This window comes from Chanodichthys erythropterus, chromosome 2, assembly GCF_024489055.1.
Source record: "Chanodichthys erythropterus isolate Z2021 chromosome 2, ASM2448905v1, whole genome shotgun sequence".
Classification (NCBI taxonomy): Eukaryota; Metazoa; Chordata; class Actinopteri; order Cypriniformes; family Xenocyprididae; genus Chanodichthys; species Chanodichthys erythropterus.
The window spans coordinates 25,536,691-25,607,543 of NC_090222.1; the positions used below are offsets into that span (position 1 = coordinate 25,536,691).

Genomic DNA, 70,853 nt, shown 5'->3' on the forward strand with positions numbered 1-70,853 from the left:
CCCACTTAATTTAAAAATAAAAATAAAAACTATTTTATTGCGTATGAATTGAGAGTAAACTATTTTTGAGCACGGCATAACTAGGAAATATATGCCTATATATTTATTATAAAAATTTAAAAGGGTTCACTCAAAAATGAAAATAATGTCATTTATGCTGTATAAGTGCAGTTCATTATTAGTTCATGTTAATTAATGTAGTTAACTAATGTTAACTAATGAACCTTATTGTAAAGTGTTACCGACATATTTAAAACAGTTCATGTGACTATAGTGGTTCAACCTTAATATTATATAGCGACGAGAATACTTTTTGTGAGCCAAAAAAACAAAATAACGACTTTTCAACAATATCTAGTGATGGCCAATTTGAAGCTTTGAAGCTTTACGAATCTTTTGTTTCAAATCAGTGGTTTCAGTCACATGATTTCAGTAAACAAGGCTTTAGGCTTGTTCGACTTGATGCAGCACTGCACAGACCGATCGACGGCTGACATGAAGCAGTGCATGCCGGTAAGAAATTTTGTTTGACTTGAGACTGACGTATGGCATCAAAGTACCACAGGAGTGATTCAAGAGCAGTCGGATGAGTCAGCCAGTGCAGTTTCTCAAGAGCAGCTGTACAAGCTCTGATGATGAAACAGCTGTTTCTTGATTGGCCAAATTCACCACATGACAACAATCAACAATGTTTCATGTTTACTCTGAAAACTTTAGTTAATGCTCACAAATCTGTATTTTTATAACTTTCAAAGCTATTTTCATGTAGCCGCGATGTTATATTGTGTCATGTTTATCAAAATAAAAAAAATAAAGACCCCACTACATTGGTATTTAAAGGGTTAGTTCACCCAAAAATAGAACCCTCATGTCGTCCTAAACCTGTAAGACCTCCGTTCATCTTCGGAACACAGTTTAAGATATTTTAGATTTAGTCCGAGAGCTTTCTGTCCCTCCATTGAAAATGTTTGTACGGTAGACTGTCCATGTCCAGAAAGGTAATAAAAACATCATCAAAGTAGTCCATGTGACATCAGTGGGTTAGTTAGAATTTGTTGAAGCATCTAAAATACATTTTGGTCCAAAAATAACAAAAACTATGACTTTATTCAGCATTGTCTTCTCTTCCGGGTCTGTTGTCAATCCATGTTCACGACTCCGCAGTGACGCTGCTGACGTAAGACGCTTCTGACTTGTTATCTGGTGCACCCAAGCTTCGTTTACAGTCTGAGGGAGACACACACTATAAACAAAACAACCTTCTGATGCAGAAACTTGAGAAAATGAGATCCAGGCAGATAGATAAAGTTGATAAGAAATGATTTATTCATTACAATTAAATTTAGCCTCGCACGCAAACTTTAATCGATAATGAAAATACTTAATAAAACCAAAAGGTAAAATAACAACCATAAAGAAGCAGTCAATAGTTAATAATAAAATTTAGAGTATTATAAAATTTAGAGTATTGTATCTAATAGATGAAGATCAAAAAGAGCAATAATTAAGACATTTGCAGATAAGAGAGAGGAAGCAGAAGGCCAGGAGAGCAAAGTAGAGGAAAAAAAGCTGAATTATCAACAACTCAGTCCATATTATAGGCTACCATAAGCATACATGGAAATTCTCAACCCACACAAACGGATGTTTTTATATTAAAAGAAAAGGTTAATTTCACCCATTACGTCATCCACTGGTCCAATGTCAAAAATAGTTGTTTTATGCCCTAGGGAATTTTGGAAATGTCAGCAGACATATTTTGATCAGATTCAAATGAGCAATAATTCTGAAAAACATCACTTCTGCAGTACTTGGCAGGCGTTCAATACCTAACCACAAACGTGTCTGCGTGACCTGTCACACCGGAACACTTTGAGGAACAATTGAACATAACAAGCATACTCTATGAGGCAAAAGAAGAATGACCATAAGGGTACAATAACAAATAAATACTTGAAAATATGATAAGAATTAATATATAAAGTAGGAGTACATGAATAAGCAAAAGTAAAACTGATAAATCATAAGCCATAAATGATTAAAATAAATATTAATAAAAAGGCATGAATATGAATATTTAACCATTTCGGATCCACCACCTTCACAAACATGTCTAAAGATTTCGACACAGAGAAAGACTTGAATTTTTTGCTCAGCCATATTTATTTGAACCCGAATACATGGATGAAGAACTAAAAACGATGGAAGAAGCTCCTACACAGCAGCGTCGCTGCAGAGTCGTGAACACGGATTGACAAAAGACCAGGAAGAGAAGACAATGCTGAATAAAGTCATAGTTTTTGTTATTTTTGGATCAAAATGTATTTACGATGCTTCAAAAACTTCTAACTAACCCACTGATGTCACATGCACTACTTTGATGATGTTTTTATTACCTTTCTGGACATGGACAGTCTACCGTACAAACATTTTCAATCGAGGGACAGAAAGCTCTCGGACTAAATCTAAAATATCTTAAACTGTGTTCCGAAGATGAACGGAGGTCCTACGGGTTTGGAACAACATGAGGGTGAGTCATTAATGACATAATTTTCATTTTTGGGTGAACTAACCCTTTAAATAATAGCCTATATGCTTATGTAGAACTTTATTCTTGTAAAAACAGAAGCTGTAAGCAGTAGACTACATAAAGTATTGAATGAAAATGTCTCAGAAACATCAGTGTATTAGTCAAAAATTGCATATTTATTTCACTTCAGCTGTGATAAAGTGCAAACGCAGTGCGAGCATCACGAGAAGCAGAAAGTGTCCGACTTCACGTCTCCGTTTTCATCTCCTCCCCGCCTGCACGCGGCTATACTCGCCGATCGTTTGCATCCAGCCGCAGCTGATGTCGGACACACCGTTTATGCGATCCAAACCGATTCGAAACAAAAGATTCGTAAGTGTTTTGGAATTGGCTGTCACTAGATATTGTTGAAAAGTCATTATTTTGTTTTTTGGCGCACAAAAAGTATTCTTGTTGCTTTATAATATTAAAGTAAGACCACTGTACTCACATGACATGTTATGTATTTAGTACCTTTCTGGATCTTGAGAGGTTCGGTGACATTGCTGGCAACAGAGGCCTCACCGATCCATCGGATTTCATCAAAAATATCATAATTTGTGTTCCAAAGATGAACAAAGGTCTTACGGGTGTAGAACGAGTAGGTGTTTAATAAATGACTAAATAATTTTCATTTTTGGGTGAACTAACCCTTTAAGATTTTATTAATTTACATTAGGCTACTTTTCCAGGTCCAAAAATCCCACTTCTAAAATTAGGCTAATTAAAATTTAAATATCTTTAAGTCATGTTGAGGCCCCATTGGAAGTTTGCTGAAGCCCCCTGTCAGAGAACCACTGGTTTATAGAAGCTGAATATGCATATGCCTTCAAACGTCATTAAAGGCATTAGCCTACACGTTTTCCTCATATTAGTTTGCAATAGCCTTCCTTTAACTAGTGAGTAGACATAGCACTTAAATTACGTTTTTTGTTTCTTCATTTCTCATAAAGTCAATCTCCCATTACAGTTGAAAAGCATTTTCTTGAATTAGGTGACCACACTTTGCAGCCTAAATGTTTTTATTCCGCACCCGCATGAAGGTGAGACTCAGCAGTCTCATAACGGAACTGAGAGTGTCATTTCATGAACAAAGAGCTCATGGTCGTCAGCCGGCAGGCATGGATAAGTTAAAACCTTTGCTTAGCTTCACTCAGAAACAGCAGACCAATATAGGATTCGGATTAACTGCTCTTTTAACCGCGGGTGGCGAGCACGTCTTCTCGGTCTTTGCTTTTAAGTGTCCTTGCAATGATTGGAATTTCATTTACGGAAACGTCTGCCTCCTCGTACCCGCTGTTGCACTGCTCATCCTAAGTTACATGTTGAGCAATAAAACATGGAAACTTTTCACAGGTCTGTGCCTTAGGAAGTCGAAACTATGTCGTTTTAATTACACATTTGGCTTTTTGTGTGTTTTTCTTCAAATCACCGTGACTGCAATGGTCGCACCTCTCAGCTGGATCGCAATTGCGCTACTCAAAGGGGTGTATTTCGAGTGCTCAATGACTGGCGCCAACGTTACTCTCTTTAGAAGCCACCTTTGCAACGAAAAGTTTTCTCACTGTCGGACAGAGTTGGAGAAGTTCCCTTGTGAAGGAACTACAATTCCACAAAGTGAGAGAACAGCTGTTCTGTCCATTATACGCGCAGAGTCTCAGGTGAGCAGACGGTAGAAAAGTCAGGTAAAGAGACTGACTCTTTTTTTGTAATGGTATCCCTTTAGTCTTTCAGGTATCAGGTATCATCAAATAGGCTAGCCTAGATCTCAAATGTAACACTTGGAAAAAATTTACTTCTGTCTTGACTCTTTATTTGATTGCAAATTTTGACTTTCAGAGGGTTCGACTTTTGAAAGTAATTTTTAATGAGTGGTGCCAAAAGTTGTTCATGTTTTAGTTATAAAGGGTTATTTTAGCAGTTTTACACACTGTCCTACAGATCTTGTTATTTGCGTTCATAAGGTCCTCTACAATAAAATTATTTCTATATTGTGATATCAGTGCTTCAGCACATCTGATGTTAGTTACATCTCTTTACAGTGGGCTAATAATAATTGTATTAATTCTGCAATATAGGTACTTGGTTGGATTCTGATAGCTTCTGTCATGATGTTCACCTTTCTGCTCACATGCATGGCCAGATGCTATTCTCCAATCAGTTACATGCAGCTGAGATTTTGGAGGATGTACACTCAGAAGGAGAGTGACTTTTTGGACAGCTATACAGCTCAGCATGCTGAAAAGCTTGCTAAGAGAAACATAACAAGTTTCTTTGAGTTAACCAAACCCATTTCTATGAAAAGTCCTCCCAGACAGGCCTGGCAGAAGATCTCCTCCTTCTATAAGTTCCGAAGCATGGATGAATACTACAGCATCCTGCACAAATATGTGTGCACTTGTGAGGACCTTGAGAATCCAGCAGTGAGGGCTTCAGTGAAATCTGATGATTTTTCGAACCCAGCAGCACTTGCATTTGTGGACGAGAGCAAACTGGTCCTGTAGATGTGCATGCTGTCTAATTGACATGCTTTATTTGGGTGAATATAGCTGTAAAGATGGCCTCGCTTCATTTTCTGTGCCTTTTACAATGTCAATTCATTGTTGTTTTTAGTCTTGCTATATTTTAGATTTTCTTTTGAATACAGCAATTGTATGATTTTAACATTGCTGGGTTTTTACTATTGTTTAACTTTTGTTTTGTCTTTCAATATAATTTTTCATATGAATAATAAAAAAGTTGCTGTTTATGGCAAGTAAATAAAAAATATATTTTTTATAATTTTATAAATAAAAAGTTTTCAGATTTTTCAAATCTTTTTCAACCAAGGTGTTTTTGTCAGTAAATGAATAACATCCATATTTATTTGAACAGCTGTGCCCTGACCTACAAACAAACTAGGGACTACAAACAAATTATAATTAAATTATAACGTTAGACGTTTGGTGTCATTTCAGCTTATTTCATGCACATGATGATTAGTGATCTCCTATTTCAACAGGCAGCACTTTGAGGCTTTTTTCGTGAAGTAATCATGTACAATTTGACAATCACACTGCTAAAAGCTCACTTTAAAAAAATCAATATTCATTATGCTCTACCATTTGCGGCTAGGTCTTTATGGGAGAAGTGCAGGGCATAACAAGAGCAGAACAGAAACTGCCTACTACATAACCAGAACAAATTGCTTCCCTTTTTTACTAATATAAAGAATTATGTTGCAATAGACCTCACCCACTAATCTGCTGTCTTAAAGGGATAGTTCACCCAAAAATGAAAATTTGATGTTTATCTGCTTACCCCCAGGGCATCTAAGATGTAGATGACTTTTTTTTCTTCAGTTGAACGGAAATTATGATTTTTAACTGCAACCGCTGCCGTCTGTCAGTCAAATAATAGCAGTGATTGGGAACTTGAACAATAAGAGTCGAAAAAACGTCCATAGACAAATCCAAATTAAACCCTGCGGCTCGTGACGGCACATTGATGTCCTAAGACACGAAACGATCGGTTTGTGCGAGAAACCAAACAGTATTTATATAATTTTTTACCTCTAATACACCACTATGTCCAACTTCGTTCAGCTTCCGGCTAGTGAGGTCTGATCGCGCTCTGACAACGGAAGTGATGTCTCGCGCTCATTGAAGTATATGGGCGAGACATCACTTCCGTCATCACAACGCGTTTTTTGACCTCACTAACAGGAAGCTGAACGAAGTTGGACATAGTGGTGTATTAGAGGTAAAAATTATATAAATAATGTTCGGTTTCTCGCACAAACCGATCATTTCGTATCTTAGGACATTAATGTGTCGTCACAAGCCGCAGGTTTTAATTTGGATTTGTCTAAGCAAGTTTTATTTACTGTTATAGTTGAAGTTCCCATCCACTGCTATTATTTGACTGACAGAGGGCAGCGGTTGCAGTTAAAAATCATAATTTGCGTTCGACTGAAGAAAATAAGTCACCTACATCTTGGATGCACTGGGGGTAAGCAGATAAACATCAAATTTTCATTTTTGGGTGAACTATCCCTTTAAAGATGTTGGGTAATTTCCAGCCCCTAGATTTCCACATTCCATCCTCCAGATTCTAGAATTCCAATAATAAAAAGCTCATTGTCAGTTCTACAGATCAGCTTTATGCCTTTTTAAACCAAAATGCAGTGTTGGGATTTTGTTGAGATCGGTGTTGGGACTGGTGTTGCATGATGAGTAAATGTGCCCATACACATCTGTAGTCTGTTTTGATTACCAGCAGAACCAGATGAGCTGGTTTTGGTCACGGTCCTTTACTGAGTGGGAGGGGGGAAAGGATGGACAGGGAGGGATTTGATGAGCTGTGGCGAATGGCAGGAACAGAAAAGGAGGAGATAAAGAAGGGTGTGGAAAACAAAGTGAAAAAGAAAATAAAGAGAGCGAGAAAAGGGAGTGCCATAGCAGAATCCATCTCTTTCAGTTTACCAACTTATCTGCAGCCATGTCTGTACCAGCTATGGATTCTTTTAAGACTGTCCTAAGGTTCCTTACGAATCAGAAGAGCACTATTGGCTACAGCTTCATGGCTATTTTGACAATAGGTAGTGAAAGAATCTTCTCCATGGTGTCTTTTCAGTGTCCATGCAACCGAGAACAGAATTTTGCCTATGGATTAACTTTCCTGCTGGGCCCTGCTGTCGTTTTGCTGGCGATTGGTCTCTTTGTTAGTACACGTCTTTGGCGGCTATATACTGGGTGTTGTCTTAACCCTCTCAAACTATGCCCCAGGGGTAACTTTGTGGGATGCTTGTCAGTGTTTGTAAAAGTGCTATCTGGAGCCTGCATTGCCCCTATTATGTGGCTTACTGTAGCACTGTTAAATGGAACTTTTTATGAGTGTGCTATCAGTGGCCTGGATGAAAATGCGGTGGTGAAAATTTTCTGCCAAAACAAGACACCCGCGTGCCGGGAAGAACTGCACCGAGTGCCCTGCATTAAGTCCCTGTTGCCTTCAAATGAAAATACGGAACTGCTGTTGATGTTGCGAGCCCAGTCACAGGTAAGCACAGACTATGTTACACTCTTAAAAATAAAGGTTCTTTATTAGCATTTATGGGTACATGAAGAACCTTTAACATCAATGGAAACTTTCCATTCCACAAAAGCTTCTTTATAGTGGAAAAGGGTTCTTTAGATTTTTAAAATGGCTTTTGGGGAACCAAAAATAGTTCTTCTATGGCAAACCCCCTTTTTGGAACCTTTGTTTTTAACAGTGTATTGTGAAGATACACTTTCCTTCATCAATTTTATCATACAGTACAGCCTAAACAAGCATATTTTGGGGGGAATACATCATTCTGATCTGGTCAATCGCACGGATAATTCCCTAATGTTCGACGCTGCCCATGGCAACACTGTAATCCACTCATCTGGTTCAATTTTGTTTGGATTCATGCTCTTGTGTCAGTTGCAACTGGTGCATTTTGCATTGTGCTGAAAATTAGGCCAACCTGAGAGGACTTCCTTACTGTAATGTTGTTGCAGTATTCGTCGTGATGCTGAACTCATTGTTCAGTGTAGTGGACTATTTTTTCTTAAAGGCACAATATGTAAGATTTTTGGATTAAAATATCCAAAAACCACTAGAACGGTGATATATATTTTGTTGACTTGTGTACTTACATTATCATGTTTAAATACAGAGAAATCTCGTTGTCATCAAGCTACGCCTTTGTTTAGAATAGGCGACCTCTAGCGGCAAAAAAATACATATTGTGCCTTTAAGAAAATCTTTAGAGGTGCAGTCACAATTACTGCAAATTTTTTCACCAGTGAAATCCAGTCATTTCTATAGGAATCCATGAAATTTCAGGTGGGGCGAAAGATTTCGCAGCTGGTTCAATTTGATCATATGGATTCACTACAGTTTGTAAGTGATTTAATGCTTCACTACAATATTGACAAATAACCTACAATTGACCTTTTTTTGCCTCCAAAATGTGGGTAATGTGACTGCACCTTAACATTTTAAGATGATCAGAAAGTATTCCAGAGAGCTGTGAAATGATTTACAACAATAACTCATATATTTTGTAACATTCAACTGATTGATCTATGTTCGCAGATACTCGGCTGGTCCATTGTTATCATATCAGCAATAGTAGCGCTGATCGGGACTTGCTTTAAGAACTGCCGCTCTCAAGTTAGCTACCTTCAGTTAACTTTCCAGAAAATCTACATGGAGAAGGAAAGGGAAAAATTTGAGACTTTTGCAGAAGACTATGCCACCAAGCTAGCAGAGAGAAACCTCAAGAGTTTCTTTGACAACAAATGTCCTGAACCATTTCCCTTTCCAAATCACAAGGCCTGGGAGGAGATCTCTGCTGTATACACCTTCAGACAAAGCGAACAATACTACAGCACACTGCAGAGATATGTGGAGCGCACAGATCGGGACTACAGCCCTGAGAAGCGTCCTGTTCTAGAGGGGGAAGACGGCATAGAGATGGCTTAGAAGCACAAAGCTGCATGAACTGGTAACTGAAAAGCCTAGAATATGACCTTGAAGATGAAAAACTACTGTGAATCTAGGCAGAATTAGATTTTTGTTTGGTAGCTACAACCTGTATTGAAAAAAAACTAACTGCAAGGTTTTTTTGGAAGGTTTGAGTTGTCCACTGCGGATGTGGTGATGGTGCAATTCAAGTTACAAAAGTTTTGTAACATTTTTATATCAATGATCAAACTCAGGTCTCATGCCCTAGAGATACTGATAGATTTGATGGTCTGTGGTGTTTTCAGTAACAACATCCAATTTGCATATTGTTTGAATGTTGCATTTCAGGTTTTACAAAGTCAAAGAAAGGGGGGACACAATTCTCAGGGCATTTGTCATATAGGCCCTCTGTGAATCAAAAGCTCTCTTATACCTCTCGATAATCTTTTTCACCAAATCATTATAAGGCAATGTGTTTGATTTAATGCATGACAACCTCTTGTATATGTAGTATTGATATTTAATTTTCCAGTTGCACAATACTGATTAAAATGTACAATGATATCATTGTATTGCCTGCCATCCAACAACATGTAAACCACAATGCTTATTTCCTCTGCTGGTTTTAAGTAGACGTTTTGACAAACAGGAAACCACATTTAGAGTCCCCGACACACATTTCTTTAGTCATTTTAACCCACATATCAGCTCCGAAGAGGCACCCTGTGATCAAAACATTTCTGTTAGCACAGCTTTTGCGAAAAGCATAAACAGGACCATTTACTATAGAATATCAAAATTATTAGACACGGTAAGGTGGTAGTTTCTGGCATGTCTGTGGTGTTTATTTCCTGTACTGTTGTGAAAGAGAAGTACATATACTCAGTTTAATAGTCAATGGGCTACAAAAAACAATTTGGCAAAAATAATAATAACAACAACATTAACTTATTGTGTTATTCAATGTATGGCAGTTTAAGTTTAAGTGCGCAAAAAGTTACTTAGAAGTAACAAAACATAGCTTAATAACTAATGACATTAAAATGGAAGTTGAGTCAGAGTCATAGCCCTGCACAGTCCTTAAAAAAAAAAAAAAAAAAAACTGAAAATAATAAAACAAAAGTTGTACTAACAACAAAACCTGATATAGTCCTCAAAAATTGGCCTCAAAAAATTAATGCTTCATTCACTAAACAGAACTATAAATGAGAGCTCATATTCATGGGAACTATGACAAACGCACAGTCCAGAAAATGTTTTGCTTGTGTTTAGAAATGAATGATGCATGTACATATAGCCTGTTAAACTGTTATATTTATTATATATGTTGTTGTTGTTGTTTTGATTTTTGCAATTTTGTACTTATTACTTTCTACGTTTTGTATTGTTACTTGCATTAAAAAAATAGAAAAATCCATCATTCTCCCTGCTGAAAAATCCAGCATTGCTGGTCATCAGCATAAGGTATGTTTTGCATGCTGGGACCTGCATGGGATGCACTATACCAGCTCTATAAATCAGCCTGGACTAACATGGAACCTAGAATCTGATGAGAAACTGCTTAAATGGTCAATTAAAATGTATTGCTGGTTAACAGTACAAGGTGGTTTGGAAAATAGCTTAAATGGCCTATTAAAACTTATATTTTGTAAGTGTATTTTTTTTTTTTTTTTTTTCAGTAAAAATCAACTTATAGCTTTGTTTAATAATATTTTTTATTTGTATTTTTCATTGTACTAATTAATATTTATGCAATAATTATGATCTTTTTTTTTCATTGAAAATAATACAAATTAATTACTTTTCAATTAAAGCAGTATTTCATGTTAAAATAGAGACAATGCAATTTTTGAAGGCAGATTAGTGCTATCTGGTGGGAGTAAAAAAAAGAAAAACTATACCACGGTGTAACTATAGCTCTATATAAAAAGGCTTATAAATTCTCTAGTTGTTTTTAGACATAATTATTTTTATTAAGTTGTGGATTTGGATATATATTTAGACGTCTCAAAGACTGTCAAGGGGGTCGCACACCGGACGCGTAGCTTGGCGCCGCGCCACGTCTTTAAAATTCGAACGCATTGTTTTCTATGAGAGTACGCATACAGGTGTCGCGACATTCGGTGCCTGTCCGCGGCGCCCAGCAACGACTCAGGAAGCTGTTTAAAATCCTGCCGCGCCACAGAGCACCATGTACATTGTTTTACATTAAATGTATATTATATTTCTCTCAAATCGTCGTTAATGTACATACTGACTTCACCCTGTGCTGCAAGATACATCAGTTTCACATTCTTAGTTTAACAGCTTGAACAAAGTCTAAAAATGTATAATAAACGTAGCATTTTCTTTCCTTTTGCTTTGTTGTGCCATTTTTCCATGTACACTAACCTCAGTGCGAAATATTAAAGAATAGGCATGTAACGTTTCCCTGTTGACGTAAAACACTCCCATTGTGCAGCTCTTCTATCAGGAGTCGAGTCAAAATTGAGCTCGCGCGTATATAATGTGCGCGGCGGCGGCCGGTGTGCGATACCTGAGTTGTCAGAGACGCGACGCTGCGCGGTGCCGAGCTTCGCGTCCGGTGTGCGACCCCCTTCAAGGTTTTGATTTTATTTTTGTTTTGTTTTGAAATGTTGATTTGATCCATTAATTTTACTAGTCAAACCTGAACATAGGTTCCTTGCTGTCCATACTGCAATGAGGCTGAATTTCTTATTTTATTTCACGCATTTGCAAAACTTGCTTTGTGTTACAGTCACACTAATTCATGTGTGTCTGTGTATCTATTTTGCACTCTTAAAGGGATAGTTCACCCAAAAAAGAAAAGGATTCCATGATTTACTCACCTTCAAGCCATCCTAGGTGTATATGACTATCTTCTTTCAGACGAACACAATCAGAGATATCCTTAGTCTTCCAAGGTTTATAATGGTTATGAATGGGGGGGGGGGGGGGGGGGGGGGGCACGTTTTGAAGTCAAAAATAATGCATCCATCCATAAAAAAGGCCTTCTGAAGTGAATGGATGTTTTTGTAAAAAAAAATCCATAATTAAAACTTTATGAATTCAAATAACTAGCTTCCAGCAGACTATTGTGAGTGGGTGAACTATCCCTCTAAAGGTGACTTTGTTTCTTCAGTAGAACACAAATGATGATTTTTAACTCCAACAGTTGCTGTCTGTCAGTCTTATAATGCGAGTGAATGGGAACTCTATCAATAAGAATAAAAAAAACACGACAGACAAATCCAAATGAAACCCTGTGGGTCGTGACGACACATTGATGTCCTAAGACACGAAATGATCAGTTTGTACAAGCGCTTGTACTTGCGCTTATACTTCAAGTATACTTCAAGTGCTAGACATCACTAACATTATCAGAGCGCGATCAGACCTCACTAACCGAATGCTGAACGCAGTTGGACATAGTGGTGGTTTAGAGGTAAAAAATAATACAAATACTGTTCGGTTTCAAACGTTTCTTGTCAATATGTCGTCACGAGCCGCAGGGTTTCATTTGGATTTGTCTTTCGTGTTTTTTTTTTATTCTCATTGATAGAGTTCCCATTCACACGCATTATATGACTGACAGACAGCAACGGTTGGAGTTAAAAATCATCATTTGTGTTCTACTAAAGAAACAAAGTCACCTACATCTTGAATGTGCTGGGGGTAAGCAGATAAACATCATATTTTTATTTTTGGGTGAACTATCCCTTTAATATTTTAGAGTGTCACCCCTTCATAGCTGTGCACTTTTTGTGGCTAATTTGTAGATTGTAGAAATCTCTGCATTTTTGCCTATTTCCCATTCATTTCCTAAAGTGGTGATTTTTGACGGAGAACAACACTCAAGTGTACGACCATTTAGCTTTTTCGATTAAAGTCCACAAAAGTCACCGAGTTCCGTACCGTTTCAACGAAGTAGCGATTTTTAAAATATCAAAACTTTTTTTTTTTTCTGTCTAAAATTACCGAACAACACCCTCTAGTGTTGGGTTAACATGATGGCAGTGGTCAAGCTGATCTACAGCAGACTTGACAGGATAAAACTCTTCAAAACCATATCCAGAATAAGGATTATTTTGCCTGTATTTTGCTTGTTTGTTTGCCAATGACACATCAGTGTCTGTTTCGTAAATCCCAGTTCATGTGACAGGGGTTTTGAAATGGGCAGCCTATTTAAAACTGATTACACTTAATGTAATTACAGATATTATATATTTTATAAATATTACTTGCCTTTTATAGTTAAGTAGAGGCCGTTTTAGGAAAGCGACTGGACCGCCAGGCTATATAATCCATGCCAGATTCGAGCCTTTTCACATTATGTTAATTTTGTATCAATTGTTTATTGTGTATACAATCTTTTTACAGCAGATTCAAGAGTGTGACATCATGAATTACAACAATTGTACAAATTTTTTGCAGATCAACTGAAATTGGGGTGTTGGGTACTCACGCCACCCCGACACAAGCTCAGACATTATTGATGATTGCAGATGACATCGATGCTGGACGGGCCTTAGCACACGTTTCTTCCATGCAGGCTCTAATCTATGGACATTTGTGACACAAAATGACAGACTACGGCGAGGAGCAGAGGAATGAACTAGAGGCAATAGAGTCCATTTACCCAGACTCATTTACAGGTAACATAGAGCGCAAAGTATATGTTTTTTTGCACATAACTTCGTGATGCTTTCCGTTAGCTGCCTAGCTTTTCATGAAACAAAGTTAGTTAAACATACGAACGACCCAGTCATCTCTTTGATATTCTTTATAGCAGCAGATTGAGCTGTCAAAGGTTAAGAAACAATGCAAGCGATAACCGATGGCCAAAAATATGTCAAGTAGAAGTTGAGTGGTTAACTGATATGTTAAACATCAGATTTATGTTTACTTGATGCATTTTACCGTTTGGAGTTCACGTAACGTTATTTGTGCCAGTCTCTGTAGTCAGCTGTGACCCAAACCTGTTATCTGTTGGAAACTGTGATCTCTGAAGGTTTCATTAGTTTGTTTTTTTCTTTGCAATATTTATATTCATGTAGTGCTTTCCGAGAAGCCCACAAGCTTCACCATCACAGTTACTTCTGATGCTGGTGAAAATGAAGAAAGTAAGTTCATGTGCCTTATTATTTCATTAAAGTTTAACTATTTCAGTGCACGTAATATCTTTAACCGTCATTAAAGTTTAGTTCAAGCACCACCAGCACTGATTTCTGTCTGTTTTAGCGGTGGAGGTGACCCTGAAGTTTACATATGTGGAGAAATATCCAGACGAGCCCCCTCTCTGGGAGATCTTTTCACAGGAAAACCTGGAAGATCAAGACACTGAAGACATTCTAACACTTTTGAAGCAACAGGTCTGCACACCTGACATCATACCCAGCAAAAACACATTTACAATCGATAAAGTGCACATGATGATGGCTAAGACTTGATGATGGCTGTCCTGTAGCCCTTTCTGATAACCTTTTTCTTTTGCAGGCCGAAGAAAACCTGGGAATGGTCATGATATTCACATTAGTTACAGCTGTACAGGAGAAACTTAACGAAATAGTAGACCAGATTAAGAGCAGAAGAGAAGAGGAGAAAGAACGAATAGAAAGAAAGGAAAGGGAGGCCGAAGAAGCTGAGAAGGTTTGTTGTGAGCATGCTCTTCTGTGTAACAATCATGCAATTCAAAAGCATCTTTTATGGTTACCCCCAGGATAGTGACTGTTTTGAGCTGTTACATGAAATTCAGCAGACATGGGAAAAGTCAATTTCACACTTTTTAGAGACATTCAAAAACTGGAAATGAAAAAACAGTATTATAATACTGTTATTATATAATGAAAAATTTGTGATTTAAATATTACTTTCAATAACATTTGTTTAGCCAGAATACACAAGCTCTGTGCTGGCAATGAAGTAAAATTGTGCCAGAGATGTAATTACAGCATCTACCAGTAGAGGCCCATGATAAACCAAAAAAGCTTGACCACTTGGTTTGAAATAGAATAGACCATCCCAACTGTAAGGCAATGTTGCTATTGTATAATTCAAAGAATGTTATTGTCTTAATGGTAGGTTTGTTAGTAGTTACACTAGTGGTTAAAAGTTAAGGTCGAATAAATCATAATTTTAATGTTATTGACAGAAGTTTCCTATGCTCATGTTAGGCTGCATTTAGTTAGAAATACAGTAATATTGTAATACAACTGTTTTCTATTTAAATATATTCTGTGATTGCAAAGCTGAATTTTCAGCATCATTACTCCAGTCTTCATTGTCACATGATCCTTCAGAAATCATTCTAATATGCTCATTTGATGAAGATTTCTTATTATTATCAATGTTGAAAACAATTGTGCTGCTTTATATTTTTGTGGGAACTGTGATACACTTAAGTTTTGACATTGAAAAGTTTAGGCTTAGTAAGAAATTAATATAGAAAAATAGAAATTAATATTTGTATTCAACATGAAGGCATTCAATTGATTCAAGTGACTGTTATGTTACAAAATATTTCTATTTCAAATAAATATTCTGTTCTTGAAAGAATCCTGAAAAAACTATCAGTTTCCACAATTAAGCAGCAAAAATGTTTTCAACATTGTTAAAAATAAGAACCATCATTAACAATTGAGCATCAATAATAATTCATAACTGATCACTAAATCAGCATATTAGAATGACTTCTGAAAGATCATGTGACATTGAAGACTGCTGTAATGGCTGCTGAAAATTCAGCTTTGCCATCACAGGAATTTTAAAACATTTAAAAAAATGTTCAAATAGAAAAGAGTTGTTTTAAAATGTAATAATATTTCACAATATTACTGTTTTTACTTATTAAATATATGCAGCCTTGGATGAGAGAATTCTTTAAAAAACATTAAATATTTTAATTATTTCAAGCATTTAATCCCCAGTGTATATAGCTACTATTTAGATTAAAATGAAAAATGTTGTTCTTTTGACTTATCTTTGTTTCTGTTTTGTTTTTTCACAGTTTGCATTCCAAGGCACTGTGGTAACAATTGAGAACTTCTTATCATGGAAAGCAAAATTTGAACAAGAAATGACAGAACTAAAGAAGAAAAGGCAGAAAGAAGAGGAACAGTCAGGAAAGGGAAAACTCACAGGTGAATTACTAACCTGATATTATTTATAAATCTGGTTCACCACCTTTCGTCTCGTTCTGCTCATTTACTTTTTTCTATTACAGGAAAACAGCTTTTTGAGACAGACCATAATCTTGACACTTCAGATATCCAGTTCTTGGAGGACGGTAAGCAATGTCAATTGTTATTATTCTAAATACAAGTTATATAGGATGCCATTTGCTCTTGTTTTGTGATTGTCCTTCAAAATTGCTCTTCTTTGCTTTTTCCTGTAGGTGGCAACAGTGTGGAAGTGGATGAGTCGCTCTTCCAAGACATGGATGATTTGGACTTGGATGAGGACGACCCTGATTTCAACCCACTGGACTTGGGCAGCGATGAAGACTGAATTGTGTTAACTCTCAACCTGATATGAATGGTATAGATGCCAATATCCTCCTGTAGCAGCCTTGTGGAGGCAGGACTTCAGCTCAACCGCGCTAAACACAAACTTTTCAGTCACTACTATCTATGGTGCAGCATATTTTACGAGAACTGTCAAACATATTGTCATTTGTACAATTAATGCCATTAAAAATCATTGACTTGTTCTCTTATTCATATGAATGGCTTCATTTACACTAGTTATGTTAAGTTGAGGTTTCCCAGAAATGTGGCCTGGCAGGTAGTGCAACCTAAATTTCTCAGCAAAATCATTTACTGTTCTACCATTTTCCTGTGTCTTCCTATATAATGCTATTAAGCATATTTAAAAACACTTTTTGAAAAACTGAGTAAAATGAAATCCTTGTGAAATACCTCTAATTCAGTGTTTCTTTACCTTTCAATATTTTAATGTTTGAAATTAACTTTATTTTGCATTTTAAACAGTTGTTTTTATATTATATTTCCTAACCCTAACAAATTTAGTAAGTATTACATTTAGAATATAATATTTTTATGTATAAACTATTCATTTTAAATGGCAATTGCAAAGCACAGTGTTCCAGAAGAGGACATCAGTGAATCATCTTATGAATCTGGATGTCTTAAAGGGTTATTTTAGCCAAAAATAATCATTACTCACCCTCATGTCGTTCCAAACCTGTAAGACTTTAGTTCATCTTCGGAACACAAATGAAGATATTTTTAATTAAATCTGAGATTTCTCCATTGACAATCTATGAAACTACCACTTTGATGCTTCCAAAAGTTCATAAAGAGATCATAAAACTAATCCATATGAATTGAGTGTTTTAGTCCAAATTTTCTGAAAAGACACGATTGCTTTATAAGAAGAACAGGTTGAATTTTGGCTTTTATTCACATATAAACATTCATCAACACACATCAGTCATGGTAAAAGGAAGCTCAAGGTTGTTTGCTTGACATGTGAGAACCAATGAGGTTCATTCTCTCTCGCATTTGAACTTCCGCAAGAACCAATGAGGTTTGTTTTTTGTGCGTCAAACCTATGGCTGAGCTTCTGTTTATGTTTGCTGATCATTGTTTATATATAAATTAAATCTGCTAGTCATACAAAGCGATGGTGTCTATTTATACAATTTTGACTTAACTGGATTAGTTTTACAATCTCTTTAAGAACTTTTTGAAGCTTCAAAATGGTACTTGCACTGCAGTACACACTACAAAGTGTTCAACACCTGTTATAGATGATGTGTAAATGCATTTACAAGTGACGAATAGTTTACACTTTAGAATAGGGGATGCAGAAAACATTATAAATGACTTATACATATACAAATGATTTGTAACAGGTAAGAAAGGTCTACAAATTATATGTAACATTTACAAGTGATGAATAGTTTACACTTTAGGGGATGCAGAAAGCTTTGTAAATGATTTATTCATGTGTTTACACATAATCTATAACAGGTGTTGAACACTGTAGTGTGTACTGCAGTGTACATGCTAACTGGTGAGGGTATAGACAGCTGTCCTCTCTGACACACGTGGAGTCTTTAACTCTGTGCACCTGATGTGAGCTTCAGTGGAAGGTAAAATGGGTTCAGAGGTTCACTTTATCACTAGATCCCACACAGAACACAAGGATGTGCTGATGAGTAAAAGGATTTAACATAGCCCACTGGAATCACCTGACTGTAAGGCATTTATAAATGTTTATCCACTTCAAAACAAATAAATTACTCTTCTTAAAGGTGCCCTAGAATTAAAAATGTAATTTATCTTGGCATAGTTAAATAACAAGAGTTCAGTACATGGAAATGACATAGTCTCAAACTCCATTGTTTCCTCCTTCTTATATAAATCTCATTTGTTTAAAAGACCTCTGAAGAACAGGCGAATCTCAACATAACTGTTACGTAACAGTCGGGATCATTAATATGTACGCCCCCAATATTTGCATATGCCAGCCCATGTTCAGCCAGTATTAACATCTGGATCTGTGCACAGCCGAATCATCAGACTAGGAAAGCAAGCAAGGACAATAGCGAAAAATGGCAAATGGAGCGATAATAACTGACATGATCCATGATAACATGATATTTTTAGTGATATTTGTAAATTGTCTTTCTAAATGTTTCGTTAGCATTTTGCTAATGTACTGTTAAATGTGGTTAAAGTTAACATTGTTTCTTACTGTATTCATGGAGAGAAGAGCCGTCGTTATTTTTATTATTAAACACTTGCAGTCTGTATAATTCATAAACACAACTTCATTCTTTATAAATCTCTCCAACAGTGTAGCATTAGCTGTTAGCCACGGATCACAGCCTGAAATTCATTTAGAATCAAATGTAAACATCCAAATAAATGCAATACTCACATAATAATATATGTACAATAATACTTTGTAAAGATCCATTTTGAGGGTTATATTAGCTGTGTGAACTTTATGCAATAATAGAGTCGAGAGCTCGGGAGGGGGCGGAGAGCCGAGCAATTAAAGGGGCCGCAGCCTGAATCGGTGCATTCCTAATTCTGCCCCAAATAATTGGCACCTTTAAAACAGTTCTTTAGTATACCTGCATGTTTGTGCTTTTGAACACAGACCAGCTTGCAACTTCATCAATAAATCATATACTGATCATTTATTAATGGTTTGTTCATCATTGGTTCATGATTAACAATTGTTTATTGAGATAATGATACAAAACAATTTTGACAAATACTTCTATTATTTATAAGTGATAAAATAATATATCGACCATCTACTAATGATCTGTTTGATTTATTTCATGATTTACACATTTTTTTAAGATAATTTACAACACATTTGTAAATCATTAGCATACCACTTATTAATCATTTATAAATGTATAGTCATGTTTTGTAAATGATTAGTTCATCATTAACTAATAATTCATAAATGACATAACTGAAAGTTATTATAAAGTGTTACCCACATGGAAAGACTGAATAAAAACAAATCATGATGTGATAAGATCACTCATGTCCCAGATGAACGAAAGAGGAACATCTTTCATTTTCTCTTGGTACACTTTGTCAAATCTCTCATTCTGTGCCACAGTGAAATAGTTCTTCCAGTCACCAACGGTTCCTGTTCAGAGTTAAGCAGTGAGGTTATATTCGGGTCTATAATTCCAACATGTTTCAGTACTTTCAAATTAGTTAATGAAAGAGATTAGTGACTGTCTTAGAACAGGTTTAGTTCAAATCATGAGTTCATTAGTTCTTATCATAAGTTCAACGATAAGATGGGTGGAAACATTCAAGAGATTCTGTGGTTTGTAGGAGTTAAAAAAAAAGAAGCTTTGGCTTGAAGAGATAAAGTCAACCCAAAAATGAGCACAGATAAAGTATAGTGTATAAAGTTCACTATCAGTAAAACTTCTCATGATTATGAAATGAAGATGGTGTCATGATTAACCCACCCTTATTTTCCACACTTAATCACAATCAGAATCAGCAGGATAAAAGTCTCAGCCCCCTTTTATCATTATATGGAAAATAACATCTCCTTTTGTCATACAGCTTTAGAACAACATGAAATGATGACAGAATCTTCATTGTGAGAATTGTTACTGACAGTGAACTTGTTAATTCTACTTTATGTGTGTGCTAAGGGTGAATTACAGTGAGGTGTTGTATACCTTTCCTCATAAATGTTCCCTGCTGGTGGTTCAGCATGGTGTTATCGACCAGCTGGTAATTGGCCTGTGGATTGTTTTTCATATTTCTGAAGATACTGTGCTCAACAACCTCATTCAACTGCTGTGGTGTCAAGTCCATCTCCAAGAACGAAGTGATCTTTTCAACCACTGACCGCAAGTCCTGCAAGCATGCACCACTGATAAGTTACAGCAACAATTCTTGACTGATCCTCCTCCAACAATGTTATGTAATGTACAAGTTTAAGCTCAAAATTTTTGTTATTTTTTAATGCTAATTTTTAAATACGATTTTTTAAATGTCTCTTAGCTCTCCAAGGCTGCATTTATCTGATCAAAAATACAATAAAATTACAATTAAAAATACCTGTTTTCTATTTTAACATATTTTAAAATGTAATCTATTCCTGTGATGGCAAAGTTTAACCATCCAGTACTCCAGTCTTCAGAGTCACATGATCCTTCCGAAATCATTATAGAAATACTTCAGGAAATACATCTTATCAATTTAAAAAAAAAGTTGAGCTGCTTAATATTTTTGTAGAAGCTTTTTTTTCTTTAGGATTCTTTAATGGATAGAGGGTTCAAAAGAACAGAATTTCATTTAAATATATATATATATATATATATTTTTTTTTTTTAATCTTTCACTGTTGATGGATTTATTGCATCTTTGATGAATAAATGTATGAATTTCTTTCGAAAAAATTCTTAGTGTCCCCAAACTTTTAAACGGTCCAGTAAATCTTATTTATCAGGCAATCAAATCAATCAAACCTTGATCATGTCCTCATATGTAATGTACAAGAAGTTCATCTCGTCTTTGTGGGAGCACCAGTTCTTGACATGCTCAAACCAGCAATTGCCATAAACTGAAACACATGATATTTTTTAACTATTGACAGTTGTTTTGATTGAAATTGGAACTTACAGTATTAGATTAAAGAAAAAGCATTTTGCTTACCATTTCCTTCCATGAATTTCTCAAAAAAATCATTAAAGTCTTTTGGGGTCTCCAGCATGTTTGCATATTTGTGAAAATGGAAGTAGGACACCAAAACATCCTTTGGATTTCTGGCCACATAGATGACCTATGGGTCATTAGGAAAAGTGAAGAGATATTTTAACATTTGTAAATGAAGCATTTTTTATTTTAGATCATTGGAATGGCTTAGAAGCAGTGACACCAATCTCACCTTGCCCTTCTTTTGTTTCAGTCCAAGTGGTATGAATTTATATGCCAGATGAGACACACGGAATCTCGGGGAGGGGTCAGAAACAAACAGATTCTCAGAGTCTGAAACCTCAATCCATGGGATGCGCTCAGAATTCAGCTGATTACTTGCTGCTTTAACATCTCCCTTGACCTCTATTAGACTAAGGATTTGCTGCATCCAAATAGTGCCTGCCAAAACAATCAACATAAACAAAAACATGTTTACAAATTCACTAATAAATTACATTTAAGCTGTCATAAGTCTATTAAAGTCACTATGAATTTTTTTTTTTTTTTTACAGAATGCAATGTTTATTATAAATGATTTATCCATTCACATCATAATTTAAAAAAAAAAAATCCAATGCCCATGTAATCTTTAAAACAAACAAACAAACAAAAAAAAACGTTAACCTCCCCTCCCCATCGAAACAGCATTTCTTCTTTTCAACTATGTAATTATATTACTGTACTAATTATTCTCTCTAAAAATTATTTATTACTAATTATTTTCTAAATTCCATATCAACCTCAACCAGTTAGACAATACAAGGATAGACATGAAACTGCTTTTTCTTCCAAATAAATATTAGAAATTGAATAAATTATTCTTGAACTGACCAAAGAATTTAAATGGAGGTTACATTAAAAACATCCAGTTAAAAAAAAAAACATACTATTGTTTCAATTAGAATTGTTCTATATTAATCAATACAGAAATAACTGTAATTAAATTACAAAAAAATAAGAGTAATCCCTTTACTTTACTTAGTGATGAGTTACACCCAACACTGCATTTAGTAAGCAACACCCAACTTCCTACAATCCAATCAATTCCCAAAGGACAAAATCAAGTCCCACCCTACATTTATAAACAATGCCTTTTTCTAAGCCAAAAACAGGAGAGATGTTACATGTAAATGTTCTATGCTTTTTTGCATATAACATTATATTGCACTTTTATCAGCAACATGTAGTTTTCCATTTTTACCTGATTTGGGGTAAGTAATGACAAAGACATCGGAGTCTCGAATCTCTAAGTTCTGAATTTTATCCACCACCTCAGGAAAGTGGATTCCAGATATAAAGTTGAAGCCCCTATGGGAGATCAGTTTAAAATCAGGGGTCTCACCGCTGCTCTTATTCAAACACTCTAAGAGACAAAAGAGATGCATATAGAGCAAAATTAAAAACATACAAGTGTCTACATTCAGAGAGAAGCTTGAATAGAACAAAACTACTTTACCTAGAATTTATACATGTTTATTCACATTCATCAAAAAATATTTGCACAAATAAAGTGATATATAACTCTATGACCTGAAGTAATATATTTAAATCGAACTAAAAAGGTGTAAATACATTCATGCAATCATAGCATACAAAGTTTTATATTAGGCTATCTTCAGCTTTTATGCTTTACCCATTTAATCCCAATGTATTATCACAAACATGCATTCAAATGCGCTACTCTTCTGTTGTTTTCAAGGTAAACGTGTGGGCAATTCCACCTTCAGACCTCAAACCTATTATAAACCCTTAAATCCTCAAGAAATGGCAAGCCGAATGGAATCAGTAGCCTAATAGAAACAAACTTTACAAAATCAATCCTGTGGATGGTGGAAAACCTAACTTGTGTCCATTTTAAAAATCGCTGGGACCATATTATCTAGTCGCTGTCGAATAGGCCATTTTAGACTACCCATAGGCAAAGTTAATGGGTGAAGATCCCCCTATTCCCCTCTTTAGAGCCCTTTATTGCTGAAGCATATGGACTGTGATGGCTTTAACTTTCAGTTGACTCATATGAAAAGATTTTTTTAATGAAGTAAGACCAGATTTAGTTAGTGCCCAAGCCACTAAGGCGCAGGGCCCTATTGTTTTTCTAAGGATTTTTTTTTTTCAACTATCCAGGGCTTTTTGGGGGCCTTAACGTGCTCAAAAACTCGTGGCACAGGGCGTGGCACAGGGGCTCTACGACACCTCCTTGAATGGGGTCCGAAAACTTGGTCCGTATATCAAACATGCTTACATATATTTGTTGGAAAAACCCGGTACACATATAGACCTCATCGGGCCTAACACAATTCACGCACTACATGGATGAGTATATACAGGGAGTGCAGAATTATTAGGCAAGTTGATTTTCTGATCATATTTTTTTTCCAAGCACATTTTACCAATTCCAATCCACATCAATCTTAATAACTTCTATTAATATTGTTTTTAATCATTTATAAGTGATATATAATTGTTCATGAACGCTGGAAATGAAGAATGCCCTATATTCAGGTGTGCAGAATTATTAGGCAGGTTTTCTTTTACAGATAAAATGAGCCAAAAAAGAGATTTAACTCAGACATAAAAGTCAAAAATTATTAAATACTCATGAGAAGGACGCAATACTAATGTAATACTAGAATAGTCTTCATGTACTTTATAACACTTCAGCTTGTTTTTCTTATTAAGAGCAGGTCGCTTTTTAGGATTCTTCACCTAACATAAGTCTCTGAGATCCTGACACCTCACACTTCTGAAGACTCCAGGTAGGTTTCAGTACTGGGAAATGGTGGCGCTGGAGACTAAAGGGTTCCTGATGGTTTCACACTTAATTCTTCACCTTAATTCTTAATTATTTTGCAGTTAACGTGTCTTTTCTTCTCCAGCTGTTTTTGTATGACCCCGCTGACCCAATGAGCATTTCACTGTCCAATGGTCATGCTTTAACTTTGCAATTTCTAGTATTACATTAGTATTGCGTCCTTCTCATGAGTATTTAATAATTTTTGACTTTTATGTCTGAGTTAAATCTCTTTTTTGGCTCATTTTATCTGTAAAAGAAAACCTGCCTAATAATTCTGCACACCTGAATATAGGGCATTCTTCATTTCCAGCCTTCATGAACAATTATATATCACTTATAAATGATTAAAAACAATATTAATAGTAGTTATTAAGATTGATGTGGATTGGAATTGGTAAAATGTGCTTGGAAAAAAAATATGATCAGAAAATCAACTAATAATTCTGCACTCCCTGTAGTGCATAAGTACATAGTGTATAAGTGCATAGTGTATAGTGTGTGGTTTGGGATGCAACTATTGTCATTCTGTTAACAGATTGTCAGGAGGGAATCAGCGATGTCTTCTCAACAACTTATTTGTAAAGATACTATACTTATGAGTCAATTTATGCTATATCTCAATTAAGACACGGTCAAAAGCTTTGTGTTCTCCCACCGTTCATCTCAACTTATTGCATGTGCGTCAATATCTTTTTGCATGCATTACCAAAAAAACGACGTTACTGAACATGCCCAGTAAGATCACATATAAACCAAATAAATATATTCAACAATAAATGACTTATTAACCAAAACAATTATTGTACCAAATTTACATAATAAAATAAAATTGTTAAATATGAAATATGGCATTTCATATGGCTTACATTTCCGGCCCCCTAATTGACAGGCATGCAGGCTGACAATTACCTTTTTAACAAAAACAATAGAGCCATGCTGAAATAATATTTGCATTATGCATCACTTTAAAGACCTTAAGTGTCCATTATTTATTTTCTGAAATGTCCATATTTTTATATAGAGAAACGGTCCTTAATATCTGAAGAGTAGTTAACAGTCCATTTCATATATAAGGCACAACTTGTCAACAAGCCTTTCCAAGGTATTGGTCTTAGTTTTAACCAACACACGTCTTGCCAGTCTTTTTTTATCTGGAAACACTTTTATGATCCTTCCAAAGACCCATGAATTTCTAGCGGACGAGTCATCGATTACCAGGACAACATCTCCAATTGATAGGTTTTTCTTCACTTGAGTCCATTTTTGACGCTCACGCACCCAACGCTTCCAGAATAGGTCAGCAAGATACTGAATTTGTTTCCACTTGCGATGTGCATATGTCTTCTTTTCTGAACAGTCCAGGTGGCAAGGTTGGTTGCCTTTTCATTAATAACAGGTGTCAAGGGTTCCAGATCTGTGGGATCATCTGTTGTAAGGGTAAGTGGTCTGTCATTTATTATTGCTTCCACTTTGCACAAGAATGTATGCAAGCTTTCATCAGTAAGTGTTTGTTCTTTTAGGACAGATCTCAGGATTTTTCTTACCGACCTTATCTGTCTTTCCTACACTCCTCCAAAATGAGATCCTGAGGGTGGGTTGAACATCCACTGTATTCCCTTTTGCATGAGAGTGCTTTCCATTTTTGATTGGTTCCACTGTTGAATGGCTTTGCGCAGTTCAACCTCAGCACCTATGAAATTAGAACGTTGTCGCTTCTCATGATTGACACCTGACCCCTCCTGCACACAAAGCGTTGGATTGCATTTAAACACGAGTCTGTGTCCAGTGTATGTGCAACTTCAATATGCACAGCTCTTGTTGTCAGGCAGGTGAAAAATATTCCCCTATATCTTTTAACTTTACTTCTACCTTGTTTGACCTCAAATGGTCCAAAGTAGTCAACCCCGGTTGATCTGGCATTACTCTGTCGAGTGGCAGCTCTGACAATTTCTGCTCTGAAGCCTTTGCTCTACTCTTTCTACAGGTCACACATCTGGAAAGAAACTTACTAACAATTGAGTTTGCAGAAGGCAGCCAGAATCTTTGTCGCAACTTTTAAAGCATATATTTTCTTCCGCAATGTCCAATTCTCTCATGAATGTCTCTTAAGATTAAAGTTGTGACATGTGAGTCTTTGGGTATAATGATGGGATGCTTTACACACTCAGGCATTGCAGATCTACCAAGACGACCTCCACCTCTCAGCAATCCATCCTGAAGTATTTGATCCATTTTAGAAAGGCAACTGTTCTTTTTAACAGATAGATTACCTTTTTGCAACATGGACATTTCTTCTTTGAATCTTTGATTTTGAGTGAACTTGATGATCTCATTTTCAGCCCTTGTTAAGTCCTGCATTGTTAGAGCTTTGCAGTTTTGTGCTGTGAAATTTGTGTCACAACTCTGTTTTTGGCTGTTTCTTGATTGCTGCGCTGTATAATCATGCCTTTAAAACGAAGGATCCATGCCACGGCTCTCTTTAATTTGTACCAATCTGAGTAATAATTGATCAATTTGTCCACAGTATCTGTGCCATCCACTGCACACACAAGATTTACTGAGGCTGAGTGTTTAAACTCACTGTCATCCACTTTTGATGACAGGTCATGATTTGTCTCAGGCCACTTGCTTTCTAGTTCTGTGAGAAAAGAAGGACCATGGATCCAGCTCAAATTTTAACGAACCTGTCACAAGTAAGTCCCCTGGATGCACAATCAGTCGGGTTCATTGAGGTATTGACGTACCTCCACTGTTGTGGTCTGGTTGACTCTCGTATAGTGGCAATTCTGTTAGCGACAAATGTTTTGAAACGAAGACCTTCGTTGTCAATATATTTCAAAACAGTGGTGCTGTCAGTCCAAAACACAGATTCATTCAACTCTAGTTCCAGTTCATCTTTCAGCATCTTGTCCGTTTTAACAGCAACAACTGCAGCAGTCAGCTCAATACGTGGAATGGTGGTCTGCTTCAATGGCGCCATGCGAGACTTCCCCATCATGAAGGTGCAATGTGCGAGTCCATCAGCATTTAACAATCTGAGGTATGAGACAACTCCATATCCCACCTCGCTAGCGTCTGAGAAGTGATGTAATTGTGCGGAAATGGAAACTCCAAAGTCAACTGGTTTTATACACCTTGGTACACTGAAGTCAGCCAAATGATTTAGCCCATGTAACCAGGCAATTCATTGCAAGTTTTTCTCTGCACAACTGCTGCATTAGAATCTTTGATGGCAATATTACAGGTGTGAGAAAGCCCAAAGGGTCATAGATGGAGCTTGTGACTGACAGGATTCCTCTTCTGGTTACAGGTTTTTCTTTCAAATTGATCTTGAATTTGAACACATCTGAATTGACACACCATAACACCCCTAATGCTCTCTGCAGGAAGTGCATCTTTGCTCAAATCCAACTCTCTTACATCTGCAACTCTTTCACTTTCCGGAACAATGCACGACTGTTGCTTGCCCATTTGGTAAGATGAAATCCTCCACTCGCACAAAGTTTTGTGAGATTATTGTGCAAAGGTGAGTACATAACTTTCCACTCGTTTCTTTGAGTTCATAGTGCTTAGCATCATGTCAATCTTTCTACCCTGGACATTCAACCGTCTTGCTAGTGCATCAGTACAAAAAGTTGCTGAGCTGCCTGGGTCCATAAAGGCATACACTTCCACACACATCACGTTTTTTGGACTTTATCTTGACTGGTACTATGGCAAGAACACAGTCATCTCCGGCCCCGGTGTAGGCACTTGTCTCATGAACTGAATTTGGTGACAGTACAGTGTGTTACAGTGAAGTTATTGAGTATTTTTCATAATATAAAATGAGCAAAAGTGTTTTGGGTTTTGCACTTTTCAGACGGTCCCTTCAGACGTGTATCTCCGCCACCTGCTCATAGAGACCAATTTATTATAAAGCACATTTGAGGAAAATTGGGTTGTTGTAGCTTGTTGTCTAGGTTACTATGATTGGAAGTAGCTGCATTTGTGTTTTAATAATGTTTAGCTCACGAGTTATTAATCCGGGAAGCTCGAATCTGTGAATATATTGCCAACTTTACTGAACTGCTTGACATAAGCACTGACTGCATTTCTTTATATTTGAGTCCAACAAGTTCAAACTCTAGGAGCTGCGCATTGTTTGTGTGCATTATTAACGTATGTTACTAACTGAAACACTACTGCCAGCCAGCGGGACATTAAAGAGGAAGTGTTTGTCCGAGCTCACAGCAAGGGAACGATTATAACTTTGCGAGGGAACGCAAACATCTTTGCATGGGAACGCAAACGTTTGGCGAGGGGAACGCAAAGTTTCTTGGGGGAATGCAAAAGTTTTGCGAGGGAACGCAAAAGATTTGAAAAAAAAAATTTTTTCCTCCCATCCCAAATTTTTTTTTCCACCAACACCTAAAGGTGCCCTAGAATTAAAAATGTAATTTACCTTGGCATAGTTAAATAACAAGAGTTCAGTAAATGTAAATGACATACAGTGAGTCTCAAACTCCATTGTTTCCTCCTTCTTATATAAATCTCATTTTTTGAGATCTCATTGTTTAAAAGACCTCTGAAGAACAGGCGAATCTCAACATAACACTGACTGTTACGTAACAGTCGGGGTGTACGCCCCCAATATTTGCATATGCCAGCTCATGTTCAAGCATTAGACAAGGGCATGGGCGTAGGTTTAGGGGGGGACGCTAGGTACTAGTCCCTATCAATATTTTGATATGACAAATTTGTCCCCACCAATATTTAGCAAGCTCCTTTGCACTGCTATTTGGATCGATTCTAAGGGCCAGGACGACGACAGTACAAGAAACGCCGTAATTTGATTGGCGGCGGGGTATCTTACAGGCTACACGCGCGGGCCGGAACTACTTTTGTGCTTGCACTAGCAGCGAACGGTTGGTGTGTGTGCGCGCGCGCGCATGTTGACGACGCCGACGGTAAGTTACCAGGGCTGTCTCTCTGCCACATACAAAGGCCAGAGTAAAAACATTTTAATATTCCGTTTTAACTATAATTAGCTAGCCCCACAAATAAACTAGCAGTAGTGACTGACCAGGCTTTCAAATGCAGATTCTACTGTGGAAAATAGTATTAACTGGTGATAGTATGTGTTACCCAGGATGATAGAATGCTACATTAGCAAGTAACTGAATGTCAATTAGCCAACAGTGTTTTTTGTAAGTATAAATAGGCTATTAACGTAGCCTATAGTAAATTATGTTTGTTTTTTAATAAACCGTATGGTTGTTCAGCATTTCACATTCCCAGGTATTAACGTGAGTGTACTGGAGGGTAAATAGTGTTTAGAAAAAGGTTATTATATTTATTTATTTTTCCTTGTGGCAGAATATTTTTTGTTAGTGTAATTACTAATGTACATAATTTCTGTTAATAAAATGTTTGGTTGTGCAACATTACACAGTCTCAGGTTTTTATTTTTATTTTTTGAGAGTGCTGCAGTGCTTTGAGGGGGGGGTGGGGGGGTTGGGGGGGTTTGGGGGGTGTCGTGGGGTGTCCCCACCAAAGCTGAGACCAAACCTACGCCCATGGACAAGGGCAAGCAAGGACAACAGCGAAAAATGGCAGATGGAGTGATAATAACTGACATGATCCTTGATAACATGATATTTTTAGTGATATTTGTAAATTGTCTTTCTAAATGTTTCTTTAGCATGTTGCTAATGTACTGTTAAATATGGTTAAAGTTACCATTGTTTCTTACTGTTTTCACGGAGACAAGAGAGTCGTCGCTATTTTCATTATTAAACACTTGCAGTCTGTATAATTCATAAACACAACTTCATTCTTTATAAATCTCTCCAACAGTGTAGCATTAGCCGTTAGCCACGGATCACAGCCTCAAATTCATTCAGAATCAAATGTAGACATCCAAATAAATACTATACTCACATAATCCGACGCATGCATGCAGTATGCATGACGAATACTTTGTAAAGATCCATTTTGAGGGTTATATTAGCTGTGTAAACTTTGTTTATGCACTGTTTAAGGCAAGCGCGAGCTCTGTGGGCAGGGAGAGTGAGCATTTAAAGGGGCCGCAACCTGAATCAGCGCATTTCTAATTATGCCCCAAAACAGGCAGTTAAAAAAATTAATAAAAAAAAATCTATGGGATATTTTGAGCTGAAACTTCACAGACACATTCAGGGGACACCTTAGACTTACATCTTGTAAAAAAACGTTCGATGGCACCTTTAAAATTTCCTTCCTTCCTATTTTTTTCCACCACCACATCCCTTTAGGGGCTCTGTAATTTTGTTGTTGAGTTTTTCTTCCAAACCCTGTCAGTTGGCGTCTTGCGTTCAGACCGCTTAATCACATTGTCATCGTCTTTGTTGTCCGCAATTTTGTGAAACTTCAAAGCGTGTTAAAATTTACTCAACATTCAATCATTACTCCACTGAACACATACTGCACAACGTTGCTTGTCTAACTTCACTGTATGGTCTTCCATAAACGTGCATCAGTAAAGTGCGCACTTGCAATAACTCCTCTTAGTTTAAACAACGGAGAAAGCTTTTGACTTACATATACGGAACATGTGAATGTCTTTTAGTTATTCCACAAGTTTTGACGCGTTTCTTCTTATTTTGTATTCATCACACGAAGTCCATAATTTCCTTTATCAGGGTTATTCAATTTATGCTATCTCAATTAAGACACGGTCAAAAGCTTTGTGTTCTCCCACGTTTGTCTGAACTTATTGCATGTGCGTCACTATCTTTTCGCATGCATTACCATAAAATGATGTCACTGAACATGCGCAGTAAGAACACATAAACCAAATAAATATAGGCCTATTCAACAATAAATTACTTATTAATCAAAACAATTATTGAACTAAATTTACATAATAAAAGTGTGAAAATATAAAATTGTGAAATATGAAATGTGGCGAGGGGGGCGTGGTTCAGCGAGGTCTGCAACCGGAGAGAATAGCAGGAGACGCGTGGTAAGTGAGCGGGTTGAATACAAATCACGAACACCTGTTTCTCATTCCAGTGATTGGCGCGGAGACAGGACAAAACGCCGTGAGAAGCAGGAGTGTGTGAGAGAGAGGGGAACTGTTGACTGAGTCGGGTCGAGGTTCGCGGAGTGAAGCCCTTGTGGATGGTGTAAACCAAACTTGGAGAGAAGCCCTTGTGGATAGCGTATGCCGAACCTGGAGTGAAGCCTTTTGTGGATTGTTTATTTCCGTTGTTGTGCGTTGCACAGTCTTTCTGTTGAACCGTTTTGATATTCAATAAAGACTCAGTCAGCAGTTGTTCGTCGTCCCTGACCTCTTCCTTCCCCCACTACGAACTTAAGTCTACTACACTGGTGCCAAAACCCGGGAAGGAAGACGGTGAGCACGTCGCCATGCAATCTTCGTCCTCCGCCACATTTGCAGACATCATCGCGTCCCTCGCGGTCCTGCACCGCGAACAACAACAGGCCCTGCTGGAGTTAAGAGGCGACCAGGAGCGGTGTTTCCAAGCCATTCTACGAACCCAGCAGGAGGACCGCGAGGCGTTCCGGAGCTGGATTGACCGGGAGGTTCCCCGGGGGCCCACCGAACAGCCCACCGAACAGCTCGCTGTGCCGGTCCACCTGCCCTTAAATAAGATGGGCCCACTGGATGACCCAGAAGTGTTCTTAGACCTCTTCGAGAGATCCGCGGAGGCGTGTAAATGGACCAGTGGTCGATGAGGCTGGTCCCGCTCCTCTCAGGAGAAGCACAGGTGGCCGCACAACAGCTCCCCATTCCGAACCTTTTGGTCTATGAAGACCTACGGCGGGCCATCGTCCAGCGGGTCGGTCGGACCCCAGAGCAGCACCGACAGCGCTTTCACTCCCTCGACCTGGGTGAGTCCGGCCGGCCCTTCACGTTGGCCCAGCAGCTCCGGGACTCGTGCCGCAAATGGTTGCTGGCTGAGGGAAGCGACGTGGACCTGGTCGTCGATCGCGTGGTGCTGGAGCAATTCATCACTCGGCTCCCGAAGAAGACGGCCGAGTGGGTCCAGTGCCAACGCCCCACATCGCTGTACTCAGCCATCCAACTGGCGGAGGATCATCTGGTGGCGTGCCAAGGGGGCGGCGAACCCCTTCCAGCTGCCTCTCTCTCTCCCTCTCTTTTGTCCCCCTCTCTCTCTAGACCTGTCCCTCTTCCTAGGTCTCGTCCGCCCGGCCCACCGAGGGCAGGGCGGAACGGGACAGGCACCTTCCTATGGACCCAGAGCCCAGGGGGGCGGGACTCCCTGCTGCCGGGACGGACCCCGCTCCTGCTTCTCCCCTCTCTCCGCGCCATCTATTCAGCCCACTCTCTGCCACTGGAGCGGCGGGCAAGTCTGGGCCGGCCTGTTGGCGGTGCGGAGATCCGGATCATTTTGTGGATAAATGTCCGGTTATGGAGGTCGGGACGGTGATCCGGGTCCCTGACGATCCACAGGCCGCCCCTGGTCAGGCTGGCGGGTACCAAATACCTGTGAGTATCAAGGGGGGAACCTATCAGGCTTTGGTGGACTCGGGCTGTAACCAAACCTCTCTCCATCAAAGCCTGATTTCATCTGGGGCATTGGATACAGGCCGCATAGTTGGGGTTCGGTGTGTGCACTGTTTCGCTTAATCTCCCGGGTGGGGATTCCAAAAGACATCCTCACTGATCAAGGCACGGCGTTTATGTCACGCACGTTACGCGAACTGTACGAATTATTGGGCATTAAATCGGTTCGTACCAGCGTCTTTCACCCACAAACGGACAGGCTGGTCGAACGTTTTAATCGCACGCTTAAATCCACGATTCGTAAGTTCGTTCAAGAGAACGCCAAAAATTGGGATAAGTGGTTAGAACCTCTGTTATTCGCAGTGCGAGAGGTCCCGCAAGCCTCCACGGGGTTTTCCCCCTTTGAGCTCCTCTTTGGGCGCCAGCCCCGTGGGGTGCTGGATGTCCTCAGGGAAACTTGGGAGGACGGACCATCTCAGGTCAAAAATGAAACTCAGTATGTGCTGGACTTGAGATCAAAACTCCACACTTTGGGGCGGCTATCAATGGAGAATTTGTTACAGGCCCAGCACAGACAGAGCCAACTTTATAACAGACGTTCTAACTTACGTAAATTCGCACCGGGAGAAAAAGTGCTTGCATTGCTCCCTACTTCCAGTTCGAAATTACTTGCAAAGTGGCAAGGACCCTTTGAGGTCACACGGCAAGTGGGCGAGCTCGATTACGAGGTGGTACGGTCCGACAGGAGGGGGGTACGTCAAATCTATCACCTCAACCTCCTAAAAAAATGGAATGAGGAAGAATCAGTGATGCTGGCGACGGTGATTAGCGGGGAGGATGATCTTGGACCAGAGGCGAATGTAAAAACTCAATCTCTCGCTCTGGTCCCGGGGGGAGATCACCTCTCGCCCTCCCAGCTAACTGATTTATCCAAATTGCAAACAAAATTTGCAGACGTGTTCTCTCCCCTGCCGGGACGTACCAACCTCATTCAGCACCATGTCGAGACGGAGCCGGGCGTGGTTGTTCGCAGCCGGCCGTATAGGTTACCTGAACACAAAAAAAAGGTAGTTCAGGACGAATTAGAGGCAATGCTGAAAATGGGAGTAATAGAAGAGTCCAGCAGTAACTGGGCGAGCCCGATAGTTTTGGTTCCTAAGACCGGTGGCTCGGTTCGTTTCTGCATGGACTATCGCAGGGTGAATGCAGTGTCGAAATTCGACGCGTATCCAATGCCGCGGGTGGACGAGTTGCTTGACCGGCTAGGTGCGGCTCGATTTTATTCGACACTGGACTTAACGAAAGGGTACTGGCAGATCCCCTTGTCGCCTTTATCCAAAGAAAAGACAGCTTTTACAACGCCGTTCTGATTACACCAATTCGTTACGCTTCCGTTCGGGCTGTTCGGGGCACCGGCCACCTTTCAGCGACTCATGGATAAAATTCTCCGGCCCCATGCTGCATATGCGGCTGCCTATCTGGATGATATTATTATCTATAGTAATGATTGGCAGCGGCATATGCAGCATGTGAGAGCCGTCCTGAGATCGCTGAGAGCGGCTGGGCTCACGGCCAACCCGAAGAAGTGTGCAATTGGGCGCATGGAAGTAAGGTATCTGGGCTTCCACTTGGGGCATGGGCAGGTGCGTCCCCAAATTGACAAGACGGCAGCGATTGCGACCTGTCCACGCCCCAACAACAAAAAGGAGGTTAGACAGTTCCTCGGGCTGGCGGGATATTATAGAAGGTTTGTACCTAATTATTCGGCCCTCACCAGCTCGTTGACTGATCTAACTAAAAAGGATGCTCCAGATACGGTCCAGTGGACGGAGCCGTGCCAGCAGGCTTTCACCCAGGTAAAAGCTGCTCTATGTGGCGGGCCATTGCTTCACTCTCCTGACTTTTCTCTCCCTTTTCTGTTGCAGACTGACGCGTCGGACAGGGGGCTGGGTGCTATCCTGTCTCAGGAGATAGAGGGTGAGGAGCGGCCGGTACTGTACATTAGCCGTAAGCTCTCTAAGAGAGAAGCTAAGTACAGTACCGTAGAAAAAGAGTATTTGGCTATCAGGTGGGCCGTCCTCACCCTCCGCTATTATCTCCTGGGACGGGAATTCACTCTGTGTTCGGATCATGCTCCCCTGCAGTAGCTCCACTGCATGAAGGATCCCAACGCGCGGATCACTGGTTGGTATCTGGCCCTACAGCCTTTTAAGTTCAAGGTGGTCCACAGGCCGGGTGTTTGGATGGCTGTGGCCGATTTCCTCTCCAGAAATGGGGGGGATGCTACAGGCCGGACGGCTCCCCGGCCTGAGTTGAGCGGTGGGGGTATGTGGCGAGGGGGGCGTGGTTCAGCGAGGTCTGCAACCGGAGAGAATAGCAGGAGACGCGTGGTAAGTGAGCGGGTTGAATACAAATCACGAACACCTGTTTCTCATTCCAGTGATTGGCGCGGAGACAGGACAAAACGCCGTGAGAAGCAGGAGTGTGTGAGAGAGAGGGGAACTGTTGACTGAGTCGAGTCGAGGTTCGCGGAGTGAAGCCCTTGTGGATGGTGTAAACCAAACTTGGAGAGCGTATGCCGAACCTGGAGTGAAGCCCTTTGTGGATTGTTTATTTCCATTGTTGTGCGTTGCACAGTCTTTCTGTTGAACCGTTTTGATATTCAATAAAGACTCAGTCAGCAGTTGTTCGTCGTCCCTGACCTCTTCCTTCCCCCACTACGAACTTAAGTCTACTATGAAATATGGCTCTTATAGGTGTTTATCAGTCAAACATTTAATTTAAATGTAAATTTAACAGGTATGAAATATGATGACTAAGAGACAAGCACTGCTAATGGGAAGAGTAGCACTTGACGGTGGTAGTGGGGAAAATATTTATTTATTGTTCAGAATGTGAATTTGGAAGGGAAATATAATAAACATTTCAGTAGGTTGAACATAATTAATGTTAATGCAGAGAATATGATTAATTGTTTAAAAAACATTTGGGTCATTCCACAAAATTGGTGCCTTTTCAACTTTAAAAAATTTAAAAATAAAATAGGTTTAATTATCTAATTAATCTATGAAATGAAGACAACTTAAAATGACAAGAAGTTGTATTGGGCCATCTCAGGCTATATAATTTTTTATTTTATTACTACTTTTCTTCCTCATGTTTTGATATTTTTGTCAACCCTGTTACAGACATAATCATCACTATATACTACAGTTTTTACAGTTTTACTATGTAATAGTTTTTACATATATGAGCAGTATTTTCTTCCCTTTTTTCGCTGGGGTTGTTTCAAATTTTGTATTTTTTAAACAAATCTTATATTTGTCATTCAGATGACCAAAAACACCCTAATTTTGAAGGCTGATCACCTGTCAATTAAGAAAAAAAAAATATATATATATTTACAAGAGAGATATTAAAAGAAGGGCTTTGTCCAAAACAAAATAATGTGATTGTTACAACTGAAAAACTTGGAAGGCCATTTCAAATATTATTTTTACATTATTTATGAAATTAATGACAGTAACAGCATTGACATAATGGTAACAGGACTGACCAGAGTAACAGGGATGACGGGACACATTCTTCAGCATACAATCTAGCAAACAATCTACTAATTTTTTTTTTTACATAATACTGTAAAGTTTCTTACTTTTTAATTTACATTATATTGTTTTTCATTCACTTTGCATGGCTGTATTAGTGAAACATTCAATTTCTAAGAGATCAAGAGCCTTATTTATAAAATGTTGCACAGAAACCATCCTAAATTTGATCTTACGATCATTTCTCAGATGTGCGTATGTGAGATTCTTAGAATGAACGTACACACAGAAAACGAGCGTATGTCTCTCTTTCAAATGTGAAATATATAACCTAAAGTGCAAATAATCTTGAACTTGTGCGCAGCTGAATGGTTTCAGTTCTCGGCATTGTAAACAACACCTAATTAATGTCATTTACATATAAAAGATCACCAGTCATCGTCCAAATCGTTTAATTTAGAATGGCGAGCTGTAAGAATAGCTTTGATTTCCAAAAAACCTGCAGTAATCTGACAAGGAAAAGTGTGTACTGTACGTCTGTTCAGACTCTGATGTGGTGCTAAGCACTTTTCCACGTTTTTATAAATATGAGCGTTGGCGAGGATTTAACACTCTAAGATCAAATCTGTGCATATGCACGCTTTAAATGTTTTAAGGCTACTGTAATTACCCATGCGTCCATACGTTTTGTCTGTGTCAGTGTGTCCCCTCACAGAGCTTAAAATATTCACTGCCCCCCGTGCCCGGCCAAAAAAAAGGTTGTTGTTTGGATTTTAATAGGTAAATACTGAATGGATCATTATTACAGTGATTAATATGTTTCTAGCATGTTATATGTTTGGCAATGGTTCTTTAACCCTAAGAGATGTAGTGTGTAGCTTTTCTTTTCTTAAACAAAGGTGTTGAAAGATGTATCATGGCCATATTCCAGGCTGACAATGCCAATATTCAACAGGGTTAAAACTGTGAAAAAATGGTTCACAGAGCACAAAGAATCATTTTCACATAGGAAATGGACACTTCCGAGTCCTGACTTTAACCTCAGTGTAAGTCTTTGGGATGTGCTGAAGGAGACTTGTGCTCACCTCTTGCATTGTCAATACAAGATCTTAACCAAAAATGTATGCATTTCCTGATGGAAATGACATCAGAACATTTATTTCCATCAAGAGGTTAGTCTTACATTGAGGTTAAAGTCAGGAATCAGTGCCCATTCATGTGTGAAAATGATTATTGGCATTGTCATCTGGAATATGGCCATGATACATATTCCAACATGGCTGTTTAAGAAATTAAAAGCTACACACTCTGTTAGGGTTAAAATATATTATTAAGTTTATATAATACATTTAAATAGTTCATACTTGAATTATGAGATTCCTGTACCAACAATAGTAATACTATACCAATACTACAAATACTAACAAAAATGTATACTTATGCTAAAACATTGCTTGACAATAAGATATACTTAGAACAATATGCAAAAGTGATTTTTGTATAGTTTTGCATTCAATTTGCAAATTAAAAGTCCTGCTGGAAAAGAACAATCATAGCAAGGGACAGGCCAAAAACCTTACCCTTATGAGAATAAATGCAATTTTAATTATTTAAAATAATATTTAATTGACTTTACTTTGGTGTAATATTGATAAATCAATGCACAGTATTGATATGTTTTTAAATCACAAATTTATTTGATTTTATAGTACTTCTATGTCTGGTTATTTCTTAGGGACGCAAAAGGCACCGATTTCGGGGAATGACCCATTGGCAGCCCTAAAAGTTCTGCTGCTCGTGGCGTGTTGCGCAATCGCTCAAGCGGCCTTGCTCAGCACAACGCTCGACCTGCTCTGCTTCATACTACAGTAACGCTAATAATCGCATCCATGAACATGATTTCTTCCCGAGTCCTATCCCAATTCTATTCCACTGTCCGTTGAGGTAAAGAGAACCCAAGAGGCGACACTTTGATACTTTTTGGGTAACAGCCACTAGATGGTGCTCCGGTAGCGCGGCCGCCATTATGGGCTGAAAACACTAACTGGACTGAATCCTTCACATCTTACGCACCCAAAATCAGCGAATCTCACTGCCAAATCAGAAGCGCCATAGAACAGTTTTTTAAATTAAGTCACCAGTAAACTGTATGGCTCCTACAGTAAATGTTGTATGGTCTTCTATATGTTTTATTTTACCAGTTGTGGAATCCAACCATTCAACCATCTGAGGTAACGTAGTTAGCCTGCTTCATTGAGTATTTCCATTTTATGCAACTTTACACATTTATTAGCCTAATAGTAAATTAATAAGTAATAAATTTAAGATCATCATGTTTGCAGCAAGCAATATATTTTAGACTTAGTGGAGTAATAATAATAATATCTAGGTCTGAATTGAAATAGGCTATATTAATGGATCACGCTACAAAGATAATGATCTTAAAATACATGATGCATTGCTGTGTGCGTTATCGCATTCACACTTTTGGACACTTTTGTCTAGGATTTGATGATCATAGTATTTTATTATTATTTTTTTATTAATGGTGCTAATATACACACACGATGTGGTATAATACTACAAAAAAATTATAATCATAAACGTTATCTCCATACCAAACGCTGTCAGCACGGATACTGTTGTGTAGACTGTAAGTATTTAAATGTTTAACTTTTTAAAATGATTGATGTTTAATATGAATAAATAGCGCTCATAAACGGCCGTCGATGGCATTCTCAAGTGAAATGAGTCGAGGCTGCTTGGACCCGGAAACGGAAACCTTACGTCACTACTTGACAGGCCATAAAAACTAGTAGGCTGCCGACTCGCTTTCACCCCCAAAATGGCGGAAACGCAGGGCTGCTGCTGGGCGCCGGTGTTGCAATTGATAAAGGGTATTCGTCGATGTCACTTTCCCGCCGAAAACGCGCTCCCTCAGCTGGACTGAGTGGCAAAAGAACCTGCTGCGTGACTGGATTTAGTAGAGGAAACTGCGAAAACGCGAGAAAAACTAACGAATTACACTAAAGGTTGGAATTGAATGTGTTCCTTACAACTTGTCAAATAAAAACTAATCCATGGATATCGACATGCAGCCAGGAGTCGTGTTTCATGACATTTATGCGCCTGATTTCGACGGTGGGGAAATACATAAAGCAAATCTGCATGTGAATATTTTATATAACTACAATATAGGTAGGTTTAAATCCACGTAATCACTTATATCAATGTTATATCATATTGTCCAGCACTAAAACATATATAGTTTTATAGTATAGTTTTTGTCAAAACACACAATTATGCAGAATATAAGATCGCCTCTAGAGATCTCTAGTGGACAGAAAATATTACATATGGCACCTTAATAGATAATAATAAATTAGATTTTGGTGGTATTTTGAAATGTCCCCGATTTCCATTTCAGAATTCTGGTCACCTTACTTTATATCAGTACTTCTGTGATAATGTGAATTATTGTAAGACAGAAATACCCAGCCAACATAGCATGGTGGGGCCCAGATGGGTGTCACCTGGGCAGCCTAACTGGGGCCCAGACATTTTTGTCCACGGTTTCCATGGAGGCCCCACATGGGTTAGCCCAGATGAACTGAACACTGCTCAGTGTGCACACTACAGGCTGTTAAATGAAACACAGAAACATGCTGGAGTTAATGAGATAATTAGGTGATAATGAGCAGAATCACTGAAGGACAGAGAAACAACAAGAACTACAACTTCAGCCACAGCCTTCGATGAAATCAACTGAAGATAAAAGACATTAAATCACTGAAGATCTGATTAAACATCTCCACAAACAGCATTACCAGCTTCACTTATTACTAACCAGATTGACTTTATTTCTGACAAACATCTACAAAAGTTGTTATTGAGAATTACCAGAGGTTTAGATGTTGATGATTTGTTGAAAATATTTGGTTTGATGTCACCGTGATCGAGGTCAGCGCTTACTTCAGTTAGGCAGTTTGACTCTTGACTGTTATAGTGTTTCTCTGGCTGCTTTTGCTGTTTGTTGTGGCAAGAAAAGCAAGAGACAATGTGTTTAGCTGTTGAATGATATGAATCTAATTGTCATAATGTTGTGGCTTTGTTTGCTGATCTAATGACTGAGCTTTATATGAAAAAAATGTTATTAGTTTGGTGCTGGATCTTTTCCAGAACAACTTAAAAAGTTACAAAAATCAGAGCAGAAGAATAAATCTGAAAAATACAATGTACATTAAATGCTTTAAAACAGCTGCAAAATTTATACGCTGATTCTTGATGTCTGTGTAAGTCAATCTTGCAGGAGGTTTGAAGTGTTTAGTGAACAATATATTTTACAAACTTTCTGATTTAAACATTTTTATTGTTGTAATGCAAGAAAAGATTCAGCACAAAGTTAATCACATTTTGCTCATAAAAAACTCAGTAATTAGATCAGTGAATTAAGCCACTAAATGATGATTACATTTTTATCATTTAGCAGTTGAGCACGTTGTCTCTTGTTTCTCTTGCCACAACAAACAGCAAAAGCAGCCAGAGAAACACTAAAGCAGTCAAGAGTCAAACTGCCTAACTGAAGTAAGCGCTGACCTCGATCACGGTGACATCAAACCAAATATTTTCAACAAATCATCAACATCTAAACCTCTGGTAATTCTCAATAACAACTTTTGTAGATGTTTGTCAGAAATAAAGTCAATCTGATTAGTAATAAGTGAAGCTGGTAATGTTGTTTGTGGAGATGTTTAATCAGATCTTCAGTGATTTAATGTCTTTTATCTTCAGTTGATTTCATCGAAGGCTGTGGCTGAAGTTGTAGTTCTTGTTGTTTCTCTGTCTTTCAGTGATTCTGCTCATTATCACATAATTATCTCATTAACTCCAGTATGTTTCTGTGTTTCATTTAACAGCCTGTAGTGTGCACACTGAGCAGTGTTCAGTTCATCTGGGCTAACCCATGTGGGGCCTCCATGGAAACCATGGACATAAATGTCTGGGCCCCAGTAAGGCTGCCCAGGTGACACCCATCTGGGCCCCACCATGCTATGTTGGCTGGGTAATGATACTTGAAAAGAGTTTGTGAAGTTGTTTCATTCCCATACAACTGCTATCTCTTGGTCAGGACGCAGATCTTAATGTTTGTCATGCGAATCGCTGTTATTTAGGAATGAGATCACGCGATCTTTGAAAGATTAATCGCGCAGGTCTATTTTGACAAAGGCATGTATGACATGTTTCGTCACGTTAGTTATGGTTATTGATGGATCCAAAATGGTCAATATTCATATGCATTTCATTCATATTTATGTTAATCATTTATGGCTTATGATTTATCAGTTTTACTTTTGATTTAATATATTTATGTACTCCTACTTAATTCTCATCATACAGTATTTTCAAGTATTTATTGTACCCTTATGGTTATTATTCTTTTATCTTTAAGAGTATGTATGCTTGTTATATTGTTAGATATTGGACGCCTGACAAGTACTGCCTGATGTTTTCAGAATCAGTTGCTCATTTGAACACGATCAAAATATGTCTGTTTCTATTTCTGCTGACATGTTAATGTAAGATTTGCAAAATCCCTTAAGGGGGTTAAAACATTCCCTATATTTTGACATTTGACCTATGACATAATGGGTAAGTTCATCTGACCTTTTCTGATTAACGAAAACAAGGTTTGAGTAAATTTCCCTATTCTTATGGTAGGTATAAAATGGGCTGAGGCGTTGAGAGTGGGGCTTTTTCTCCTTTGCTCTTCCTTTGCTCCCCCTGGCTTTTCTGCTTCATCTCTCCTATCTGCAAATGTCTTAATTATTGTTCTTTCTTTCTGTAATTCGGAAATACATCTATTAGATACAATACTCTGGATTTTACAATACTCTAAATGTTATTATTAACTATTGATTACTTCTTTATGGTTGTTATTTTACCTTTTGGTTTTATTATTTTCATTATCGATTAAAGTTTGCGTGTGAGGCTAAATTTAATTGAAATGAAGAAATCATTTTTCTTCAACGTCATCAACAGCCTGGATCTCATTTTCTCGAGTTTTTGCATTAGTTATCACTGTAAATTATAGCACAGAACAATTTAGCGGATTCACTCCAGTAATTGAACGCGTTTGTCACTCCTGAAACTTTTCAGTATAGACGCTGGTCCTCTTAGAAGAATTACAAATTGTGAATGGATTATATACGGAAAGCGAACAAAGAGAGCTCCCTTATGGCGCGAATGACTAAAAATACGCGGGGAAAAAAGTGAACCTAACAACACTGCTCAGTCAGTCTCTTGAATCCACTGAATGGTGACCTAATCAGACCTGCTAGGATACATTAACTTGAAGACAAAATGTAGCCTAGCAGGTTTGATTAGGTCACCATGGTCAGCACAGAAGAGACACCAAGATGTGGAAATAATCAAACATATCAGAGCAAATGATTAAAGAAATCAACACGTACAAGAACAATGTAACATAAGACAAAAAAACGGATAGAGAATTCATAAAGAAAAGATTATTATGATTCATAACATGGAAACAATAACAAAATAAATGAATAAAAGATATCAACAAAAAGAAGAAAATTGAATAATACGACTACGTTTACATGTGCACGAATAATGCGATTATTTCGATGTTTACACGACACGAGAACTCCACTTAGTTTACATGCAAGTTTCATTACTCTGATTATTCGCTAATAAGTATGGTTATACCACACTTAGATATGCATGTTACCGGCCATTGTTTTAATCTACTCACATCAAAATACATTTTTATAGACGTAGTAGATGTTATAAATGTCGCAATGCCGTCGCGTTCTTCGCGCTGTCTAGAAGATTAAGATACGAGACTTCAGAGCGAGTTGTGTTGACATAGTTTAGCGATTTGGAGAAGAGAAAACTTCAAAATAATGACAGTTGTGTGAACAACTTTATTGCAATTAAAATCGGCGTACACCACCTAGTTTAATACGATTATGGTTACGATTGTGAGCTTACGTTAGTATTGTGTTTACATGAACCTGAGGTAAAGTTTAATCGCAATATTACTAAAATTTCATTATAATCGCATTATGAGGGTGCATTTGCATACTCCACCTGGCCAATAGGTTAAGCACAGATTATTTATTTATTTATTTTGTAGTATATTAAGCCACATAAAGTGTGTTAAAATGTCCTAAACCAAAGTTCACTGCTTACCTGATCAGGGTTTGCTCTGCGGTTCACTTACCTGCCATCTCTCTCTGTATGTCTCTCTCTCTCTCTCTCTCTCTCTCTCTCTCTCTCGCAGTGGTGTAGTCTACGTGATACGCAGGTATATATATACTAGTAGTCCATACCCACTAGGAAGGTCAAGGATTTTCTCATATTTCAAATAGCTACTGCCCATTTTACTTCGAAATAAAAAACAAAACAAATCCGAATCATGTCTCGTGTAATCGCGTAATCAGTGTTTCAACCGCAGAAAGACTTAAAACATCTTGTACTCCAACGTCAACCAGAACATATTCAGTGACCATAAACTCGTTAGTCAGCTAGAAAAATGAACTCTAGAGAGGAGCATTTAGCTAAATATATGCAGCATATTACATAATTATAATTTTTAATGTTCTTCAATAGCCTATTTAATGCATGTTTGAATACGTCAAATTGACAGCCACATTTAAAAAAAAAAAAAAAAAACGAATTGGAGTAGAAATCATGTTAAAGTTAGTAGGCCTATTATAACTGTATTGTTATTATATAAAAAAATTGTGTAATTTAAGTTTTCAGTTCATGTTGTATATTTTACAGCATTAGTTGAGAGATTTTTTTTTTCTTGAGAAAATTTGCCTTGTACTCTACCTGATATACAGTATATCCAAAATAACTGATATCAAATTGCAAGTTAGTGAGTTGAAATGCATAACTATATGACAGATTGCAGGAAATGGTACAAAACAAAAAGTACAAACAGGGATATTGTGACACTGATAAGCCTCATCTTCCCATTATTGGTATAATAATAGCTGCAACTTGCACTCTTAAAATTGCCAGCTGATAAAACATATGATCCAGGGACCATATTCATATAACATCTAATGTAGATCTTTACTGGCTAAGTTAGATGGTGATTGACACTAAACAGTAGAAAATCAGTGCAGTCTCTTCAAATGCTTATAATAAATTGACATTTTGATAAAACACACATAAGCAGTCTTTCAGAATGCGCTCAATTATCAGTTGCATACTATATGGATTAGTGAGTGTGGTGGTGCTTATGGGGTGTCACTCTGCAGGGACGGGTGAGTAGGCTGGGAGGGAAAATATCAGTGTACTCACTACAAAAAACTAGACTACAATGTCCTTGACTTGCAGGTCTGCTGCCTTGATTAAATCAGGAAGCAAATTTTGTCACATTACGCATTTGATCAGGACACAGAGAAAGGAAGTGAAGTTCTCTAATGATCTGACTTTCACCGGCAGGTTGGAAAAGCGGAGTCAGACACTACTGGTTCAGAGTGATTCAGAGTGCATAAGGCCACCGATAAGTTCAACAATGGATACCACGTGCATACAACTAGTTGAAAGACAAAATGAACTAATCATTCAATGAATCAAAATCTGAAGAACTGAAGATTCACACACATTATGTCAATAATAACTGACTTATAGTGCAGCTAGTAAAATAAAACTAGATTTATTATGGTTTATTGACATTTATACAAAAACAGTGTTTTATTAGTCTGTTTCAAGAGAATGGCATATAAAAGTAGCAGGAATGACAGTAGATATGCAGTCAGCAGATAAGCACAATTGCATCAAGTAATTTTCTCAGCACATAGTGTCCTTGAATTAAGAATGCGGCTCTGAAAAACAAACACGGCATTCAGTTTATACTGCCCATACAAAAATATCTAGATGAAATACATTACTGAAATTAAGAGTAAATGAATAAAATAAACAAATAATAGAGCACTTCAAAGGTTATGATGCCCAAATAAATAACTAAAGCAATGAATTCTTAAAGCTGTAGGTCTAAATTGCCTGTTTCTCTTCAGGTGTTAGCACCCCTTCTACGGCGACCACTTGATATTGTCTGTGTTTTAGGCCACCAGGGAATTTGCATATACGGCGTACCATGATCTTGCGACAGCACTCTCCTCATTTCCCCAGGTGCAAACGCCGGATCAAAGAGGAGCAGGGACAGGTTGCCATTTACTTTCTGTTCTACTCCTATGATTGAGCAACTGTGGCCTGATCATAAAGACAGAACAACACGTACCTCATCTTACAAAGTCTATTCTTTTTCTGTGAGGTCAATACTATCTTGAGTTTCATGAGGGACAATACATTCACTTTATTCTGATTAAAGCAGTTTACAAGAGAAACCTGAATCTTGAAATACCTTGGTGCTGGAAGTATATAGGTGGTAAAGTTGTCTGTACTACTTTGGGCAGCAGTCTTGCACTCCTACTGGCAGAATGTGAGAAATATTGTTTTACCCACTCAAACATTCTGAGGTGTGTCTCTCCTGGGCCAGTGGGCTTGTGAAAATCCACAATTCGGGCTCTAAAAATATCAAAGAAAGTTAATATATGAAATTAATATTATTTAGATATAAATGTACTCTACTGTACAAAAGTTTAGAGTCAGAAGGATTTTTTATATGTTTTTTAAAATAAGTCTCATGTGCTCACTAATAATGCAGTCATTCAGTCAAAACACAGTCAAAACAATAATATTGAAAAATATTTCTACAATTTAAAAAAAAGTTTTTTATTGTAATATATTTTAACATGTAATGTCAAATCTGAATTTTCAGCAGCCTTTACTCCAGCCTTCATTGTCACATGATCCTTCAGAAATCATTCTAATATGCTGATTTGGTGCTCAAGAAACATTTATTCTTATCAAAGTTGTAAACAATTTTCTTTAAGAAACAGCAATACATAAGAAGTCTTTACTGTCAATTTAATGCACCCTTGTTGAATAAAAGTATTCATTTCTTTCAAAACAAAAATCTTAGTGACCCCAAACTTTTGAATGGTAGTGTATGTGTGAATGTAAACTTGGTTATCGCTTATGCCTCAAGGAGTCTAAGGGGAGGCGAACTAAACTATTCTATGTCCGGGAAAGAGTGCCTGGCTGTGGTGTGGGCAGTAGAAAAATAGCACCACGACCTTTGGAGCGTTAAAGGCCCAGGACAATGCTGCATGGTCAGTATATACTACAAAGGGTACCCCCTCGAGGTAGTGGTGCCATTTTTCTACTGCCCACACCACAGCCAGGCACTCTTTCTCGGACGTAAAATAGTTTAGTTCGCCTCTCCTTAGACTCCTTGAGGCATAAGCGATAACCAATTCTTCCTCACCAATCTTCTGTGTAAGTACCGCTCCCAGTCCAGTAGCACTAGCATCGGTTTGTACTTGAAAGGAATGACACTGCTCTGGTTGGGTCAACACAGGCGCTTGTCGCAGAGCTGCTTTCAACCTCTCTACACTCTGCTGGCACTCTTTGGTCCATACCCACACAACATTTTTCCGCTGCAAATGATACAAAGGGGCAGCAAGCTCAGCAAAATGTGGAATGAATTTGTGGTACCATCCAATAAGGCCCAAAAACCTCTGCAAAGAAGGAAGATCATGTGGAACGGGAAAGTTAGTAATAGCAGCTGTCTTTTCTGGATCCACTTCCACCCCTTTTCCTGAGACTACATTATAATAATAATAATAATATGTTTAATTTATATAGCGCCTTTCCCAAGCTCAAGGACACTGTACAGAGACAGTTGATTCACATGAACAAAACAATCATATTACAATCAGGTGGACAATTGACAGTTGTCCAGTCCTAGGATAGAGATGAATGCAGTTGCATATCATTGGACATACATAAAACAGAGATACGTAACATAGTAGAGGTGACAACAAAAATGATAGTGGTAATGAATGAAAAACAAAGAATAATGGATTCATAAATACACAGACAAAAATACTTACATAGAATACAGCTAGTTGTACAGGAAAAGGAGAGTGGCTGGAGATCATGTAATGACCAGAAATATTGGGTAAACAAGTAGGTTTTAAGTGAGATTATTGTCCTTAGTGCTTGTGGTATCGAGTTCCATAGTTTTGGTGCAATGACAGAAAATGACCTGCCGCCCATTGAAGATAGACTGAATCTGGGTACTAAGGAGTGCACACCCTGAAGATCGAAGGGATCGAGGCGGAATGTAAGGAGACAGTAAATCAGAGAGATAAGGAGGAGCAAGGCCGTTGAGTGATTTAAAGGTAAGCAGAAGGATTTTGTAAGTTATGCGAGAGGACACAGGAAGCCAATGGAGTTTAAATAAGATAGGGGTAATATGAGCAGATCGTTTAGTGTGGGTTAAAATTCGTGCAGCAGAGTTTTGAATGTATTGTAAATGGGAAATAGAGTGCAATGGTAATCAGGCAAAGAGAACATTACAGTAGTCGAGACGTGATGTAATAAAGGCATGCACGAATGATTCAGCATCTTTTGGTGAAACATAAGTACGAAGCTGGGCTATACGGCGAAGCTGGAAAAATGCAGCTTTGGAAAGTTTACTGATGTAAACATCCAATGTCAGAGAAGGGTCAAGAGTGACGCCTAAATTTCTGACAGTAGCAGATGGAAATATTGATGTAGCATCTAGGTTTAAACTGGGAACATTTACTATATTTTTTGTTAGTGATGGGGGGCCAGTGATTAAAATTTCAGTTTTGTTCAAATTCAAACTGAGAAAATTGGAATTCAGCCAGGCCTTTAGCTCAGAAACGCAGATAGACAATGATGTGGTCTGGTGAATAGAATCTGGTTGGCAAGCAGTATATATCTGAATATCATCAGCATAACAGTGATAGTGAAAACCATGACGATGGATGATATGCCCAAGAGGCAGAATGTAGGTAATAAATAGTAATGGCCCAAGAACAGAGCCCTGGGGAACACCCTGACTGTGTAAAGCGGTGGGAGATTTATAATTATGCATGGAGATGTAGTACTGTCTATGAATGAGATAGGAAGAGAACCAGGATAGTGCAGCACCTGAGACACCTATTTCTAAAAGGCAGGAGAGTAATAGTTTGTGACAGATAGTATCAAATGCTGAGCTGAGATCGAGTAGTAGGAGAATGGAAAGAGACCCAAGAATCTTAGCTCAGTCTTGAGAAAGTGGCACTTCTTCAAGTTCAAGGTCAAATTGGCCATATGGAGTCTACCTAAAACCACTTCAAGATCTTGAAGATGCTGCTGTTTAGATGGAGAGTATACAATGATATCATCAATGTACGTAAAACAGATGCTGCCTCTCAACTCCCGCAACACTCTCTCCATGAGCCTCTGGAAAGTAGCTCCTGCATTTTTCAGCCCAAAAGGCATAGTCAAAAAATTATATAGGCCAAAGGGGGTGATGAAAGCAGTCTTTTCCTGGCTACTCTTCTCCATTTCCACTTGCCAGTACCCTGATTTCAAATCAAGGGTGCTAAAATATTGTGCTCCATGCATAGATTCTAAAATATCATGGATGATGGGCATAGAATAAGCATCTTGAGGGGTTTTGGCATTTAAACGCCTATAGTCAACACAGAACCGTAGGCTTTGATTGGGTTTAGGCACAAATACTCAATGATGCCACCTTGGATCATTTTTTGGATCTCTTCTTGAATGATTTCCTTCTTTAGCGGTGAGACTCGATAGGCTTTACACCTTACTGGGATGTTATCTGTGGTTAGAATCCGGTGGCTGGTCAGGTTTGTCCTTCCCAACTTGTCCGAACAGACAGAAGGCCATGCATGCAATAGTTGTTTTACTACCTCCGGATAACACTATTAGATCATACTTTAATGGTGATTCCACAGCATTTAATGGCTCAGACATTCCAGCCTCTAGGGGCACAGCCATATACACATTGATAACTTGCTCTTCCTGCTGGCTCCATAATGGTCCTCCAAGTGGCTGGCAGAGAAATGGAAACACAGTCCTCCGTCCATTGATACACAGTTCATAATTTTTCTCCCCCACATTTAATCGCACTCCTGCTTGAACCAAAAAAAATCCAAGCCTAATATAAGGGGAAATGCAAGTTGTTTGTCTGCCATCACATAAGTGTCAACTGTCCACATCATCCCATGCCACTCGTAGGTAATGGTGACTCTGCCTTCTGAGGTCTGTGTCTTCCCATCAGCCAACACAAATGTCCTATTAAAATGTCTCATGGGCTCACCTGGTCCAGCCAATGCCTCCCACAGCTGGCACTGCATCAAGGTAAACGTGGAGCCAGTATCTAGAATAGCCTCCACTTGCTTACCACAAACTCCCAAAACCACTAGAAGCAATGGAGGAGTGGTCGACTGAACTAGTGCAAGATGTTGAGTTGGTCCAGACAGGGGTTTGCAGGTATTAATATAACGGCTGTTGGATTTTTCTTCCCTTTTTCATTGGCTTTAATTTGGTTTACCTTAGCCCAGTAATCTCTTTTGCAATTGAGGTCTCTTTCCACCAGTGATCCAACCTTGACTAATTGCTCCACTGTATGCACAGCACCCCTTAGGCTTCCTGCCAGAGAAGGATTGCAATTATTTAGGATTCTTCTAACCACTTCTTCTTCAGGAATATCAGCCTTCCACTTTAAGCATAATGCCCTATAATCATAAGCAAAATCTCTAATACATTGTTCAGTACCTCGCATCATAGCTTTAAGTTGTTCCTCTACCTCAGTGAGATAGTCAGTGGGAAGGAATGCTTCCAAGAATGCTTTTTTAAACTCATCCCTGTTATGGACCTTATTTCTTTCTGCCAGCCACCAACTCCTGGTCGGTCCAGAGAGAACAGCATTTAGGATGGCTACAAGTTCTGTGTCCGACTTATGTCGGAGTGTTACATTTTCACACCGCTCCACAAATTCCACTACATCACTGGTTTCTCCAAAACTAGGGAACTCTAAATTGATTGGGGGTTTAGGATAGGAAGCTGTGGGCATCGTTGAATGCATTCTCTCACTATCTGAGGTAGCAGCCCCAAAAGAAAAATGTGTCATGGGAGTACTGGTTTTCCTGTGTAACGTCTGGACCAATCAGCCACACAATTATTCATTGTATTTAATGAATTACCCATAAACTCACTCTCACTATCAAAGTTCTCCGAACTCATCCCCCTAAAACTGTAACCAGCATCCCAATGTTGCTAGCACACAGGCCAACCTAGGTGTCCTGTTACAGTTATATGGTACTTTTATGATCCAGAAGAATTCTGGAGAGACTAGTGACTCATTCTTCCTGAGAAGGACAAATAAACTCTCTTAATCCTATGTATTCTCTATATAACCACTTGGGAAATGTATAAACATGTATCCAAGTTTCCCATCTCATGACTTTCCTTTTATAGGCTTTATTCTATGTATTAATTCTCTCTTTTGAACTATTTTGGTAATTATGTTCCATAGTTGCAAATGTATAGTTAACTGAGATCACATTGGCAGCATGCTTGGTATCTACGGACTCCAACTTTCATTTCCTATTTGGTCATTTATGTTACATGTTACTAACTCTGTGACACATTAGTATTATAAGAATCTAGAAGGTTATTCTCTCATTCATCCAATCCAGTGTCTTATGCTAATATCTTGCTACAGAACAAAGACTCGTAAAACTTCCCTCTGAAAGGGGAACTCCTTATTGGCTCAGACACCTCAAGAGGGTGTGACATCGTCACCCCTTATATTCACTGATAACAAGGAACCCCCTCTCTTCCTGCTCGTCCTCCTCTTCTTTTCTTTTACTGATGAATGCTGACGTCAAGATGACGCTGTAAGAAGCTAGAAGCTTCTAAGGAACCCCAAGCTTGTGCCAGGCCTCAGCCTAGACCTTCCATTCACCAAAGATCCTCTGAATCCAACTGGTTCTCTTTCATCAAGACAATATCAGCAAAGATTCAACGGGAGCCTCCACAAATTGCATCAGGACCGTTTTAATTCATCTTGGAGAGACATGCAAGTATCAAACTTAGTCTCATTATCGGATACATTGAGTATCCTTACCCCTTTTAAAGAAGGGCCTGTTAAAACTAAACTGATGGTTTGCTCAAGGCTGTTGATCTGCTGAAATGTCCAACAATGATGTAGCCTCTTGCTTCCTGTACTCTGCTCTAGCTCTCTCTCTCTCTTGGTAAACTGTATGCATGTATGTGTGTGAATATTAGAGTAGTTTAAGTGTTTAGTCTAGTTAATAAAGTCTTGTTCATGTCACACGTAAGGTTGTCCGTGTTTTGCGCTCATATACGGGAGTCCCTATTCATGTCGGTCCTGACTACAGGCTTTTAGTAGAATAAGATTGTTATTTCCCATAACCTGGAAATGAACATTTCTTAGAATTAATAAACAATTAACACTGTGTGTTCATTGAACAACAGGTTAATTGATTGTAATATTAAGTTTATTACATTCAGTTAATTTTATTAACTGATTAAAATATTAATAATTAATTATAACTAGTTATGATTAATTATTCATATTTATTTTGAGCTAATTTGCTACACCTGATACGGTCATCTTCCTTTCGCCACTGTTTATCCCTTCTTTGAAGACAATCTATAACACCTTTCTCTAGCTTAGCCAAAGATCTTTGCATGAAAATTTCAATGTCATCAAAGCGTTGATTTACAGCATCTCTGAATACAGCTTCACGGTTTACTGCACTTTCACTGGAAGTTTGAAGACCATCTTTTAATTTCAACGCGTAATTCTTGGACAGATTGAGAGAGGTTTGATATTTCAGAATCTATTCTTCCCATCTCATTTCCTATGGGATTCACAATGGGTTGTGCCTCCTCATCACTTTCTTCTGCAGAAAATGGTTTACATACAAAAATATAAACAAATAAATAATCACCAAAACATTAATTGAAAAATGTTTTCTCTTTTATGGAGGTGTCACAAAGAGACTTCCTTCTGGGATGACAGCCATGCAGACCAATTTGATGAAGTGTGCGGCTTATGCTCTGAGCACTGACAGGCTGACCCTAGACTACACCGCTGCTCTGGGGTGATTGTGAGTGCGTAAGGCCACTGATAGGTTCAACAATGGATACCATGTGCATACAACTGTAGTTGAAAGACAAAATGAACTAATCATTCAATGAATCAAAATCTGAAGATTCACACATTATGTCAATAATAACTGACTTATTGTGTAGCTAGTAAAATAAAACTATATTTATTATGGTTTATTGACATTTATACAAAAACACAGTGTTTTATTAGTTTGTTTCAAGAGAATGGTAGATAAAAGTAGCAGGAACTACAGTAGATATACAGTCAGCAGATAAGCATAATTGCATCAAGGAATTTTCTCAGCACATAGTGTCCTTGAATTAAGAATGCGGCTCTGAAAAACAAACACGGCATTCAGTTTAGACTGCCCATACAAAAATATCTAGATGAAATACATTACTGAAATTCAGAGTAAATGAATAAAATAAACAAATAATAGTGCACTTCAAAGGTTATGATGCCCAAATAAATAACTAAAGCAATGAATTCTTAAAGCTGTAGATCTAAATTACCTGTTTCTCTTCAGGTGTTAGCACCCCTTCTACGGCGACCACTTGATATTGTCTGTGTTTTAGGCCACTGGGGAATTTGCGTATACGGCGTACCATAGAAGCTGCTGTATCTTGCGACAGCACTCTCCTCATTTCCCCAGGTGCAAACGCCGGATCAAAGAGGAGCAGGGACAGGTTGCCATTTACTTTCTGTTCTACTCCTACGATTGAGCGACTGTGGCCTGATCATAAAGACAGAACAACACGTACCTCATCTTACAAAGTCTATTCTTTTTCTGTGAGGTCAATACTATCTTGAGTTTCATGAGGGACAATACATTCACTTTATTCTGATTAAAGCAGTTTACAAGAGAAACCTGAGTCTTGAAATACCTTGGTGCTGGAGGTATATAGGTGGTAAAGTTGTCTGTACTACTTTGGGCAGCAGTCTTGCACTCCTACTGGCAGAATGTGAGAAATATTGTTTTACCCACTCAAACATTCTGAGGTGTGTCTCTCCTGGGCCAGTGGGCTTGTGAAAATCCACAATTCGGGCTCTAAAAATATCAAAGAAAGTTAATATATGAAATTAATATTATTTAGATATAAATGTACTCTACTGTTCAAAAGTTTAGAGTCAGAAGGATTTTTTATGTTTTTTAAAATAAGTCTCATGTGCTCACTAATAATGCCATCATTCAGTCAAAACACAGTCAAAACAATAATATTGAAACATTTCTACAATTTAAAAAAAAAAAAAAGTTTTTTATTGTAATATATTTTAAATCTGAATTTTCAGCAGCTTTTACTGCAGCCTTCATTGTCACATGATCCTACAGAAATCATTCTAATATACTGATTTGGTGCTCAAGAAACTTATTATCAAAGTTGAAAAAAATTTCTTTAAGAAACAGCAATACATAAGAAGTCTTTACTGTCAATTTAATGCACCCTTGTTGAATAAAAGTATTCATTTCTTTCAAAACAAAAATCTTAGTGACCCCAAACTTTTGAATGGTAGTGTATATGTGAATGTAAACTTGGGGTATCAATATGTACTTCACACTAAGGGAGGTGAGAACTGCATAGATTTCTGTAGCTCCTATCCAAGCCCGTGTCCCCTGCAGCCGATGTTTGAAGTGTGAAGCACCCTGAGGATCTGCACCTTGAGCCCACGCCTCCTCGATTAGGGCCTGTACTCTCGGAATACTGGGAACTGAAACTGAAGGAACATTTATGATAGGTACTTTTCAACAAGGAGCTAAGAGAATAACATGATGTTGCTGATGTTCTACCAGGTAAAAGGCTATGCGGCTCCATCCTGTGCAAAGATGAAAGAAGCATCTGGAAGTTTCTGTAGCCGCATCCCCAACCTTTGTCTCCCTCCGAAGAAGAGAAGTGATCAGTCTCAGCACAGAGCCACACATGCGCACAGTCAGAGGCATCCTTCTGGTAGTACCTATACAGAGCTTCCATAAGTCCTGAAACAGAAAAAAAGTTAACCAGTTAAGTCTAAACCTTCAGTGGTTTTATGCATTTTTATTTTATACAGGTTTCTGTAGAATTTAACAATATTACAACAGTATCTCACAGAAGTGAGTACACCCCTCACATTTTTGAAAATATCTTTATCTTTTCATGTGACAACAGAAATGACACTTTGCTACAATGTAAAGTAGTGAGTGTACAGCTTGAATAACAGTGTAAATTTGCTGTCCCCTCAAAATAACTCAACACACAGCCATTAATGTCTAAACCGCTGGCCACAAAAGTGAGTACACCCCTAAGTGAAAATGTCCAAATTGGGCCCAAAGTGTCAATATTTTGTGTGGCCACCATTATTTTCCAGCACTGCTTTAACCCTCTTGGGCATGGAGTTCACCAGAGCTTCACAGGTTGCCACTGGAGTCCTCTTCCACTCCTCCATGACGACATCACGGAGCTGGTGGATGTTAGAGACCTTGCGCTCCTCCACCTTCCGTTTGAGGATGCCCCACAGATGCTCAATAGGGTTTAGGTCTGGAGACATGTTTGGCCAGTCCATCACCTTTACCCTCAGCTTCTTTAGCAAGGCAGTGGTCGTCTTGGAGGTGTGTTTGGGGTCGTTATCATGTTGGAATACTGCCCTGCAGCCCAGTCTCTGAAGGGAGGGGATCATGCTATGCTCATTCATGGTTCCCTCAATGAACTGTAGCTCCCCGGTGCCAGCAGCCCCAGACCATGACCCTCCCACCACCATGATTGACTGTAGTCTAGAAACACTTGAAGAAACTCCTAGAAACTCCTCACCTGGTTGCCGCCACACACGCTTGACACCATCTGAACCAAATAAGTTTATCTTGGTCTCATCAGACCTCAGGACATGGTTTCAGTAATCAATGACCTTAGTCTGCTTGTCTTCAGCAAACTGTTTGCAGGCTTTCTTGTGCATCATCTTTAGAAGAGACTTCCTTCTGGGACAACAGCCATGCAGACCAATTTGATGCAGTGTGCGGCGTATGGTCTGAGCACTGACAGGCTGACCCCCCCACCCCTTCAGCCTCTGCAGCAATGCTGGCAGCACTCATATATCCATTTCCCAAACACAACCTCTGGATATAATGCTGAGCACGTGCACTCAATTTCTTTGGTCGACCATGGCGATGCATGTTCTGAGTGGAACCTGTCCAGTTAAACCGCTGTATGGTCTTGACCACCGTGCTGCAGCTCAATTTCAGGGTCTTGGCAATCTTCTTATAGCCTACGCCATCTTTATGTAGAGCAACAATTCTTTTTTTCAGATCCTCAGAGAGTTCTTTGCCATGAGGTGCCATGTTGAACTTCCAATGACCAGTATGAGAGAGTGAGAGCGATAACACCAAATTTAACAAACCTGCTCCCCATTCACACCTGAGACCTTGTAACACACATGACACCGGGGAGAGAAAATGGCTAATTGGGCCCAATTTGGACATATATTATACACACACACACACACACACACACACACACACACACACACACACACACACACACACACACACACACACACACACACACACACACACACACACACACACACACACACACACACAGTGCCCTCCATAAGTATTGGAACAGTAAAGACAAAATTGCTCTGTTAGCTGTGGTGTCAAGACATCTATAAATATGATTAAAGGATTAATATGAGGCAGAAGTACAGAATGTCACATTTCATTATTGGCTGTTTCAACACAAAATGTTTTACCACCTAAGAAGTACAACACTTTTAGAGTTTCAAGTTTTGGGACGATTTAACTTAAAGCAAATGTAAGCTAATATTTAATTGCAAATCCCTTGCAAGCAATCACAGGAGCGAGTCTGTGACCCAAAGACCTCACCAGACTCTTGGTTTCACACTTTGAAATGCTTTTCCAGGCCTTTGATGCGGCCATTTTCAATGGTTGCTTGTTTTGGGGAGTTTCTGCCTTTAACTTCAGCTGGTGAAATGCATATAATAAGATTTAAATCTGGAGATTGACTTGGAATGTACCAGTTTGGAATGTCCTGTAAAAGATAGATACCACTGGCAAGCTTCATCAACCGACAACAATCAGGTCAGGTGAGAAAATCAACAGCAGTTGATGACAGACAAATGACAAGGGCTATGACAAAAAAAACTATAAAAAAATAAATAAATAAATAAATAACAAAAAAAAAAAAAAACTCTCAGTAAAATCACCAGCAACCTTCAGAAAGCTGGGGTGATGGTCTCACAATCTGCTGTTCCCAGGAGACACATCAAGATCAAACATCTGATCAGTGCCGAAAATAGGAAAGTCAATTTTGGGTCTTAGATTGGCCAAGTCAGTCTCCAGATTTAAATCCTATTGAACAAGCATTTCACCAGCTGAAGAGGAGACTAAAGGCAGAAACTCCCCAAAACAAGCAACCATTGAAAATGGCCACATTAAAGGCCTGGAAAAGCATTTCAAAAGTGTGAAACCAAGAGTCTGGTGATGTCTTTGGGTCACAGACTCGCTCCTGTGATTGCTTGCAAGGGATTTGCAATTAAATATTAGCTTACATTTGCTTTAAATTAAACCGTCCCAATACTTATGCTCACATTAGGCAGAGGGATGAAACTCTAAAAGTGTACTTCTTAGTTGGTAAAACATTTTGTGTTGAAACAGCCAATAATAAAATGTGACATTCTGTACTTCTGCCTCATATTAATCTTTTAATCATATTTATAGATGTCTTGACACCACAGCTAATAGCTCAATTTTGTCTTTGCTGTTCCAATACTTATGGAGGGCACTGTGTGTGTGTGTGTGTGTGTGTGTGTGATATATATATATATATATATATATATATATATATATATATATATATATATATATATATATATATATATATAGATATATATATATATATATATAAATATTAAGTAGCACAACTGTTATAATAAGAAGAAATCTTTCTTGAGCACCAAATCAGAATATTAGAATGAATGGAGTAATAAATTACATTTTAGAAAATAAAAGTTATTTAAAATATTTAATTTTTTTTAATTCAATTTTAAATTTTAATTTTCATCAAATAAATGCAGTCTTGGTGAGCATAAGAGACTGTACTGAAAATTTAAGTCATTTATAAAGATACAGAACTGGACAGATTTTCAGTCTTATAATTCACTAGCTGGACCAAATATGTGAAGATTACTGGTATTGGTATAGCAACGATGCATTCCCAATCAGACCTGATGTTTTGCTTCTGCCATCATCCACCCCGGAGGCTAGAGATTCAAGCATCTCTGCTCTTTTCCTGTGGAACTCTGCGGGAACCATCTGACCTCGAGACACAGCCCTCTCCATATTCCTTTCCATTTGCTTGCGATAACCACCACTGTTATCGAGCCCAAACTGCTTCTAAAATTCACATAAAGTCTTTTTGTGGTGGGTGGACATGAGGGTGAGTAAATGACAGAATGTACATTTTTTGGGTGCACATTTCCTTGAATTCTCATAGTGAAGTTGCCTGTAGCTTACCTGGAGCTTCTTAAAGTCCTCAACTTCCCGTCTGCTCTCTGCCTCCCTCCACTTTTGCTCCTCTTCCTCCTGAAGCTTCCTGGCCAGAGTCAGGTCTCCAGATGAATGCCCTCAAAACACCCAAACCAAACGGAGCGTCAAGTCAGAAGTTTAAAGAAACCAAAGTTTTTCTGTGCCAATAGCTACAAAGATTTCATGTTGATTCATTGTTGAGTCTTTATGCATTATACTTGTGAAGACAACCTACAGAACTTAAGCTGTAACTCTAACAAACAATTCCAGAAGTTCATATGCATTTGCATACTTAATAATATCCACATACCTGTTGTAGATGCTGAGCCATATTCCAGGTGGAGCTCAAAATGCTCCTGCAGGGAGGTGCTGTTGGAACAGCTCAAAGAACACATTGGACACTCATAACGCATCACACCTGGAGATTCCAATTATACAGTTACAGGTTAGTTTGGCCATTCACTTTTTGAATGAGCCGAGCTGCCAGATCCTTGCTAACTCACCTGATCTACCATTGCTTGTAGATGCTTCTGTTGAAGTGCCAACATCAGGACCAGCACCTTAAGATGGCAAACCATATCAGATTTCAATCATAGACAGTTAGTGATAAAAAGAGGGTCAAATAAACAAATTCTTTACTTTGTAAACATGCAAATATTCTTGATGTTTTGAGGTAAGACACCTTCAGTCACATCTTGGTCCTGTAAATGAAGCTCAACATGCTCCTGCAGAATAAAGCAGTCATTGCAGACCAAACTGCACATTGGACATGGAAAGTTCCCTTCTGCAATACACAAAGGGAAAAGTATTAGCCCATTGCTTAATGTAAAATCAGTTTTATGTTGTAAAGTGAAGAGCACCTTTAATAGGTGAGGACAAGCGCTTCTGCTTTGATTTTCGATGGCTGCCTTCTCTCTCTCTTCTGGGGATAGTGCTGGGTGTTTGTGTAGTTCTGTCTAGTTTTATCGCACCACTCACTGTGGCTGCTGCAGGTGGTGAACTCTTCAAGCTGGTCGAGGTTTCCTGAGAAAGAGTGGTCCCTGTAATCAGGCTGGTCATCCCGTTTACCCGAAAGGATGAAGGGTGACTAGATGACAGGGGTGAGGCTTGAGATACCTTGTACGTATTTTTCACACTGGAAGTCCTTGGAGAAATCTGACTTTTAGCAATCCATTCATTTGAGATTTGCTGTCCACTGTCAACCACTGTCGCATTCATGTCCTTGCAGTCTTTTTCTATGTGTGCGGTGTTGATGTGGAAGCTTAGCTCATCGTACGAGACCCCGGACAAAGAGCAGAACGGGCAGGCTATTACATTCTCCATGTGACCCAAGAGGAGATGGGTTCTCATCTCTGCTTCAGATGGGAGCTCTTCACAGCAGATGTCACACACAGGCATCACAAGGCTGGATGAAACGAACGGAAGAATAGTTTCAGACAAATTTTCATAGTTACTACAGGATTTGTTAGTACAATAAAATTGGGGCAAATTTACAACCACTGCCATCAAGACAAAAAACAAACAAACAAAAAAACAAAAACAATCAAAATGATAAGATCCTGAAAGCTTCTTACACTGTCTAAAGGATATCAATTATTCATTTATTCTTATTTTACAACAGTACAGACCTGTCACAATTATTTTAATGTTTCTTCCTTAGAAATGAATCATTGTGGGTTTAATCATACTGCACTAATATTACAATAGAAAATGAAGGAATGACATAAAAATATCAAACATAACAGCATAGTCATATTCAATACAATTTTAACCTTAATTAATATATAAAATACTATATACTATAAAATATGAAATATTCATTTTGTTTGTTTGTTTTAAAAAGCTTTAGTGGCAAGTGGAATAAGACTAAAGTGGTGGAAAAAGAGAAATATGGTAAACGTCTGTTAATATTTTAATATAAATACAATTAATAACAATTATTTGTATATAATATGTATAATTCACGTAATTCTACTCCTGTGCAATGTTTGTTTTTAAAGCCATAAAGGAAATTATAATCGCATTTATTTGTGTTACAATTAATCGACAGTCAGAAGCTCATAATCGTGACAGATATGCTTAGCTTCATGGTAAAATTTTTGTAAACGACGCATTTAAAATGTCATTATCAGCTAAAACTCTGAGATGCGGCTATATGACCTTACTTAACCTGAAATCTGGATTTTATCAAGACGCGACATTATGCGTTTGTCAACAAAACTGGACAATCAAGCTGCTACACAATAACACATATAACATGTAAATGTCTTCTTCTACTGACTTCATGCACAACAACAAAAACCCACTGTAAAACTATCTCAAAACCACCATTTATATGCGACGTACCTTTTTAGAGGTAGATACGTTGACTTAAAGAATTACCCGTTTCACTTTCCATTTATTTTATTGAATGAGGCCGCTCATGAAAACCGGAAACAGCAGTGGAGGTGACGTTCTCGTCACCAGTCGACGCCATATTGCCCTCAGCTGGAGGAACTCGGGAGGGTCTTGAGAGAAATTTAAAAACACACGACCAGCATTTCCCTCTCCAATCTACGACTAATGGGTGAGAATAATACACTATCTATAATGTAAATGTGTTTTCTTTTCGTGGAGCGAATGAGGCAACAGGGCGCTTAGACAGAGTAATTAACTATTTTTGACGTTTATGCCAAGCTAGCACAACACGGCTAGCATGTTAGCACAGAGCACAGTTTAGGATGAAAGTGAAAAAGCCTGCTGGAATTGAGTGTTTATAAACCTCTAACTTATTAAAAGTGTGCTAGTGGCTTTACATGACTGGTTTGAGACCTGTGTGGTCTTGGTTGTACCAGTCCATCTATTGCACACTAAGTAGTTGCTAATGCGCTACAGAAAATAATGAATACCAGGAACATTTAGTTCTTTGACGAGCCAAATAAACTGTGGGATCAGTGCTGATACTGAGGCTTATACGATTAATGAGAACCATTTTTACTTGGGTAGTGTGGTAAATTGTGTTTGTAGTATTAGTCCAGTCCTCCCCTATCCATACATAACAAGCTGACCCGAAGTGCTGCATTTGTGTAAACAGACTGTTTAACGTAGAAGGTAGAGAAGATGTCGACGTATGGTTTGAACCTTGAAAGTTTCTCCTAAAAATGACACTGCTGTCATGTCTTCATGTTGCTCCAATCCCGATCTATATGATTTTCTTTATTCTGCTGTGGAACAAAAAAGATGTGGAGACTGACAGCCTCAGTCACCATTCATTTTCATTGCATCCTTTTCCACACATTGAAACTAAATGGTTACTCAGACTTCTTCCATTCTGCAATAATGTCTCATTTTGTGTTCCACTCAAGTAAGAAAGTTAAATTGTTTAGGAAAAACTTGTTGGTTTTGGAAAATCTGTTTGGGAGTAGTAAGCTTTTTACTACAACTGGTCAAAAATCACAATTAAGGGCTGAGGGATGAAACTGTTGGACATCTCCACTAAAAGATTCTTCATGGAGTGTAAGATACTGTAAATATAAACATGTTCTTTTGCCAAATCCACTGGTAATATCAGCAAAAGCTTCTGAGTTTAAGTGACCATGAAATCAAAATGGACATTTCTTGTTTGTTTGTTGTTGTTGTTTTATGGAAAATGTTGCAATAAGGAAGAAAAGACTATCACAACTTTAATTTTCACACTGATTTAAAGTGTTTAATTCTGTACCAGTGTTGGGTATGTTACTCTAAAAAAAGTACTTAATTACTAGCTGCAAGATTACTGTAATTACTCTCTCTCTAATAAGTATTGCATTACTTATTACTAATTCCTTTCTAAATCCCATATCAACCTCGACCAGTTGAACAACAATACAAGAAAAGGCATAAAACTGCTCTTTTAATTCTTTTAAATAAATAATATAAATTCTTAAATTATTATTTAAAGTGACATTAAAAACATACATTTTAACATTAGATGTTACATTTTGATGTTAAATCCACTATTGTTTAATGTATAGTCTATATAGTATTTAATGCAATTACATCAGAAGTAACTGTAATTACATTACAGAAAAATTAAGAGTAATCCCTTACTTTAGGGGAAAGTACTTCATTTACAGTAATAATTAATTAATGCATTACATCCAACACTGTTCTGAACTGTTTTCTCAAAGGAGCTGAACAACAAGAACATTGAACAGATATTAAAGGAAGTTCAGCATGCAAAGTGTCAGTTAGCACTCAGTGATGTTACACAGGAAATCCTAGTATTGACAACCATAATTGCTTTCAGATAAACCATTCCTTTTGTCTTCACATGATATTTGGCTTAAATTAAGAGGAGAATTGCATACTGGCTCAACCAGTTGTGAATCTTGTATGCATTGCTATAGGCTTACAGTTGATGTGCAGAATAGGCCACAGAAATTGAGTATCAGAATGTGCATCTGACCACGTTCCTTTTTCTAACCTGAAGACGCGATGGCTAGCCCGGGCAAAGAAAACTATCGAATGAAGAGCTACAAGAATAAAGCCCTGAACACGCAGGAAATGCGTAGACGCAGAGAGGAGGAGGGGATACAGCTGCGTAAACAGAAGAGGGAGGAGCAGGTGTGCCATCATTGTTTCTTCATTATTATACAAACACATTACATTACAGTTGTGTTCATGAACGACTGACTGCACATTATGGAATAAAAGTGTATATATTGAAGGGTTATATGACTGGATTTGTTTATTTAACATATCAGTTCTGTGTAAATAACAAAGTAAAATTGTTCTACCTTCTTTGTAGCTGTTCAAGAGGAGGAATGTGTGTGTACCACCTGGCGATGAGTCTATGCTCGAATGCCCCATTCAAGACCCTGATATCAGCTCCACTGTACCTGTATCAGGTGTAAGTAAACCAGTCAACAGACCACCAGCTACTGTTGTCAAACACCATGTAAACACTCGTTCTCTTACATAGATGATTAGACTGTAAAATTCACAGAAAACAGACATAAGTGCCAGTATTTTTTCCATGCTTGTTTATTAGTCTTTTGTTTTTTTGCCGTTTTTTTTTTTTTTTGCCGTTTTTACCTTTTATTATGATAGGACAGTTACTAGACAGGGACCGATGTGGTAGAGTGAGAGGGGGATGGGATCAGGAAAGAACCAGGAGCCGGGGCTCGAACTCGGGTTGCCCGAAGCGCATTGGCGCTACATGTCTGCCCATGAGGCCATCGGCGCCGACTATTAGTCACAATTTTAAGCATATTGACTATTCAGCACTTTAAACAAAAATCTGTCTTTTATTTATTAGATTATTATATTTTGGTGCTCAAAACATTTTTTTATTATACCAATGTTGAGTTTGAAACAGTTGCGCTTCTTAATATTTTTGTGGAATCACATTTACATTTTACACACAATTTTTTTTTTCCAGGATTCTTTTGTGGATAGAACATTAAAAAGAACAGCATTTATTTGAAATGGAAATCTTTTGTAACATATAAACCTTTATTGGCATATTTATTGGCACATTTTGTACATTTATAGTTTTTTTTTTTTAATGCAGAAAGCACATCTAGTATGAACATTATTGTGTCAATCTGTGCAGGAAGGAGTTATAACCCAAGACATGATTCAAATGATGTTCTCTGAGGATCCAGACCAGCAGCTCATAGCCACTCAAAAGTTCAGAAAGTTACTCTCTAAAGGTTGGTGTCTTTATTTCCAAGTCTCAAAGATTCAAGGATGACAGATGTTTAAAGATTTAAAGATTAAGATGTTCTTTATTTCCCTCAGAGCCCAATCCACCCATTGACGAGGTTATCCTCACACCTGGTGTCGTCAACCGATTTGTTGAATTCCTAAAAAGGAGTGATAACTGCACTCTGCAGGTAAGAACATGTCATAGTACAAGCCCTTTGAAAGATAAATTGCCATTACAGCCAAGTTTTAAGATGCTATTGTTGCTTGTTTTGACCAGTTTGAAGCAGCCTGGGCCCTGACCAACATTGCCTCAGGGACCTTCCTACACACCAAGGTGGTCATTGAGACGGGGGCTGTGCCCATCTTCATAGAGCTGCTCAACTCAGAGTATGAGGATGTACAAGAGCAGGTGACATTTGCAGATTGTTACCTAGGTCATGCCTTTCAGCCAATAGCTGGTTTATCAGAACTCCACAGCACCATGAAAGTGATATGTTGTGTATAACTGATTTTGCAGGCAGTGTGGGCATTAGGAAATATTGCTGGGGATAATGCAGAGTGCAGAGACTACGTCCTCAACTGTGGCATCTTGCCCTCTCTTCAACAGTGAGTGTCTTCTACTCATCCCCAAACTGCAATTGAATTTGTTTATATTTGTTGATTTTAAGGAAGTGTATAGACCCTTTTACAGCCCACGTGATCAAATAGTTGCGCGCGCATTTTGGCAATGGAATTGGTATTGTTGCCTATTGGTTTTAACGTGTTAGCAACTCTGAAAGTTTTTCAGGGCTCTCAAGTGTAACGCACTGAGCGTGACAGTCATTCATTTCGGTCTTTTGTCTTGCACTCCCGCCACACATTGTATTTCTCACGCAGAAAAACTATTTTTCATAATTTAATATGCCGCTGCGCCGGGCAGGAATCAAGCGCGTCTCCCCTGGAGTAGCCTGCCACTTATCAGCCAATCAAAAAAAGAAAGAGGCTACACAGTAGCCAATCAGAAAATAGCACTAGTGTATCTGGGTAAGATTTAACGCAACAACAAATGGAAAAAAAAGCATATCCTGGAATTGTTCACCATCATCCTCATTCACCCACAGAGGAAAACACTGGAGCTCTGAGCATCACTTCGAGCACAGAATAAGTCATGATCTCCTATTTTAATGTTACAACAAATTCACAGCTTGTTTGACACAAACAATGACAACTTGACTGCTGTTAGAGAATGTTTCCCAGATAATCAGCATCAGTTTTTCATGAGTGTCTGAACTTAGTCAACAGTTTTACAGCCTGTTCACTGAAAACACCTGCTCAGTAGTCTAGACTAATGGTTCAATAACTCATTCATAAATACTTCACTTGTTTCATTTACTGGATGAATCAGCATTTTTGAATGAATCACTTGAATGATTTAATGACAAAGCTTTTTCATACTTATACATGATAACTGCTCTCTGTGGTTCAACGACAGTGTGGGCACAGATCCGCTGAGATTTTTAATAGACATAGCCGCTGTCATTAATTTGGCTTGAAAAATGTAGGAATGAAATTGTGTTAGTGACAGTAGTGTATATTGTATGCTGCTTGACAAAAATATTTAGTCAGAAATACATAGCTGTGTATTGAATGACTGGCCATGCAGAAAGGTGCTTTATAGGATCCAGATGGCGTGTCTAACTGGACCAAACTAACAGTTCAAACTTTAACACTGCGTAAACAGAAGAGGGAGTTTAGTTGCAACTTTAGTTGCATTACCTAAGTTCCAATCCCCCCCCCCCACCCCCACTCCCACTCTCAAATTGCTGGTGCATGTTTTGTGACTTGATATGGTGTGCTTGTTTCACTGTGCTATGGCATTTTTCAGCTGTAGTGTCTGTTATATAAGTCTTTCCCATGACCGCCATCTAGTGGTCTGATTGCACAGCGCATCAGTTTTCTTTTTCCCTCATCTCTGCAGGTTGCTTGCGAAATCAAATCGGCTCACTACCACCCGGAACGCCGTGTGGGCACTGTCCAACCTATGCAGAGGGAAAAATCCCCCTCCGGACTTTGCAAAGGTGAGTCTGCACACCGGTTCTGGTTAAACCACATTCCAAGTGAATAGTTATCAAATTTCAGTCATACACACAACACACTCTTTGTTTAAACAAGCATTTTTCTTTCGTAAACATGATGCATATACTTAACCAAGCAAATGTTCCTCCTTCACAGGTGTCGCCCTGTCTGAGCGTGCTCTCCAGATTGCTCTTCAGCAGTGATCCTGATGTTCTTGCAGATGCCTGCTGGGCACTTTCATATCTGTCGGATGGACCCAACGACAAAATCCAAACAGTTATTGACTCAGGCGTGTGCCGCAGGCTGGTGGAGTTGCTCATGTGAGGAACAGACATAAACAGCAATAAACCTTGTGGTATCTGTTTTACCACTGACTTGGGCATAACATCCATGTGTTTGGACATTCACAGGCACAGTGATTACAAAGTGGTGTCCCCTGCACTGAGAGCGGTGGGGAACATTGTAACTGGAGATGACGTTCAGACCCAGGTAGTGTAGCTCCTTTGACATTCTAAGTTGTCCACATAGTGACAAAAAGGAGCAGTTTTCTAATCTGTTGTGCTGCTCTACGTCAGGTGATTCTGAACTGCTCCGCTCTGCCCTGCCTACTCCATTTACTCAGCAGTCCAAAGGAATCCATCAAAAAAGAGGCATGCTGGACCGTCTCCAATATCACCGCTGGGAACAGAGTGCAAATCCAGGTGCTTTAGCCTTACTGTGACATTATAAGATAATTACACAACACATATTGTGTTTGAACACCCATGGTTTGATGCTCGTTTTGTTGCAGGCGGTGATTGATGCCAACATATTCCCAGTGCTAATCGAGATTCTGCAGAAAGCAGAGTTCCGCACCAGGAAAGAGGCCGCGTGGGCAATAACCAACGCCACCTCGGGAGGCACGCCAGAGCAGATGAGGTGCACTGTGGGCTCTTTTGCTTTGCTTTATACCTCATTTTAGGAATTTGAAAGGATTTATTCTGATTAAGGAGGACTCCTTGCCTCTCATTATTTTTCAAATGTTCTGAGAATGTTGATCTTAGTTTGCTTATGTAACTCATGCGAAACCACTCACAGGCTGCCTCAGGTTATCATTTGCCCATAATCTGTCTTAAGACAGACTTGAAGAGCTTAGTATTTATGCTGGGATTTTAGCTAGACTAATAACGGTCATTAAACCACTGAGTAGGATCAAAGCGCATGACATATTTCTGGCCTGTAGATGGCAGTAATAGTCAAATCAGCAGACCATCATTAAAGACAGTGGTGTCCAACCCTGCTCCTGGAGAGCAAGGCTGTGTTTCACTCCAGTTTTAAGCCCGGGATACACTGCAAGATTTTAGCAATCCTATAAGATCATTACAAATCACTCTGTGCAACATGGATCTATTAAACGATATGCATGTACACTGTATGATGATGACACCTGTTGACTTGTAGGCTACAATGCAAGTTCCCATAGAAGAATAAAACATCATCAGTATGCGCAAGTGGTAAACAAAAAGAGCATGTTGAATCACACGTTGGCAGTTGTAGTTTTTATGTGTGCTAAAAAAAGGAAGGGGCAAAAGAAGGGAAAACAGCTTGAGGTAAGCGGTTTAAAATTTTAGCACCATGTCGCTTTGATTTCATATTGCATTTTTAATGGCTTGTCAGTAGACGTAGGTCATAGCAGCAGATACACTGTGCGATGATCATGCTGAATTTCTGACACTGTCAGAAAACTAGGTTTTCTGACAGTGTCGTAGGTTATCTTTGGTCGCAAGACCGGGAAAACGGCCGTCTTTGAACCTCTCTCACTGTACGACATAGGACCATCTATTAAGAGCCACGATCACAGAAATCGCCACAATTGCTTCACGGTGGCAATCTTTCATCTGGGACAGCCAAAAATCGTGCAGTGTGTCCCGGGCTTTAAGCTTTAATATCTTTTAAATGTAGCTTTAAGCCTGGGATACACTGCGTGATTTTTGGCTGTCCCAGATGAAAGATTGCCATCTTAATCTGTGGTCCTATGTCATACAGTGAGAGAGGTTCAAAGACCAAAGATAGCCTACGATCATTTTCTGACAGTGTCAGAAATTCAGCCTGATCAACGCACAGTGTGTTTGCTGCTACGACCCACGTCTACTGACCAGCCAATGAAAATGCGACATGAAATCAGCGCGAAATGGCGCTAAACTTGAATCTGCTTACCTCAAGCTCTTTTCCCCTCTTCTTTCACCGCTTCCTTTTTTTTTCAGCACATATAAAAGCTGAAACTGCCGAATTGTGATTCAACATGGTGTTTTTGTTAACCACAATTGCATGCTGATGACGTTTTATTCTTCAATAGAAACTTACATCGTAGCCTACAGGTCATGTACATCAGTCATCAGTCTACATGCATCTTGTACCCAAGTTTAGTAGATCCATGTCGCACAGTGTGATAAAGTAATGATCTTATAGGATTGCTAAAATCGTGCAGTGTATCCAGGTCTTTAGACACACACTCGTGAACTTCCCTAAGCACTTTCCCTTAGGGGAATCCCTGCCACCATTTTGAAGTGTGTTCCACTTTGTGATGTGGACGAGGGAAGTTTATATGGACAGACCCTAGCTCCCTCGATTTTGACAGAGGGAGCGAGTCTACTTCATATGTACACTTCAGGCAGCTCCACATTATATATACCACAATGCAACACGATTGTGACGTCACCGCATATGGCGTTTAATTTACCCCACCACAAACAACTCAGATATATTAATAATTTTTTTTAAACATTTAAAACGACCCCAACACACCTATATACATTTAGAATGCTGCATTGAACAATTTCATAAGGGAAAAATAATAATAAATCAACTCCATAGTAGTGGATTCCAAGTGATCAAGGGCTTAGGACATTCCAATTCAGCCCATTGCAATGGTTCTGCCAGTAGGGGGAACTCATGCAACGTAAGTAATGACATACATCCGAATCAGTGAGACTGAGGGAAGTTGGCTAGGGAACGGCATAAAAAACGAACTGGAACGTAGCTCTATGGTCCTGCAGGCTTCAGTTCCAAACCTGTTCCAACACACCCGTCTGTAATTATCAAGCAATCCTGAACACGTTGATTAGCTGGTTTAGGTGTGTTTAATTGGGATTGTAGCTGAAGTCTGCAGAGCAGGGTCTGGCTACAGACCTTGGGTGAGTGGAGCTCCACTATCAAACAGGAAATACATCACCTCCACTTGAATAATTTTGTCTTAGCAGTGTGGGCTGATGTTGCATGACAACTAGGCATAATCTATGTCAGGGGTCCCCAAACTTGTTCCTGGAGGGCCGGTGTCCTGCAGAGTTTAGCTCCAACTTGCATCAGCACGCCTTCCTGGAAGTTTCTAGTATGCTTAGTAAGACCTTAATTAGCTGCTTCAGGTGTGTATGATTAGGGTTGGAGCTAAACTCTGCAGAGACACCGGCCCTTCAGGAGCAGGAATGGTGACCCCTGATCTATGTTTTTTTATGGCTTGTGTTAAAATAACATAGTGAGGCAAAATCTCACAATAAAATAACAATTAATAAATTTACTAATCAGATTGTGTTTTACTAACGTCTACACCTACCTCAAACCTAAACCTACCCTTACAATAATGCAAATACAGTTATTAAATGATGCAATATTGATGTACGCATGCCCTGTGGCCATAGCTATAGCTAGCTCCACTAGTGGAGGTGATGTAGTTCCTGTTTGAGAGTGGAGCTCCACTCGCCCCTTAAAGGGTTAGTTCACCCAAAAATAAAAATTACCCTCATGTCGTTTTACACCCGTAACACCTTCGTTAATCTTCGGAACACAAATTAAGATATTTTAGTTGAAATCCCATGGCTCCGTGAGGCCTCCATAGGGAGCAATGTCACTTCCTCTGTCAAGATCCATAAAGGTACTAAAAACATATTTAAATGAGTTCATGTGCGTACAGTGGCTCAATATTAATATTATAAAGCGACGAGAATACTTTTGGTGCGACAAAATAACGACTTATTTAGTCATGACCGATTTCAAAATACTGCTTCTGTTTTATTTTTCTTCACATTATGTGGTTATGTAAATACTAGGGCTGCCAATTTAACACATTTATTTAGTGCACTTAATAATTCCTATATATATATATATAATATATATATATATATATATATATATATTTGTGATATTTTTATCTGATGCTCCAGGAAGTCCTAAATTACTATGTAGGCTATTTTGTCATTTAGATTTGTTATATTTAACCCACATAATAGGAGAGAAAGCATACTTTTTAAGTGGTTGTAATGTTTTGTTTTACACACAGATACTTGGTTTCTCTCAACACTATAAAGCCCATGTGTGACCTGCTCACGGTGATGGACTCCAAGATTGTGCAGGTGGCCCTGAACGGTCTGGAGAACATCCTCAGACTGGGAGAACAAGAGTCCAAACAGAACGGATCAGGCATCAACCCTTACTGCGCCCTCATTGAAGAGGCTTACGGTAGGCATGCATCACCTCATACCTTCTGTCACCTTATGCATTATTTATTTATTTATTGATTGATTTGTTGATTTCCAGGTCTAGAAATGTTGTTTATCGATAATTATATTGTCATAATAAATATGTGTCATAATAATACTCTTTTGTGAGAAATTATATCTAGAAAATGATTTTAAAAAATCTTATCCAATAATCTCAAACAACTGGAAAACTAATGGAAATATGATTAAAAGAGGTGGGGTTATGATTATCAGCTTATTGGTGGTGGTTATAATAATATACTATACTTCAAAACATTATTATTGTTAGTTATTTTTATTAACTAATAATAAATAATAGCACATTTTTGTTTCATTATCTATTGTATTTTGCTGGCCAATTTGTTTTTTTAAATTATGTTTACAATCTGAATTGTCTTGCTTTTCATTCATGCAAGCTCTTTTTTTCCATGTTGTTTATTTGTTTCTATTTGTTTGATTGATGTTCTCCTCAGGCTTAGACAAGATTGAGTTCCTGCAGAGCCATGAGAACCAGGAGATTTACCAGAAGGCCTTTGACTTGATCGAGCACTACTTCGGGGTGGAGGAAGAAGACGCCAGCATCGTTCCGCAGGTGGATCAGAATCAGGGCCAGTACATTTTCCAGCAGTCTGAGGGACCGATGGAGGGCTTCCAGCTCTAACCCTTATACCTGTGCTACTGGCCAAGCTTCAGTCCTTGCTTCCTCCATCCTGCCTGGAGTCTCCTCTCCCTCCTTCTCTGCAGCGCAGGACCTCCGCTCCAGCCTCGCTCCAAGACTCGGAGGCTAAGGTCCGCTACTCACAGCAGAGATGACACCTGCGCCCCCCCCAAACCCAACCCACTAAATCTTCCATTTCCATCCTGTCCATCTTTCTAGCTCCTTGATCGAGAGAGAAGATCTGTGAGGTGAACCATGGAGGGCAAAGC

At 38.5% G+C, this 70,853-nt stretch overlaps 6 protein-coding genes and 1 pseudogene across 7 annotated transcripts in view; 4 read left to right on the plus strand and 3 right to left on the minus strand.

Moving 5' to 3' along the window:
* Nucleotides 1-3,673: 3,673 nt before the first annotated feature.
* calhm6 (calcium homeostasis modulator family member 6) lies at nt 3,674-5,125 on the plus strand. The gene is made up of 2 exons (XM_067394461.1): nt 3,674-4,230; nt 4,648-5,125. Exons 1-2 carry the CDS (start codon nt 3,691-3,693, stop codon nt 5,071-5,073), a joined length of 966 nt encoding a protein of 321 aa, XP_067250562.1. The 5' UTR covers nt 3,674-3,690; the 3' UTR covers nt 5,074-5,125.
* Nucleotides 5,126-7,041: 1,916 nt separating this feature from the next.
* Nucleotides 7,042-10,335, plus strand: calhm5.1 (calcium homeostasis modulator family member 5, tandem duplicate 1). The gene is made up of 2 exons (XM_067394448.1): nt 7,042-7,606; nt 8,672-10,335. The coding sequence occupies exons 1-2, from the start codon at nt 7,049-7,051 to the stop codon at nt 9,059-9,061; spliced, it is 948 nt and encodes a 315-aa protein (XP_067250549.1). The 5' UTR covers nt 7,042-7,048; the 3' UTR covers nt 9,062-10,335.
* A 3,218-nt stretch (nt 10,336-13,553) lies between these two features.
* rwdd1 (RWD domain containing 1) lies at nt 13,554-16,847 on the plus strand. The gene is made up of 7 exons (XM_067394475.1): nt 13,554-13,698; nt 14,101-14,166; nt 14,285-14,415; nt 14,540-14,692; nt 16,050-16,182; nt 16,266-16,328; nt 16,437-16,847. Exons 1-7 carry the CDS (start codon nt 13,626-13,628, stop codon nt 16,547-16,549), a joined length of 732 nt encoding a protein of 243 aa, XP_067250576.1. The 5' UTR covers nt 13,554-13,625; the 3' UTR covers nt 16,550-16,847.
* A 2,706-nt stretch (nt 16,848-19,553) lies between these two features.
* On the minus strand, nt 19,554-26,413 carry LOC137029318 (amine sulfotransferase-like). Its single transcript, XM_067398899.1, has 7 exons — nt 26,326-26,413; nt 22,463-22,624; nt 21,452-21,660; nt 21,220-21,346; nt 21,033-21,127; nt 20,238-20,418; nt 19,554-19,684 (listed from the first exon to the last, which is right to left on the minus strand). Exons 1-7 carry the CDS (start codon nt 26,411-26,413, stop codon nt 19,554-19,556), a joined length of 993 nt encoding a protein of 330 aa, XP_067255000.1.
* A 310-nt stretch (nt 26,414-26,723) lies between these two features.
* On the minus strand, nt 26,724-27,450 carry LOC137029325 (uncharacterized; annotated as a pseudogene).
* A 24,876-nt stretch (nt 27,451-52,326) lies between these two features.
* Nucleotides 52,327-60,149, minus strand: zufsp (zinc finger containing ubiquitin peptidase 1). Of its 2 annotated transcripts, XM_067406150.1 has the most exons (12): nt 60,037-60,149; nt 58,551-59,095; nt 58,373-58,474; nt 58,194-58,250; nt 58,001-58,108; nt 57,679-57,788; nt 57,390-57,558; nt 53,965-54,150; nt 53,729-53,891; nt 53,063-53,226; nt 52,691-52,911; nt 52,327-52,512 (listed from the first exon to the last, which is right to left on the minus strand). In XM_067406150.1, exons 2-12 carry the CDS (start codon nt 59,086-59,088, stop codon nt 52,465-52,467), a joined length of 1,866 nt encoding a protein of 621 aa, XP_067262251.1. In that variant the 5' UTR covers nt 59,089-59,095; nt 60,037-60,149; the 3' UTR covers nt 52,327-52,464. The 2 variants fall into 2 exon arrangements, with proteins under 2 accessions (XP_067262251.1, XP_067262261.1); XM_067406160.1 differs by lacking the exons at nt 52,327-52,512; nt 52,691-52,911 and having other exon boundaries at nt 53,095-53,226; nt 53,734-54,150.
* The window catches only part of kpna5 (karyopherin alpha 5 (importin alpha 6)), a 12,612-nt gene continuing 1,901 nt past the window's right edge, over nt 60,143-70,853 (plus strand). Inside the window, exons 1-14 of the mRNA XM_067406176.1 lie at nt 60,143-60,256; nt 62,141-62,274; nt 62,459-62,560; nt 63,266-63,365; nt 63,454-63,548; nt 63,638-63,769; nt 63,878-63,966; nt 65,318-65,417; nt 65,572-65,735; nt 65,826-65,904; nt 65,991-66,116; nt 66,206-66,333; nt 69,728-69,906; nt 70,400-70,853. The exon at nt 70,400-70,853 is cut by the window's right edge and continues 1,901 nt beyond it. Of these exons, the coding sequence (XP_067262277.1) occupies nt 60,253-60,256; nt 62,141-62,274; nt 62,459-62,560; nt 63,266-63,365; nt 63,454-63,548; nt 63,638-63,769; nt 63,878-63,966; nt 65,318-65,417; nt 65,572-65,735; nt 65,826-65,904; nt 65,991-66,116; nt 66,206-66,333; nt 69,728-69,906; nt 70,400-70,587 (1,620 nt within the window). The 5' untranslated portion in view covers nt 60,143-60,252 and the 3' untranslated portion in view covers nt 70,588-70,853. The remainder of the gene's footprint in view (nt 60,257-62,140; nt 62,275-62,458; nt 62,561-63,265; nt 63,366-63,453; nt 63,549-63,637; nt 63,770-63,877; nt 63,967-65,317; nt 65,418-65,571; nt 65,736-65,825; nt 65,905-65,990; nt 66,117-66,205; nt 66,334-69,727; nt 69,907-70,399) is intronic.

Coding starts and splice junctions, on each gene's coding strand:
- calhm6 (XM_067394461.1), top strand. CDS start 3,691: ATGGATAAGTTAAAACCTTTGCTTAGCTTCACTCAGAAACAGCAGACC. Junction 4,231..4,647: donor TTATACGCGCAGAGTCTCAG/GTGAGCAGACGG, acceptor TCTGCAATATAG/GTACTTGGTTGGATTCTGAT.
- calhm5.1 (XM_067394448.1), top strand. CDS start 7,049: ATGTCTGTACCAGCTATGGATTCTTTTAAGACTGTCCTAAGGTTCCTT. Junction 7,607..8,671: donor TGTTGCGAGCCCAGTCACAG/GTAAGCACAGAC, acceptor CTATGTTCGCAG/ATACTCGGCTGGTCCATTGT.
- rwdd1 (XM_067394475.1), top strand. CDS start 13,626: ATGACAGACTACGGCGAGGAGCAGAGGAATGAACTAGAGGCAATAGAG. Junction 13,699..14,100: donor TTACCCAGACTCATTTACAG/GTAACATAGAGC, acceptor ATATTCATGTAG/TGCTTTCCGAGAAGCCCACA. Junction 16,329..16,436: donor TATCCAGTTCTTGGAGGACG/GTAAGCAATGTC, acceptor TTTTTCCTGTAG/GTGGCAACAGTGTGGAAGTG.
- LOC137029318 (XM_067398899.1), bottom strand. CDS start 26,413: ATGCAGGACTTAACAAGGGCTGAAAATGAGATCATCAAGTTCACTCAA. Junction 21,128..21,219: donor GAAATTCATGGAAGGAAATG/GTAAGCAAAATG, acceptor CATGTGTTTCAG/TTTATGGCAATTGCTGGTTT. Junction 20,419..21,032: donor CATATGAGGACATGATCAAG/GTTTGATTGATT, acceptor GCATGCTTGCAG/GACTTGCGGTCAGTGGTTGA.
- zufsp (XM_067406150.1), bottom strand. CDS start 59,088: ATGCCTGTGTGTGACATCTGCTGTGAAGAGCTCCCATCTGAAGCAGAG. Junction 57,559..57,678: donor AGGACTTTAAGAAGCTCCAG/GTAAGCTACAGG, acceptor TGTGAATTTTAG/AAGCAGTTTGGGCTCGATAA. Junction 52,513..52,690: donor TAACACCTGAAGAGAAACAG/GTAATTTAGATC, acceptor TTTGTTTTTCAG/AGCCGCATTCTTAATTCAAG.